Source organism: Daldinia caldariorum, assembly GCF_022478825.1.
Source record: "Daldinia caldariorum strain CBS 122874 unplaced genomic scaffold F4812scaffold_14, whole genome shotgun sequence".
Taxonomy (NCBI): Eukaryota; Fungi; Ascomycota; class Sordariomycetes; order Xylariales; family Hypoxylaceae; genus Daldinia; species Daldinia caldariorum.
In genome coordinates, this window is record NW_025953050.1 from 318,513 (window position 1) to 384,765 (window position 66,253).

Consider the following 66,253-nt stretch of genomic DNA (forward strand, 5'->3'; position numbering starts at 1 on the left):
TTGAAAGCCCAGATGCAAGACTACGAGGCGACAAAGTCCCAGTTCGAGGGCTTTGCATCTCTATGGAGTGCTGACAGGCCAGCGACAGGATTGATCTACTGGATGCTGAACAATGCATGGCCAAGTTTGCATTGGAACCTGTTCGACTACTACCTGCACCCTGCCGGATCGTACTTTGGAGCAAAGGCTGGGGCTAGGATAGAGCACGTCGCATATGATTACAACGGAAAGCTTGTGTACTTGATCAACCGCTCCCTAGATCGGAAGGGGTCAAGGACGGTGACGGTCGACATCATTGACAAGAACGGTAAAGCGATTCATAATAGTCGGGAAAGTTTCGATACCGTACCCAATAACAGCGTAGATATCATAGACCTCACTCAGGTTCTCAAGCCGGTCACGGATATTGTATTTTTGCGGCTGGTTCTTTCGGATGATAAGAATGTTACGCTTAGTCGGAATGTCTACTGGCTGTCGAAGACCATCGACACCTTGGACTGGGAGAACTCCGACTGGTTTTACACACCCGTGACCAAATATGCCAATTACACAGCCCTGAACAGCTTGCGGCCTGCCGAAGTTACCGTCAAGACCACAGCGACATCAAAGCGGGACTCGGAAGCGAAAGCGGCTGAGGTGGTGCTCGAGAATCACTCTTCTGTTCCTGCTTTTTTCATTAGGTTGAACCTTGTTAAGGAAGACGGGGAGGACGTTTTGCCGGTGATCTGGTCTGATAACTATGTCACGCTATGGCCTTACGAGAAACTTGAGCTTCAGGTCCAAGGCGAGGGCGCTGCTTATGTACAGGTTACCGGGAAGAACATCCGGAAGGCTCAGATATTTTTACATTAGGTACCTCCTAAGCTGGGATGATTTTGGAATACCTAGTGAGAATAATGAATTATTTTATTGCTGAGTTTTAATACACTTGGTTGGTGTTGGTAAGATCGATAAAATCATAAGCAGAAAAAAAAAAAAAAAAAAAAAAAAACTCTTTTAACGCTGTATCCCAACAGACCATAAGCTGAGTTAAGGAGGTAGGTAATTGCGCGCATATCAGGTACGAACTCATTCATATCCTATCAATTCCGACTTCGCTCATCCACCTTTCGACTATTATTTCAGGTCATCCCAGCCCCAGAAATCGGAACAAGTCCATATCGTCCTCTCGATGACATCCCGGCGCGGGTTGTACCAGACGCCCGGGTCGTCGGGCTGGCCCTCGTCGCGGAAGGCGAGCACGTACCCGGCCTTCTTGACGAGCTGCCGCGACTCGAAGCACACGTGCGCCAGCGGCATGCGCAGGCGGCTCCTCTCCAGCAGCTGCATCTTGAGCCCGGTCGAGGCGTAGACGAGCGCGTTGAACACCCGCGTCTCGGGGAGGGCGTGCTCCCATATGAGGGCACGTAGTTCGGGGGGCAGGTCCGCAAACGTTTTTGCGGGCTTGTGGCTCATTTTCATCGTTGCCTCGTGGATGGTATCGTCACCGGGGCCGGGGCCGGGCTCGGGCTGTGGTTGGTCGCTTAGACGAGGGGTCTGGGGGTTGTCTCTTGGCTCGCTGCCGATGCTGCTAGGATCAGAGCTAGAGCTGGAGCTAGAGCTGGAACGAGAGCTAGGGCAGGGACTTTTGTTGCGGGGAGTGGAGCAAGTCGATCTTAAGGCTGACGGGTCGTGCATGGCGTGGTTTGCTTTTCTCTTAAATGTTTCTATTTCTGGATAATTTTCTAAGGGGAAAGAATAGAAGAATGAAAGAAAAAGATCAATAATGCAAGAGTGAAGCACCGGCGGCACCTACGAGATTATATACTTCTCTAGGTGTTTGAACATTACATTAGGTACCTCACATGTGAGCTACGTTAGGTAAATAGACCTAGGCTGCTAGGCTAGAAGTGTTACACACACTTATTGTGTAGCACCAAACACCCCCACCTTCTCAAAAATAACCTTGGAAGTCAATGCAGTTGCCTGCAGTTGTTATGCAGTTGCTACGAAAAGGGGATTGTGTAACGTGTGTTGGCTGTGTTTCTTCGCAATGGTATGATTAGATAAGAGGTAGGAAAGAAGAAGTAACTAACACAATTATAAAAGGTGAGGTTTGGAGTTTTTTTTGGAGTTTTTTTTTTGAAAAAAAAAAAAAAAAAAAACCCGCAAAAGAATCCTACTAGGTACCTGTACCTAACCTAAACCAACAATGTCTCTTCCTACTGAGCCCATTATCCTTACTGCTCTCTCATCCTACCGTACACACATCGGTACCCAGAACTATCGCGCCTCTTCGGCCATCATTCCAGATATTAAGGCAGCCGATCCTGAAGACCCGGAACTTTTTGACTCGGAAGAGGAGGTAGAAGAGCTTCGCCTGGAATTTACTCTGAACATTGTTGGAGCCAGCCATGATACACGCCCGCCGATCACTCATCCCTCGGATCTACTGACGCATTGGGACGCACTGGCGCCCCAGCTCGCCCTCGATGGAGCCGCGGTAGATCCCGACGCCTCCTGGCGCGACAAGATGAGAGATGTTTACAAGCAGGGAGTGCTACGAGGCCTCAACGAGCGGTGCACTGGTACCGTGACTACCTGGGAGTTCCCTAGCGATTTAGCTGTCGTTCTGCAGCATGTAGACAGCCTCGAAGGTCCTGGCTGGTATAAATATCGCGACAACCACAAGACTTTAATTTTCTTCGAGGGCTGGGTTCGCAATCGCGGAATGGGTGACTTGACGGAAGAGATCGTTCTAGAACAGGTTAGGACGGCTGGCGAGATCATCGAGCGGACGGTTGGACTCGAGGACGAGTATGAAATTGCTGGAGGCTGGGTCTGCAGTGAGAAGGGAAACGAGGCGACTTGCTACGTCGTGTACAGCCGACCGCAAGACGCAGATAGAGAGCAGCGTTGGTCGTGGCGCTACGTCGCTTCCCTGGGACAGTTCGGTACACACGTGTTTGAGAATATAGTCGAGCTGCTCGAGTGGTATCAATCTTACGAGGAGATTCCCGAGGTGGACTGGAGTGTCTCTGCCGAGGAAGTATTTCAGCCTTGAAATCTCACTGGCTCGTCCAACTGGATACCAGGTAATATTCCAATTCATCTACATGCTGGTAACTGTAACTATAGGCTATTTACTATTGACGCAACATCACCCGTAATCCATACAGAGCAAGCATCAATTGTACATCATCCCCATGTGGACGAGCAGCTCCCAGAACTGTATAGACTAGGACATGAATCCAACAAAAGAGGGCCGGAAATACAGACCTACCGCCTCCCGGTAAGCGACGGCCGGTCCGCTGCTTCACTAGCAGGAAAAAACTATGATATCCGAGAAACAATAACAACATTAGCCGTTCAACCCAGGCCCCCCATCTTTCTTGAACCCTGGAAAAAGCGAGTGGGGACAGTAAGAGTTCTAACCCCTCGCTGTAATAGCTCTGCCATCTGTAAAGGGACACATGGCCGCGAAGGATGGTGTATCCCTTTTGGAAAATCTCGATTAAGGGCCGAACAGTTCGCGGAAATCTTTTCTGCCAGGAATCTGAATCTATACTCCTAGGGTGCTCAAGTCTGCCTTCAATGGCCCAGAAGGTCGAAGCTGACTTGCTGACAAGGCGCGTGCACGAAGCCTCAAGCGCTCCCTTCATCTCAGCGTACACCGAATCGTCATGACTGGCGCCGTCTTGGCTCAGCCCAGTTGATCGGAATGTCGTGGCCAAGTGACAGTCTCTATGTGGATTATACAGACGAAAGCCATCATCTCTCGTCGGATCATAGTCAAGCACCCAGACTGTAGCGACCGATTTCTCGGCGTGGAAGCCGATGGGGAACCGATGGAATGGCTCTTGCTCATCAGCCCGTCCATCTTGGTCTGCGACATCAAGAGAGGCCGCCGTGCCTAGATACATGTGGTCTATGCGGCTGCGCAGGTAGACCAGAGCCATCAGTGAGAGATGGCTTTGCACGAAAGAGCGCTGCTCCCCGTCCAAATGCTCATCTCCAGGCGCATCGGTCTGTTCAAAGGCCCACGGGTACCGCCTGCCAATCGGATCTGAGAAGCAGGCTTCCATTGGCAGGTTACCTGTCTCTTCCACGGATGATGAGACGGTGCCATCATTTAGGCTGCCCCATAGAAATCCCGCGTTAGGCACGTACAAAGAAAGAGGTAGAAAGGGAATCAGGGCATACTCTGGAATATGCCTAGCATATCGCGCCAGGTCCAAAGCCTCCAGACTGACGGGTTCTTGAGGGCTTAGAGAACGACGGGTAGAAGCGTCTAGAAAGTGCAAGTTATGGTTTATTCCAGCGAATCCAGCTGATGTCTCGGAAAAAGGGCTCAATAAGCCGTACACTGCGACCAACAGCAACAGAGGCAAGCAAACAGTACGGAGAACGGCGAGCGCTAGTTTCCGCGCTAGCTGCGGCCCGTTGGAAGAGATTTTCGTTGAAGATATTGAGTAAAGATCCTGTGCAGTAACTGCAAGATATCCGAGGATCCAGTCAGCGGCATTACATCCTAGCATGCCCGCAAAGATGACCAGGATTTGGCGTGCCCAGCCAACTCGAGCACCACCTTTACCCCTGAAATTTAAGAGGGGCAGCAGGAGAAGACATGCGGCTACGGCCGCTGATGCCTCAAGTGGGTTAGCTTCATCAGTGCACATGTTCACGAGCCGTTGCCAAACCTGGAGGAATAGGACTGCACACGATGCAGTTGGTTCAATCCGCCACCAACCGCCAACATGCAGATTGGCCGTATGATATAGCACCATATATGTCGACGTCAGCCGGGCAGCTACGATAGTGGAGCGCAGCGCCTCATTAGGAACAACTACCGCGAAGAGGTATGATAGTGGAGGGAAGAGTTCCAACGTAAGCTGTCCCCCGGCTAGGAGCTCAGCGTTGACTCGATGCCGTCTTTTAACCTCGTCAATCGTTTTGCTGCCTGAGGTAGCTACTAGAAGGGTAAGGAAGCAGGAAGTGAGCGTTTGGAGGAATTTCCATCGGCGGCTTGGCCTAAGTGCGCGGTAGTCTTTGGGTGCCATCGCGAGGTCGTCGTTGAAACTCTGGTGGATGTCTTGGACTGCCGTTCGATCGAGAGCCATTTGGGGTCTAAAGAAAAGACGGCACAGATTTTCTGAGAGTCGAGACTCAGTCGCATACATGTAATGTTGATGAACTACTCACGCCACATCTTGCAAGATATATTGCTAACTCCCACGTTGTCATACGCCTCTGTTAGTCTGTTTAATCGGATCCGCTTATGACCCTGTATGTCACTACCAACACTTTGTTGGAAGTGCAAACCCATGAAGAAACACCAAAAAGATATGCTCATGTATTCAAATTAGCTAATTTTGATTTTTATCAACCGGGATTATTGGTGCGGGATGGGTAACTGTATGACTCTACAGATATGAACGGCACAGAGTGTTACCCAACATGATTCAATCGGCCATATTGGTAATGTTGGCCGGTGAGAACTGGCGGTTGGGCTGGAAGAAGTTAGTCATATCGACGAAGAAGCACCGATGAGGAGGATATAAAAGCGCTTGGAATAATGAGAGTTGGACGCAACGAAGATTGGAGTTTGCGAGCGACAAGAGACAAGTCAATGTTTGAATCAAGCATCATGAATTGGGTCCTACGGCTATTTGTATATCTTTGGCTTTGCTCCTACAGCCTCGCGCTTCCAGAGTTTCTGGGTGCTCCCGCTTACTTACCCGGTGTCCACAACCTTATCAAGAGAAACGACTGCAAGACCGAGACTGTTATTTCCGGCGATGGCTGTGGATCTCTCGCCAAACGTTGTGGCATTTCAGGGGCCGACTTTACAAAGTACAACCCAGACCCAAATCTCTGCTCGACTTTATAGATTGGGCAACGTGTCTGCTGTGTGAGCAACTTGTATAAAACAGAGCTATATTACAAGAGCTAATCTTGTCAATCAGTCTTCAGGAACACTTCCCGACATCCGGCCAAAGCCGGAGCCCAACGGGACTTGTGCCTCGTATACCGTAAAAGAAAATGATACCTGTTCCAGCATAGCAGCAGCCAACGGCCTCAAATCATCAGAAGTTGAAGATTTCAACAAGGTCAAAACGTGGGGCTTCTACAGCTGCGATAACCTCGGTCTCGGGGTCAAAATCTGTTTGAGCGATGGCGACGCACCGTTGCCGGCTCCCCAAAAAGACGCCATCTGTGGCCCTACGGTGCCTGGCACTAAACAGCCACCAACAGGAACCAATATAAGCGACTTAAACCCCTGTCCTCTCAATGCCTGCTGTAACATCTGGGGACAGTGTGGCATTACAGGCGATTTTTGCGTGCCAACTAAGGGCAAGTTTGGTAACCCCGGTACAGGGCCGACAGGCTCGAATGGCTGCGCATCTAGCTGTGGCCGCGAGATCGTCAACAATGACGGAACTCCAGGTTCTTTCATCTCAGTTGGATATTACGAGTCCTGGAATATGGATAGACCCTGTTTGACCATGAAATCTAAGTCGATCGCCAGCTTGAAGTATACACATGTGCACTGGGGGTTTGGAAAAATTGCACGAGACATGAGCGTCAGTATTGACGACACGCACAAGCAGTGGGACGACTTCAAAAAATTGAACGCCTCCGGAATCAAGGTAATTCTATCTCTTGGCGGCTGGGGAGACTCGACCGATCCCGCCACATATGACATTCTTCGGGCAACCATGAGTACAAATGGCCGGGAAACATTCACCAATAACGTAGCCAAATTTGCAAATGACGAAGGGTTGGATGGAATTGATATCGACTGGGAGTATCCGGGGGTAAGTTGCTAAATTCTCTGTCGACAACCCACGTCCTAACCTGGCCTACTTTCTCCATTTCGTCTTCTAGATTACTTATCTCAGTTAACAGGCACCCGACATTCCAGGAATTCCCCCTGGGCAGAAAGAAGACGGCGAAAATTATCTTGCTATGTTAAAAATGCTCAGGAGCAAGCTGGACAAGAGCAAGACTCTTTCTATCGCAGCGCCCGCTTCTTATTGGTATCTAAGGCCTTTCCCCATTTCTAACATGTCGGAGGTGGTCGATTACATTGTCTACATGACATACGACTTTCACGGCTAATGGGATGCAGGCAATAAATTCTCCCAGGAGAACTGCCCAGGAGGCAACTGCTTAAGAAGTCATGGTAATTCATTTCTACCTCTGTCATAAGCTACATCATGACTAACAAGTTTAAACAAGTCAACCTCACCGAAACTATGGATGCACTCTCCATGATCACAAAAGCCGGCGTTTCTACCAAGAAGGTGGTCGTGGGCGTGGCAAGCTACGCACGCTCCTTCAAGATGGCGGACCCAAACTGCTCGGGACCCATGTGCACATTTCTAGGCACCAACATCAGCTCTGAGGCCAAGCCCGGAAAGTGTACCCTTACTAAGGGCTACATCTCCAACGCAGAAATCAATAGCATCATGAGGGATAAGCCAGAAAGCAAGACTTGGCACGATGACCAGGTTGACGCAGATTTTATTATATATGACTGTGAGTAAAACCTTTGATCCTATATGTGATGTTTTGTTGACGGATATCGTGTACTAGCAACGGAGTGGGCTTCTTATATGACCGACGAAACCAAGCAGTCTCGTAGAGAACGTTGGAAAAACCTTAACTTTGCTGGGACCGTCGGCTGGGCGCTCGATCTGCAGGAATTTTCCGAAGACGAAGGCTGTCCAGCAGGAACATGCGATTCGCCAGACACGCTCTATGTAGGCCCTGAGATTTTTACGGATAAGAACCCGACTATAGAATGTAATCCGCCGTGTCAACTTATCTTACCCCCATTCATCCTCCTAGAACCAACCACAATCACATTTCCGCCCATGACCACATCGCTTGAAGTTGCGTGGACCGAAACGACTGTCGTCACCGGCGAAAATAACGAAGTGACTACGAAGTCTTCCATTTCGCGGATCGTGCAAACTACGACAATAACTATTCCTCCCTTGACTACTACTGCTATCGATTTTTGGAATAAGCCTCTCGAATCGGGAAGCAACTCTACACTAATATGGTTGACGTGGAGCCTTTTACCGCCACCATTCGTTATCACAAACGACCCCAATCCGGAACATCAGTCAAATGTATCACATCCTACGGTGACCAGGACCATTTACCCGCCACCGTGGCCTTACTCTGGTTCGGCCTCTGGCTCACAGACTACATCTACCACACTCATCATCATACATGGCTCTTCAACACTTCACCAATCAGTCGCCGTCGCAACCCAGACGGGAGAACCCGGTCCAAAATGCCATTCGAACTGTGGGAATACGTGCAAAGTGTTTTGTAACGCCCCGTGTCTGCCTATCTTCTGTCCTCCAGGCGGAGGCGACCCCTCACACAACGACTTCCAAGATCCTTCGGACCCCAGCCCCCCTCCCGGTCCGCCTCCCGGCTCGAACCCCAACCCAGTAGGCAGCGGCAGCGATGTTTGCGAGCCGGAGGTCAAAACAAACACAGGGCTATGCTCCAACGGCAACTTTCCCGTTTGGGACCCTTCATCCATGACGGTGCGCTGCGATCTTTCTGGCGAGGACGCCGATGCTCAGAAGACGGAATGCCAGAAAGAGGTTGACAACAATTTGGAAAATTCCAAGGGAAATGCTGATCAGTCGTTTCAATGCTGTTCGAACCCCGCTGCAGCAGGTCTCAAAGGCAACGCAAAAGCCCTGCTGGCGCCCGCATGTCCGCCACCGCGAAATTACCGACAGAACCCGCCGGCAGACAGACGGCAAAGCCACGCAACCTTCACGTGTGACTATGCCAAATGGCCCAACGTATACGCCAACGCGCGGTCTGCCATCATGAAACGCGGCAAGACAGACATACTGACTTACTCGGTCGGAAACAGCGTACACGCCAACGACATATGGTATAATAGCAAGGTGCGATCCGCGACCTTTGGCTGGACGCTCGACGGCTGCGAGGTCGAAGAGTACCCATTCGCCTCTGGTGACCCGATCCGCGACCCGAATCCGAAGCCGAATAGCAAGGCAAAGAACTACAGAAAATGGGATCAAGAGCGCGTCCTCCGTCTCATTCCGGCAACCGAGAACGGCGCTCATGGAAACGCCTTGGCTGAATTTTTCCGCGAGCACGGCGATAGAAACACGAAAAACGCCGACGGCCTTATATTCTCCATGGCGTTTGCAAATCACCCCACTGGCACCAGCGACGACGATTTCTACCTCGGCAGCGACACGACACATAACATATGTGCTGAACCGTACGGCAATGCCTTCCTCCTCGTGAACGGTGCTGCTAACATGGCTCCCGGCGAAAGGTCCTACGATCCCTGGTGGGACAATCATCTCTTCACTAAGACCATTAGCTATTTCACTAACAAAGCGGGAACGGCTACGCACAGCGTAGTGACGGCAACCGTCAGCGAGTACTGTCGGTACCCGTCGCCGGGTCACAAAAAGTACCAGAATGGACGGTGGGAAGTGGCGAATCCGGCTAATGCACAAGACAGGAAGCAAGGAAACAATTATTACAAGTGCGATAATTACCCAGGATACACAGGGCCAGACGGGCTCCCGCCGACCGAGCGTCATCGCGCGGTAGACGCGGAAGTCAAAGAGGAGTCACCTCTGCAGCCCGTCAATATCAACGGCACTAGCTTAAGCGTGTCCAGGAACACCGGCGTCGTCGCCGCCGCCGCCAATACATCATCACCATTATCTCAAGCCCTGGGTTCCAATATCGGAAGGAAAAGCCTGCGTTTCCCCAGGGCGATCGCTCCGGGACTTGGCAGTTTTCTGGACCCGAGTGCGTGGTTCTATCTATGCGACGCCGAGGATGACGCTGTCGACACGTGCGCTAAGTCTTACTCCTGTGGAACGGATCCGTCCGGCGATGGGCTTGACGACGACGGCAGCTGGGGCGACTCGCCACCCGGTTCTTCCGTCCCACCTCTGACTTCCGCTCCGCCTCCTGCGTCATCTTCTCCACCAGTCTGTAAACATTGGCAGGCCATGTTCGCATTTGTAAGTTTGCTCCGATTTCCCGCGAAACTGGTAATAGGGGGCGGCACGGTATGATATGATTACTAACTATCTCTCTCTAATTCGAATAGGACGATGACTGCTCGCTCATGAGCGGTGATATGATCGGCTCCAGGACCCACTCCTGCTGGAAGGAGCCGCAGGACTCGTCGCACCACGAGCCGACGTGCTTTTGGGCTACGGTCGTCTGTCCGGACCTGAAGATCTGCGCATACGCTAAGGACGACTGCACCGGGAATTTTGTCTCGGCCGTCTCGAGCAGCACGGGTCCGTTCACGTTGTCCGGTGGCAAGGCGATTAAATCCGCTCGGGTTGTGAAGGGCACTGATAGTTGTTGAGTTGGGCTCGGGGTAGAGAATAGCATCGCATTTACGGCTTTGGTTTAAGCCGACTGGGTGCGTCCTATATTATAACTTAGTCGAATATTCACATATCGACAATCGCTGATTTATCAACTGCTGAAATATTGATGCTGGTCGTATTGCCTTTCTTCTGCTCTAGCAACCTTTGCAAGGGATTTCATTATCGGTCTTGTATGCTTAAATCCCTCTCGAGTTAAATCAAACCAAAAAGAACCGTACTCCTAGCTAATCTCCATGATAAATCTAACTATGCACCTAACGCTGGTATAAAAGATGCCGTTTAAACCCGTGATCTATCTATCTAGGTAGATACCTAATCTATTGCTACAGTCATAGCTTCCTGTACCTAGGTAAGTTAACTAGCCGCTTCAAACAAGAACGAATTCCCGAGTCTCTATATTCCGATCATGGAGCAGCGCGAACACGTCGAAATCGTAGAGAAAACAGTCCCCGACGAGCTCGTGAGTCCCATCGTTATTAGCCCCCCTGGCTCTCAAGACAAACGGGTACGTGCCGCCGGGGATGAAGACCACCTCGTCACCCTCTCTCGCGCCGCCAGGCGCGAGACCCATCGATCCCTCGTCCGTGGTGAAGAATCTACGTCCGTAGCAAGTCGTTTCCATTCGGCGGGCATACCTGCTCACGCGCCAATCATCAGCGTCATTTCCGTTCTTCTCCGCGGACGTCGCGTCAGCGCCTTCCAACACACCCGCCCCGCGCCGCCCGTACCACGCGTGGAAATGATCCGCCGACATCGGTGGCCTAGGCTTCCGGATATACGGGGCGTCGTCCGTGTCCACCAGCAGATCGGCGCTGTCGTCCCCGACGAGCGTCTCGGCAAAGGCGTCGACGACGGCCTGCGGGAAGCGCTTGTAGCTCAGGCCCAGCGCGAGGGTTTCCCACTGGGCCAGGACGGCGCGGAACTCGTCGCCGCCGGGCGCGGCCGCCGCTCCGAGCTCCTTTCCTATCCTAGCGATCCTCTCCACGGGCCGTCCGCGGACGGCCAGGGCGCCGTCGGGCCGGAACCCGAAGCCCGGGAGCAGCCGCATGGGGTAGTGGATGGAGTACGTGGCCGATTGGCTGAAGACCCGCGGCAACGTACCTACCGGGTCGACGACGCTGTAGTCGGGAACCCACGACGGGAGGCCGTCGACGCGTTTCTCCTGCGATCCGAGCCAGTGCAGGGCTCCGAGGGTCTGGCTCGACGCGATGGCCCTCTGCGTGAAGATCCGGAAGAGATGGGCTGGGTCCTGCGCATAGTCGATGGGAATATCGAAGTGCACTTCCGTGTCTAGCACCAAGGCGCTGAAAACCTTATCCCTGGGATCGTGAGCGCGACAGTGCCGGCTCACGAGAAACACGTGGCTCAGCGGCACCGGATCCACGCTTTTGGAGAGCGCCCAGAGCTGGCGTAAATGCGTCCGGGGATCCGGCCCATGGAGCGGGTGATAGTAATCCCCAGGCCCGAGAAAGCTGTCGCATTTCACGAAGTCCAGCCACTCGCATTCATCGCGACCGCACAGGATAGTGGCGCTATCGGTCAGAGCAAGTTCCTGGGCGGATTGCGCTCGGTAAAACCACGACCGGCGGCACAGGCGACGGTAGGCGTCGAGTGTTTCGCCCCGGTACCGACACCAGTTGATGTGTGTGTGCTCGCGACAGCACTTGTTGAGATGCTCGAACACGAGGTGGGATTCATCCGCAGCGTCTCCGATCCACGCGAGCAGGCCCGTCGCGTTTCGGTATATGCCTCTTAAGTACGAGGGCTGCAGAACGTTGCTCCTCCTCTCCGTCTTCTCATCAGCAGCAGCAGCAGCAGCAACTTCCCGACTTTTCTTATTAAGTTTGTGGTTGTTGATGCAGATAGCATCGAGCCAAAGGAGCCTTGGCCGATCTTCCAGCCTGACCCTCCGAAGCGCGAGGTAGACCTCGGCCGGGACGTCGAAATTCCCGCCGTTTAGAGAGATCTGGACATGCGGCGGCCGGGTCTCGCTCTGCCAGTCGCAGGAGAGAAGCTCATATGGTCGGGGATGGTCGCTGGCGTTCACATGCACGAGCTTGCATCTTATTGGGTCCTGAGGTCGAGACGATTCGAGTTCTAGAAGTGTTATGGCGTCATCTCTTAAGGGATTATCATTATTATTATCATAGTGGAACTGACGAGTCCCCGTCTCCTCGGCCCAGGGTACATTTATTTCATCGGGAAAGCTAGCGGGACCGCTAGTAGAATTTGCTCCCGCCATCCCGCGCTTTTTTTTTTCTTTGAGGCTGAGTTTACTTGATACAGCCGGCGTTAGTGTGAAAATGTAAATGTTGCTAGGTTAAAGTTTTCAGTTCCGATCTCAATGACGAATTTGTCGATTTCGTCGTATTGCCTCGGGAAGTTAATCTTTTTAATTTTTCTTGTGCCAGGTACTTACGTATGCGATAGCTTCTATGTTGGAAATACGACTCATGCGCTGTTATTTTGCCAATACTTATTTGTAACCGTGATGACTTGTCTTGTTTGTGATGTTGTGCGGGGAAAATATGTAGTTTGACCCCTGAAGCCTCGTGAGAAATATTCACGTGACAATTGACATTTGACCTTCAGTGAACTTTCATCTAAATTGTGATTGTGATTGTGATGCCGATGGTGATTACTGGTCTATTGCGTCTTATTGCGATAGTCTCCTGTAAAATTTTATCGTCGCTTATTTTGGCGTTGTCGTTTGGCCATGGTGATGCTGCCCCCAAAACGCCCCCTTTCCTTTAGTGATATATGCTGTAAATGAAAATGTCCGCCAGATTACCACAGCCTCTTTTATGTACCAACGCATCCCATCTATGTATGCAAGCCCCCCGTTCTATCTATTAGCATCTCTATGCTAGAGGTCCTTAGACTATAGGTAGCTGGGTAAAATCATAAAGCTTTTACCAGTACCCAATCTGTCTGAATGCAAGTCCCGGTAGCGAATTCCACTTCGCCTACCTTTGAGTAGCCCAACCTCAGGTACAGTCGCTGCGCGCTCTTGTTATTCTCCCAGACGGTAAGCCACAGCTGCTTGAAGCCTTCCGACCTGGCTTTCTCCTCGACTACGGCGATGAGTTTGCTCCCGATACCCTTGCCGTGGGCTGCGGTATCTACGTAAAGCCTCCGCAGCTCGGCGTGTGAGGAGGGATCTCCCTTTAAAGATGGATCCGTAAGACCACGAACGAGCTGTACGAACCCTAGAATGGCGCCCGTTCCGTCGCGGGCGACCAATGTGCTGATCTTGTTCTCGGGCGCGCTTATAATATCAGCCTCGACAGCTTCAGGCGAGTACGTCTCAGCTAGAAAATCTGCCAAGTCATTTTCTGGGACGGAAAAACCGAATGTTGCCGAGAAAGTGTTGGCGCCGATTAGAGCAATTGCTGCGGCATCAGAGGCGACCGCATCGCCGATGGTTACCTCGTGCGTCTGTTTCAGTTGAATCGTCTGCTTCACTTGGATCTCCGTGGTTGTAACAACTGATTCCGTTTTCGTGGACATGATGCAAATAGGAGGCGTGACAAATGATAGGTAATAATGAACCAAAGGAACGAGAAGAAAAACCGAAACTATCCGACGAGTATTCTATAATGAAACACTTGACAATGATCTGAATTGGGAAGGAAATAGGGTGTCTTGGGGGTATCTTATATTTTACCGATCGAATTTGAATTTAGCTCCGGTTGGTGATGTATCTACCTAACATTGTATGTAGTAGTAATAGTAGTCCGGTTTTCGGGTCTACCGAGGCTCCATCTTCCCTATATTTTTACCATATATAGTATAGTGTAAGGTATAGTTGGCCCATACTAACTAAGAGATAGGTACCTCGTCGCATCGACATGTGCGCGCCCTGCGACTTGTCAACATGACCTAATTCGGAAAAACAAAGTGATAATTTTGGATCCCACGTGTGGGTAATAGACGGGTAGACGTCTTTAAAATAGCGACGAAAAAAAAAAGAAAAAGAAAAAATACTTCGAAATGACTCAACAATGCAACACATCTTATGCTCGCATATCCATCGGCTTATTTTATAATAATAAAAAATATGGTGTCTCGCGCGGAAGACTACCTAGGTACCTACTGTTCATCCATCTTATAGAATACCATCTTGGCGCGCATCGACGTAACTTTGGATAATTGAGCTCTTGTCAGTGGACGACTTTTAGAAAGATAGGTACCTAAGGTAAGTAACGTTAGATTAAAAGGTGCTTAAAATATTAACATGTCGCAATGCAATATTTTTACCGATGAGGCTATTTAAATTTCACCTTTTTTTTTCATTGCGTGAATGGCGGTATTGATGTTGTAGAGTTGAAATTTTAAAATCGACGTCACATTCTAGTGAGATTTCAAACGGAAACACCGGCCACACCACTATCTAATGTACATGGCCCTGATAGGCTAATCAAGTACTTTGTAGAGGCAGGAGGGGCTGAGAGGGGAGTTTTACACGTGATCTCGCGCCTATGCCCCCTAATTTTTTAGGTACAATAGGAGGTACCTACTCTCTTCACTGTCCTAGCGCTCACTAACTTTTTCAACCAATAACCAATACCTCTGTTACGTTCCGTTCGCAACAGCATTCTTCACTAACGGCGCCTTTCCCGTATCGGGGTCAGCGCGGACTTGTCAGCTTCGATATCTGAGCTGATGAACTCCGGGTCAGCTTGTTGAGTTTCATCTGCCAGGTCACATTAACAATCGACCCATCCCTAATGGCAAGTATCGATAGTCAGGTTGAGTAAAGTCCTTGGAAATTGGGAGACTGGGATCCCAGGTCAGAGCAACAGCACTCACGTCTAATTGAGGGAACTTATGATATAGCACGTGGGGCAGTGCAGAAGTAAGAACGCTCCATAGGGCGATTCTGTGAACTCTAACATTAGAGCTTTGCGGATAAGATTCTAGATGTGAGTAACTATTGCGACGAGACCCCGGAACTGCTAGTACTGCCAGGGGCTCCAGGTACAAAAGTAGGATTGTCTGAGATCTAGCAAAGAAATAGAGAATTGGCGTTCAAGAGGTTATACCTGCGAACTATCCACAGGGTATATGGGGATTTTGTTCTGCTTCGAGGTTTACTAGAAACACTCCCAGTCTACAGTGGCCAGGTCTTCGGACTAGTCCTCGGGATCCAGAAGATTCCTACACCCCATATCCATAATCCGGCGATCTTGCACACAGGGTCTTTCTCTAGCCCAAAGGTCCGTTCGACCGCTACTTCGCAGAGTCTTCTTAATGGACCGGCCGGCTAACGAGTTGACCGGAGCGATCCGCTATTCCGTACCAATCGGCTCGCTGTACTCCGAAAGGTCGACCCTACTATACCAGGTAAGCTTCTGTAGATAGTTCTATTCCGGTATGACGAATCATCATGACAAATGCAAAAAGACTGGTCATCTCTCTTCCCATTACCTGCTCACCGGGGTACTACATCTGGTGAAGGCACATGTCAAACCACCATGCCTCAGCAGACTCGAATTCGGAAATGCCACGTTTGAACCAGCTAGCCACTTTTACCTACCTGAATCGATTCAGCTGCAGAAGAATACATATAGGCTAACAACGTTGTGCGATTTGAGAGCGTGCGGACCACTTCAGCAGCGTGTTCTATGTTGGCCTTCGAGGAAGTCCAATCTCGGTGTCTACACCCCAAGAGCCCCCTAAGGCCTTGGCAACGCTTTTCAATACCGGCTTCTTTCCAAGAGTTAAACACGGGAAGATGATTGGGTAAAGTCAATGTTACCGTTCCATTCCTATGAGTTACTCGTAAGTGATTGGATAACGATCGAACAGCTCTCGGATAGTTTACGAACCCCACGGAGTGGTATATGTCTAGAGTCACGTGCGTATTTGCACCTCTAAGTCAACTTTAACATGAAGACTCCATCCTACAGCAAGAGTCTTCTGTACTACGGGGCTCTATTCCTTGAAATTCACATATTGATTGATGGTCTCGAAGTCTAGTGTTAGAGCTATTACCTTAGATACCTAGGTATCTACTTCTAGTGTTCATATCTATCTGAAGACATCTGCTAAGTAAGCGCATTTTTCAGCGCAGCCCATGTTTATTTGATACTATTGACATTTATAGACTATTCAACCGCCGGAGACGCCGCGGAGCAAGCAGGTATTATCTCTATATCTTCCGCGGCCAAGAATAATCCATTGGTATTTGACTCAGCTGGTTCAGGTATCGGAAAGCAAGTGGTGCCGAGATTTGAGGATGAGGAAAATGCAGTGACTCCAAATTTCATGGCACAGCATCAATGGCTTAGGTAACCTTGAGGGATTTCCAAGAAAGAGAATGCTAGTCCGAGATGTTGCCATGATTTTGCATCTAACTTCTAGTTGCTTCGTTTTCCATCTACTACTTCAGCATCAGAGCATTTCCGACCTGTTTAGATCCACGAGAGGATGGCATGTAAATTCGACATACTCCCTTTTCCACACTCGATATGCAGATCTAGGAGATAAATAATGCTTCTAAATTCTGCGCTTCCAAGATAATCTAGACAGGTATCTAGATACTCGCGGTGATAACTCCCCAAGGTTAGGAAAATCTTAAGGTCAGATGTATATTCCCCGTGCTCCCCACGCATGCATCGTTACTTCCAAGTCCACGTGTCAAAGTGATTTCTTACGGCTTAACCGAAATCTTATCTGGCAATACTAAGCGCGGAATTCGCGATATTATGTGCAGCGGGATCTGTTCTTGCTTCTGCAGTCATCTTCTTCGGTCTTGGCTAAAGCTGCCTAAGTAGTTGGGTTACCCAAAGACCTTCTGCTTCGATGGTGGGGTATATGGAGTGTAGATAAATCAATAGAGCGACGAAAGTCAACCATGCAGAAAATAATCTCCTCGGATGCGGCAGAAAAAGTGTTGAGCTTTGGGGATGGGTTTTATTGCCAATGAAGCTTCCCCTTCACGTAGGAAATATGTGTATCTGATAGCTATAAATAGCATAGCTTCTTCTGGTTGGGACCCAACAGCATATATCACCAGGATCTGGATCAATTGCACGCTAGTCCATGCCAGTTTCGACAGCGACCTTCGACAACGTTAATTATTATACCTCAGGCCTGGGTCAGAATCAAAGAAGCGGCTAGTATCACACGGGGTTGATATATCTTCAGACATTATAAGAAACCAATGAGTTTCGCTGTTATCGGAATCGGACTCTAGGTACCAATTTGTGGATAGAACGGTTGGTTGGAAGAGAAAGGGGCACATGGGGAAAAGGTGCGAAGTGAGTTAGAAGGTTTCGATTTTACCATCTTCATCGAAAATAGCACTTTATTATGCGACTAAGTGATGCAGGTAGTGACTGCTGGCATATTATCCTCTTACGGGGGAGCTGGTTACTTTATATAGACAGAAGAGCCCTATTATAGCCAGTATATTGCTGTTATACCTACATCCCGGAAACTGTGATGAAATGTATACTACCTACCTAGGTACCTATATATATTTGTGAATTGTAATTTGAAGATGGGGGTGTATGTAACTACGTTAGACTAAATATGATTGTAAAATGGTTGATAGGTAGGTACCTAGGTAAACAACAGCCGAAGGGTCACTATTGTTAATTTTTCGCCCTACCAGTCACTTCTAAGCTTAAAGTGGGATATGGAAAGTGTCAACAAAAACGACGCCGTAGCTGGGAGTAACGTTCTATTAGTAGTGATGTTCTAAAACCTTGGCTGATGATAATTTATAGATATATATTTCTACAACTCCAACGGTGTTGATATTGGCGGTAATGAGTCTATAGTCAGGCATGACCCTAAAATACGCGTCAAGGTTGATGGACAGTACGTTCAGTCCCTATCCTCTCCAATACTCTTCCCGATCGGTGGTAGAAATCTGGATATTCACTCCAAAGTAGTAAGTAAATCGTATTTGCCTATGTTTGATTTGGGCAATTTTATCGCCGTCAATCCGCCGCTTCACGAGATTGTTCGCAAATTTGGAGAGTTTACGGCGCTATCAAGAACGACTTCTGGAAATCCTTCGTGGTATCGACATTTGCCATACGGAAAACACTGTTTACATGCTAAGGTAAAGAAGCAACTATAGTGTTTGTTTAGTGAGACTATCGAAAACTTCGAGTCCGAGGGGAAAGGTGAGGACCTTCCTATACTGGGAGCTATCATCTAGTCTATGTCAGGAGTTTCACTTGAGACTCTTTCGGAGCAAAGAACATGTTGTATATAGCTTTGGCTTTAAAGCTACCTAGTATCTTAATTAGAGTTCCTCGCGAATAACAAAGTTGTTTCTCTCACCTCATACTCTGCGACGTGACAGTCTACATGCATGACGGACTATCTGAAGCATGTCGTAAACGAGCATGGGAATAAGGTACCGAAAAAGTATTTACTCACGACGATGGTAGTCCTCGGTGGCGCGGCTTTAATTATCACAGCGCTATCGCTTTCCTGACTGATATACCCACGTAATGCCAGACATCAAGAGAGGCTTTTACAAGAGTTTGCCGATAGCGGTACTATGCCCAGCAGGCCAAAGGCATCCGACGAAATCGTAACACTCCCCTTCCTAGGTTGTTTCATAATGGAAGCTTACAGGATGTACAAGGACGTGGTTCTATTAGGGGGCTGGCTGGTATCAGCAGATTCGGTTATTATCCCGACTACCCCAGCTATCCAGCGGAATGGAAACTACGGGGAAAATCCACATGGGTTTTGATCCTAGGTATAGGAGGTAGCCATTGGAAAGATTAAGCGGCAAACAAAAACAACCGCCAACCGACCCATACTCCCTTCCGAGCGGACCTTCCCCAAAACATGATATATTCTTTTTCGAACTTAAATGCACGATCGCCAATCTTGTATGGAGAGATTATTTTTGAAATGACATCCCGAAACCCTCAGCGCATGATCTAGAATCATCCCAGCCAATCATCCGGATTATCATGTTAGAGCATACGGGAGGATTAGTTGGCCCGAGAAGCCAAAGTCGCACAAGGCTGTCAGCATCGTAGACGGCATAGATACTATAAACGGAGATTAAAAATGGTGTAAATTGATATCTCATGATCTTAGATCAGAAAAAAAACTCTCCGTTCAATGCCACTACCTACTTTTTACGTAAACTAGTTGGACAGCCACCTCCTTAACTTAGTAGAGAATTTTTTTTTTCTTCAAAACTTTTTTATACCTATCAGTAAGACAGCAGCGTGGCAAAAAACCCACGTTATAGTAGATCAATCTTTAACTTAAAGCAATGAACAATTCCTATTTGCTAGAGCCTTCTGAGTTTCAGCTCTGAAATGAAACAAGAAGCCTTGCTTACCTAAATCTCGTCTCGTCGTCGGAGACCGGTTCCCTTTTAGGAAATTTCCTAATTGGGACGGATTCGCAAAACGGGGCTCCCCTATTCATCTATGCGAGCATGACTACAGCAATCCAGGCGACAGCCCTTATAAGTTGCCTCAGCGACCGAGATCTGAAATTGTACTGGTCAGATCTGTTTATTAAATTTAGCGCGTAGGCTATATAGTAATATAACTACCTCCTATGATACTAGGTCTCACTCAGACTAGACGCGGTTCGAAAGTTCACAAGCGTTGCCACCCAACGAGCCGCAGCCACTCAGCCTAACTAACGCAGATCAATCTCTCCAGGGCAACAGTTTTCCTGAATTTTTTCACTAAGAGAGCCTTCCTATACGCCGGTTTCGTCCTGTATGCGACCCGGATGCGGCCAAAGATTCTGGGTGCCAGCGTGTAAATGAGAATGACATCAAGATAACTAGGGAGGTTCCAATAGTCTTATTGTAACAGCTCATTTTCATAATCCACCCTTCGGATGAGGGTATGAGTAAGAGCTTAGAGCGCGTCTTCGTGGAAGCGCGAAAGACCAACTAAGTTAAGACTTGCTAGGATATCTCTCGTAGACTTCGCAGGGACTCGAGCACATGATAGTGTCATGGTACTATTTTTACAGGTCGAGATAGCAACGTAAGCCTCTCGAATAGACATCAGTCTAGCCTTTGATTTAACAGTTTAGTACCTAGATAGTTATCATCCGAACCCTAGGTAGTGGATACTTGGCATTATCCCCTGATTGCCTCAGTCTTCTTGTACGAATTTGACACAATTCTATTAGCTATGAATCAGTCAGCAATTCTTGATAACATACCTTTGTGAGCCCTCCGGCTTCGGCAAAGGATCTGACCACGGCATTGATAAGTATCTGCTTATGACTAGCTCAATAATAGGGATATCATCTCCCAAGTAAAATCAGGATTCTTATTTTTTTTAATTTTCGACGAAGCTATTCGCTTTTACTGCTACTTGAATACTACCTATCATTTATAGCTACGTTTCAGCTTGTTCGTGATATGTTAGTTTGAAAATGAGAAGTATCCTTGAGTTAATTAATCGCCGATCAACTCGAGCTTCACCACATAACGAACTGAAGCACAGCAGATATCAAGGCGGCAGATATACAGTCAGTCTTGAAACGAGGCTATAATATCCCCAATTACAACCGTTCATTGGCTCGACTTCGTGTATCATATACATCATTAATTTACCATGCTCACTTGGACGCTGTAGATCATCATAATGCTTGTCGGAATCTCCAGTAGCTTTCTGTTACGCTACATGTCTGTAACTATCAGCCGCAATGGATAGTAGTTGATGTATACGACTTACGAACGCCCGCATGATCGTATTCATTTCTTCCTCTTATTGAAATCTAGACGTTTACCTGAATGTATGCCTACCTAGGTAGTTTATCACGAATGCAAGAGTTATTCGCTGACTGTCATCCCACATGCAACAGGCCTCCTATTAGCCAGGGCCCATCGACTCGTACGAAGTCTACGTGGGGGAGCTAGTGATACCTATCCCCCATCTGGTTGAGCGGCAGGCAAGTTTCGTTACACCGTGATTTCAATATCTGTTAACTTGAATCAGAATGCTACGCCATGAAGCGCTTGATATGCACTGCCACTACGCTTGGGGGCTATTCCCGGGACCACCAAGACAACTAGATCAAACATTTGCTAGCAATATCAGTAGCTTTATCTCGATTAGGTTCATGTTTACCTATCTAGATATGTGGCAGGGAAGCCAGCTTCCTCCCTCTCATCTCATCATGCCACGCAAAACAATACAAGATTCGGATCAGGTACTACAGCGGCTAGTGACCCATCCGGGCTATCGTTTGACGTTAAGAGGAAATGTACAGGGGTCGCGAGAACATCAGCCAGGATAAACTTATTCCCTACTTCGAATCCTGTTTGATGGCTGCAGAAGCGTATTGGTTCTAGAGTGCATAGATCACGCCTGTCGTACGTTAACACTGTGGACGCCGATCATATCATTAGGAACTACACAAGTGACAACAAGCTGCTATGAGCTTGTTGCCCAATAGTGTAGGAAATAAAAATGGAGGCTCGATAGATAGGTCTAGATTGAGTCTAGCCAAGTAGCTGCTGGGTAAGGGTCCTCAGATCTTCAACTATTCAGTTAGGTAGTAATCATAACATAGCTTCTTTGGGGGCTCTAGTCTTAGATCGTAGTTTGTGATCGATGTAGCTCGCGACAAGTCATTTACAACGCAGAACGAGCTTAAACATATATGTCTATTCTCTTAAAGAAGGCTATAAACTCCATTGCTTCAGGTAAAGATACTAGAACGCATCTTATATGCTTATAAATCATCACAACTTAAAGGGATAGTAGAGTAACTTTAGGTTGTCGAGTTACGAAGCCCACGGAGTGGTGCGACAGTTTAATGCACAACAAGACCTATCGCATGAACTTTACCTAGACTATACCCCGGGACTACCAAGAAAGTCTGGCGATGACTGCATTTTATTCCTGCCCAAATATGCAAAACGCCACACAGATAATTACTCAGAAAGAAGCCGATAAGGTTGCTAGTAACCCTAGGTACCTTATTCATTCTAAGCACTCAATAGACCTTACATTAGGTAGGTTAGGTACCTAAGGTACTGGCAGAACCCTTTCGAAACTAATTCTTATATACCTAGGTAGTCTTCACCATAAGTAATTTCTTTATTATATACAAAACCCCCTTTTTGATGCTATTTCTGTTTTCGCCACACCGTAGGACATCTCCGAGGTCGGGATTTTCGGCGATCGCCTTAGGTAGTAATTAAACCGAGCGGCGGCTTGGAGAGGGGGGGGGGCGCACAAGGCCTTCTCCGTTGGGCTGAACTACATGGACGTATCTAAATCCCGGGATTCAGTGTCTGACGTGACCACTAGAGGTACGTAACAACCCCATGGCGTGCGAGATGCCTGGCAACTCACTCGTATAGACGATCATTTTCGTAAACAACATCGATATATGATGAGATTCAAAAATTTCTACTATTATTTTACCTAAATATGAGTAAATAACTTCGTTATAACTACTAGACAACCAACCCTTCTCTATATTTTATTTTATTTTATTTCATATTACTCCTTTGGGCTAGCGACCTCGAGTGGCCATGCATACCTGCCTGCTTACAGATACCTCTCACTCGGTATGCGTGTATTCAGTTGATGAATGTACAGTTCCGAGGTGCAGATCGTGTGCTCCCATCAATGAGACGCGTTGCTTCTTATTTAAGCATGCAGCGCGCTCTATGAAATAGGTATAGATCATGTCTATAGCATCATTAATTCGGCCCTTTTCTAAGAACGTCAGCTTAGATCCGTCTGATAGACATTTGTTTAGGTGTATTCCCGCCTGTGGGCCTTTCGATTAGCTTACCTCCTTAGTTATGTTCGGTGCATTTAGATATAACGAAAAAACGAAAGAACATGATCACTTCAAACTAGCTGATCATCAGTCATCTCCGGTACAGGAGAGGGAGTATACGCGCACAGCTTGCGATTTATGCCGCGCGAAAAAAGCAAGTTGACATATCTACGTCTTACTCTTCGCGATGGCTGGGGTCAGCTAACCAATCACTTTCGTATAGGTCAAATGTAACGGGGACAAAGACGAATGCGACAGATGCATATCTTCTTCTAACAAGTGTACATATACCTTGAGCTCTGGAACAGGCCCTGGAAGAAAGCGATTGCGTAAAGCGTCGATATCCACAAATGCAAAGACAAGTCAAAGTTTAATATCACGAAGTCGGTCTCCACGCCATACTCAACGAAGATCGACAACTAGCGGGTATAAGAGCGGTAGCAATACGCCTATATCGAGCCAACTTATCCAGAACTCAATGGAAGCCATGGTCGTTAGCACAACAACTGAGAGCTCTATCTCGAGTCCATCAGAGTCTCCCGCAACAATGGGATGGCCGGTACACGATTCAGATATGCCTAATCTGCTCAACATACAGGCAGATATGGAGCCGTTTGGGGGAAGTGAATTTGAATTTTCTTCAGGTGAGCGGCTATCAGCTATACTCCCTATTACGGAACTCCCCTGAGATGAGACCACAAATGAAGCTTCCGTACGTAGCTAATATTGTTACCAAAAGCGTACCCAGGACATATGTCCTTGTCGCATGATAATCAGTTGCCAAGTGGGTTACCTCAGGTACAATCGTCGGACAGTTTCTCCCATTTACTCAGCCTACAATCTTCCGGGTCCCTAGATTCAGCTCCCGTTCTTCTACCACCTTCGCCTACGCAAACACTATCTGCACAGGGCCTATCCAACAACGGTCAGAGCTCCGAAGCTTTGAGCACGCCCACGGCATCCACCACTTCAAGTCCGGGTCCAAAATGTGGATGTCTAGGTGCTTTGTTGCATGTTTTCGAAGATACAGGTGCTCAGATAACTTCCAGCCCGGACGTGGCAACTGACACGCTATTCCTGTGCCTGCAACGAGGCACGCAAGAATATCAGGCCATGCTCTCCTGCCAAGAATGTGACACGAGCATCAAAAACCCCATACTCCTCGCTACTCTCGGGAATCAATTAGTTGTTATTGCCCGCGAGCTTGTCACTAGGTTCGTGCGATGCCAAACTCAGGATACAGCCCCTGTCGTTTTCCAATTCGGGCGATACTGTATCCAAGGCTCTGGGATGCGGACTCGGCTGCTACGAGACATGGTCGCATTACACGTTCGAGATTTGTATAGTGTGCTCGACCGTTGTAGGCATACTATTGACTCGGTCCCTGGGCCGTCGTCAATATTGGAGAACGCGAAGCTCGAAGTCAACAAGCTCCACGAAACGTTGTCTCAAAGCTTAGAAAACATAAGCACAACATACAGTTAGCGAAATTTCATGTATATTTATCACCTCTTAGTATAGAACCCCATACACGTCATCCAGCTTCTAAGAACCCGATTCTCTAGTCAAGATTGGTTTCAAAATAATTAGGTACCTACAAGATGAACACGGTAGCATCCCGAAGTAAAGCCACCGGATATTCCACCTGCGTACCCGTCCTTAAATGTGAAGATCGCTAGGACAAGATTCTCGTCTAAGCCTAACGTTGTAGTGATATGGCGGGACTCATCTAGGGCGAGCGCAACAGCTTCCTCTTCTAGAAGCAGTAATGCAGGTCTAGTGACGCCAACGACATGTACGGACGTTAGGCGAGATAGTTCCACCGTATTGAGTTGAAACCACGTGGAGGGCGTAATATGTATTACCTCCCTAGGCTAGGTACTTACTTGCCTGCCAGGTACCCAGCCTTGCGCAGGTAAGCTCATCTATCTGTGCTACGGATAGAAAGGTGTAAAAGTTAATGTTTTCTTTTTTATCTGATCGGCTTCTGGCGGTAAGCCCGAATGCATATCCCTTACAAGGTCACAGCGTCTATCAAAGACTTTCAAAGGCTTGCAGGAGTTCGTTCGATTCGCTAGCTATGTACCGTAATACTAAGCCGCCTTCAAGTCGAGAGCTGAAAACCTGTATGTAGGTGTCAGATCGTCCGACTTTTAAGCTCCCTGCATCCACATCTAAAAATTCTAGTTGGCCTAATACAAGGATCAATAAGGCATATGCCATGAGACGTAACACGACATGAATGAACATTGGGTGAGAACTTCCGTTCAATTCCCTATATAGGTTCACTTTGAAGTTATAAGTAAACCCCAAGAAGTATATAACTGGCAAAAAGGAGTTAAGTCGGCATACTTTACCCCTCCACATTCTTTCACAGGTACTTAAGGTACATAGATTAGATGGCTTGCCTTGAGGCCCATTGCAACGTTCTAGTCGCTATTCTACCGCTCAATCTACCTGCGCATGATACTTGCCTTACAAGACTTGACAGCCGCCACGGACGAGACAGCCTTCTCTGAGATCCATCACGTTTGCCGAGGCTAATGCATGACATCCAGCTTTCAGCTGTACGTTCATTCCGGCGGTCAAATGGGAAAATAAAGCACGGGAACTTAAAGCGATCATCAACCTCTAGGTAAACGTATACACCCCCGTACCTTGACGATAAAGGCAATGAATGTCTCAGGTAATATAACCCCGAATAACGATCTCAACACCTTCCATACTGGTCGCTGCCTACCTGCCTCACTTCCGAAATCGTAAGGCTGACGAATCGGATGTACAGGTGAGCACCCCTTCTGTCCTTCAATTATGAACCTTTTATATGGCACCTCATATGCAGCTCTGGCATACCCCCCCACACAACCGCTTGGAGTTGCCATGCCGACACCATTGCAGGTATACCTACGTAGGTATGTACGTTGCCACCGACTCCATTATCATGCTCTAACAGCTCTTAGGGGTCCAACAGGTGCACACCGCCTTCAAAAAAAAATTTGCTATGCCCTGATAGGCGTGCCACCGCCACCTCGGCCGAGTTTTCTCCTTCGATGACCATCGTGGCCTTAGATTTGCGTGGCCCTAGAAATGGACCACGCTAATGGTGAGTGAGGAGGGTGAATCTATGGCTACCTACCTAGGATCATGATGCTATGCCCCTTAGTAGCGCAAAAGATATCCGACGTGGACTCTACCATCAAATGCATCGATGGTGGGTCCCAGACCTAGAACAAGCCCGGAATACTCAATATGCCTGATCGTGGAAGTCCTGATTGGAAAGCAAGAATAACCGGCCTGGCTTTTGGAGGGGGTCTGTACCACCTATATACCTATCCATATGCCCCTAGGTCCCCTTCGGTCGGACCATCCCCACAACTTCGTGGAACGCCTTCCAGGCAATCCAGTATCTGGATGACCAGGAACATATGAATGTCACCGGATGCATCCGACGAGGATCTGGCACGAACAAACAGCCTGCTCAAAGAGGAGCCGTGCAGTATCTATAATTGGATCCCAACAGAGGTGCGTCGCATGAACAGAGAAAAAGGGCTCGTCACTTCTTTTTCCAACTCCCTGCCGCAAGGCCTCGACCCTGGTGTAATAGGAATATTTTCGGAGTCCGTCGTCTTGTAGCAACCATGGCACCCATTGCGTTTGGTCAAAACCCATTGAAACGACAGCGTATCTCCACTTACGACCACGTAGGCTAGCCCCGTAGCTACATGACGGGGGAAGTGGCTTTCCTCTCCTACTTGGCATTAATATTAATGGCTATGTGCGGCGTCCCATTGATATCAAATATTGCACCTTGGGTACGTACAAAAAATCCGGGGTGGTTATATCTAGATCGTTCCACTGGGCTTCTCTAAAGAAATCCGCTTGGCGTTTTCAACGTAATGTCTCCTTTATCATTAGTATGGCCATAGACGCAAAGCACTCGATATAGCCCACTCCCAGCACGCGCGAGATACTTCCCCCTTCCTCTTCACGTGTAAATCTTTCATTCTTTCTAAGGATGATATCTACAGGAGAGGTGAGCTGCATTAGGTAAATTCGTACTACAAAGCGCTTCTAGTTCATAACTTGATGTGGCTTATGCGAAATTTCATAAGCCACCGTATATATCTCTTCTACCCACGTAGATACGGTGGAAATAGGACGTCCAAGACTCTGGATCTAAGGGACTTTAAAAAGGTATTTAGGTAGCATTGCCTAATCGAGTTTGCAGAGTGAGCCTTGCCTTGGGGGCCAGCCCCTGGCGAGTAAGAGAGTTGGCATAGGTTAGGTAAAATTGAAAATAATGCGGGATCTGCGGTAATCTTCTCTGGGAATGCTTCAAAGCCACCGCCGTCACCGGAGGTTGATTCAAGGTTATAAACTATGGTAAATACTTCACCCATGCAATCTTGTAGGTACCTAAGTTATATCGTAGATAGTATCAAACCTACTAGCTTCATGATTAAGACTCTTGTAACCCCGTCCACGACAAAATAATCACTCTTGTAAAGGGTTTTATGTCATGTGATCACAATTACGTCAAGTCCATGAATCTCATAAAAATGCTGGTATCTATTATTATGTCCGTATCTAGGAAGAAAGGTACCTATAACAACAATATCCGCTACCCGTTGTTGGTAATGGTGAAAATTAAGTCAAGGCTAATTCATGCGCTCATATACGTCGCCCTTGGTAATCCTAGAAAAGGAATAATACCCCTCTTAAACTAATAGTTGGCCATATCAACGTCGGTGACCAGTGTCGCGTTGTCCAGCCTCATGAACACCGCGGTGGGGTAGATGGAGGGGCCTCTGCGTGCGAAGAATTCCCACCAGGAGCCTCCTTCGGGGTGCATCAAGACCTCGTTCTCGAAATCATCAAAATCGGCGTCTTTGATCGCGTCGCTAAAGAGGCCTGAAGTGTAAATCCAAGCATGCAGGACCTCGCCGGCATGGTCCTGCCATTCCTCCGAGTCGTCGAAGTTCGTCATCCGCTGCCGCCGCCACCGGGCAAGCGATTCATGGCGCAGCCACTGCTGGACAGCTTCGACACGGCCGATGAGAGGGTCGAATTGGTTGAGAGTGGGCGCTAGGATAGGCTCGTCACCGAAGAAGTTAGCGACGCCGTAGGAGTTCCAAAAGTCGCTTTCGGACATCTGCTCCGTGGCGATGTAGACGGAACGGAGCGAGCTCGGGATTCCCCCTTCGAAGAGATCCTCGAATATGTCGCAAAGGGTATTGAAGCCGCTATCCCTATAAAAGGGCATGATCAGATTCTGAACTTTGCTAGACAACTGGCCCACTGGTTATGATTGTTAGCCAACATAGGCACTTAAGGTCGGTGCTTTTGAAAAGGGGATATTTTGGTTACAACGGTTGATGAAAGATCCTTAAAATAAAAGCAATGAGTACACTGGCTATTAAACTTACAGTTACGCTCAGAGTCCCAGAAGATAAAGTCCTTCTCGGGGTTGAACCAGGTGGGTGTGCCGTTTCCGAGCCGGAAGATTCCGCCGTTCTGAAAGGCAATCTCTCGTGCAGCCCGGCAGACATGGGCAATTGCCGGAACAGGCTGGCAATGTTTAAAACCATCCTGGAGGATGACGTGGTGAGGCTTGCGTGCTTCCATGATAAGCTAGGTGAAGCAAGATGTGTTAGAATCACGCTGTGAACTATGGACAAGGGTGCCCCTGAGAAACAAAAGTTCGCTTACCTGCCAAATGTGGTCTTGGATATGCTGGGGAAGCAAGCTGAACTGAGGAAAGGCTACAAGCATAGTATTGCCCTGCGGCCAAAAGTTCATCCCAACGAGGCTCATGGTTTCGTCGTCCGTAACGAGGCTAACAGTCTTCTCAAAGTCGACCTTGTCATCCGTGATAGGCAAAGTCAAGGACGCTCTCAAGCAGTTGCAATGCCTTCTCAATAACCCTATTGGATATAAGGATATGGGTGCTGGAGAAGGATGTAAGTGATGGATTACAAGCTGGGAGGTGGAAGAGAAGAGAAGGAAAGAGTGAATTGAGAACCGCTTATAAGGCTTGAGACTTTAAGGAAGAACTTGCTTGGGTTGGGACCTGCAACTGTGAACCTAAAGTTAAGTGAAGTAGAGGCAGACAATTGATGGAAGCCAGGAGGGAAGCACCTCTATTTATATTTTTTTTCTTGAGAGACCCGCGCGTAAAACTATTCTAAATTAATGGCAGGAACTATGGCAGGAGCTGCTTGAAAGAATTGGCATTACTATGGTGACTACCTAGGTAGGTACTGAGCTTTGAATACATTCGGGACAGTTGCAAGGGAAGTTGTAGCTTCCTAGGAAGAGATCAGCGTAAGAAATGTATACTGTACCTGATACAGCCATGCGTTATTTTCGACTGTCAGCCAGTCGAAAAAAAAGAGCAATGCTTTAAAAAAAATCCGCAGTTGCCTATGACATGGAATCCAGTCAGGTATCGTGACTAGGAAGCTACCCGCTTTGGTGTTTTGAAACTTGATGGGCAGGAAGGAAGTATCATCATGTGCACTGCAATGAACAAATTCGATTTGTAAACTAGTCGGCCTATACCTTTATAGGAGGGCAAAGGGTCGACGCCATCTGAACTCTTGTTTTCCCTAGATATGGCCTCACGAATCTGCAGCAGATCTTGGTTGTCACAGGGTTTCTTTCATCCCTTCATGTAGGTTTGAATAGGCAAAACATATAAGCAAAGCATAGTACCATTTAGCGCCTTTAAGCGCCGTATATAGGTAGTTGACACAGTACGAAGCATGAGCAGGTACCTCTACCTATTGCTGCTCAGTTATAGGTTTGCTAAGCCAGAACAAGGATTATGTGAAAGGGTTGATGACTGAGACTGGTATTAACATCTACCTAGCTCAAACTGAGACGATATACTTGCCGAATAGTTAGGTAGCAATCCACCTTCATATGATCAATTTTCGAAAGCTTAATAAAGCAATAAAAGCTCAGTGGAGACTCATCTTGATGAGGTGTGATGGAAGATCATATAGCAAGGAATATAAGCAGAGTAATGCGGACAAGGGCAAACAATGAAGAAAAGGAAAGAAAATTAAAAAAATTCATCATGACAAGTACAGTTTTAGTTGAAACTTCGGCGAGCCATTTAAACTTGAAAAGCACGGTTAGGACTTGGGATATACCTGACTGCCTATTGGCGAGTTTGAATAAGGAGACTAATCTGAGAATATATAAAAGTAGAGAACCAATATATTCCAATAGGAAATATATCCCATGGGTTGCTCTATTATATAGTCGTGACTCATGGCCGTTTCCCGTTCTCGGGGATGGGATCGAATAAGTTTATACTGGGAGGTATGTCCTATGAGGAACATACGGTATACATATCCCTCCACCTGCACTCAATCAAGTTTGGTAGCTTGCTCTATTTCTATGCATATAAGAAATATGCCGAGTCACGAATGTCACCAAAGTGTTACTAACTGCCTGATACCAAAGTATCCGATGACATGATTGGTCCGTACCTGAATGTACCTTAATGCCTGAGTCAGGTTAGGAAACAATTACGACGTGACGTGGAATATGGGACCAAACAAATTCACTGACGTTTTAAGAATATTTTAGCGTCGCCGAATATTGCGGAGGCAACTTCGTATAAGGCACTGTACTATCAATAATTTTTTTTTAAGAAAAAATGATGAAAGAGTATGAATGTGTGCCTTTTCTATCGCAGTTTCCCTGCCCGGATTAAGTCCGAGCTTTCGATGATGGGGATTCTTAGCCTCCAGACATAATTCGGCCAACACGGACATCGAACTTTCCGTACGGATTATATGGCGGCATGGATCATTGGATACCAGGTATGATATGACTAGATTAGGTACCTAAGGGACTGGAAAACCTATTATCGTTAAGATCGATGTTCTTATAAAATCTTTTACATCTAGGATTTAGTTGCCCAGAAAAAAAGAAGAGAAAGAAGAAAAGAAAGGCCAGAAAAAAAAGCCAAAAAGTCGGCTAAGCCCTGTAACCCGGCCGGTAGCTACACTAGACCGTTTTTACTCCCAGGACTCCGGGGCTCTAGGGCCGTCCCGGTTAATTTTTTGAATTGCTACCTTAGAGGCACCTAACCTATATTACCTAAAGACAGGCATCTTATGTTTTTCAATGTCTGCGTTCTATAACGAGATGGATTTTGCGAACCTTTACCAGACACGTCTACATGGGACTTCGATTATCTCACGTGCATTTTAAGATCAAACAGCATACTAACTATGTATGTAAGACGGATAAGGCTGGAAATGTCGATACGCCCGTCTCGGTTATCTCACCTTGCTTTGAATATTTAGGAGCAAAACAGGGGAGAACAAGGGGTTAAGAACTAGCAGGGGTCAGAATCCTACCTCGTGTTTAATTCTGCAGCCTTAATTCCTTAATAACCCAATGGCAGACTTCGATTTGTTCAGTTCGGGTTTTAACCGTCGCCAAGAGCTCAGCCCCCTAAGAGATCCAGTTGTCCTTAGCAACTGGTTTAGTTTTGGCGGTCCAGGGGTTAAGAAGTACGAGATGTACGAAGTCTGTCGTTAATCTCTCTTTTTCTATTGTATGCATTTTTCCCTTGACGTACGACGGGATAGTAGGATGCTATCGGTATAGCATGCGCGCAAACTCGTCTAATGTAGTGATTTGCGCTCTTGTTCTGCAGCAGCGATGCAGAACCATCATCAGGATGCGGCCTTTGACCATAACAAATATTATTTTCCGCCCAATACGCTGACGTCTAGCCAGTCTCAACCATGGCTCGAAGTGGCTCCGGTACGGGATGAGCAAGGTACGCCAGGATTGCAACCGATATCACACGACGAATACAAATACGCAGATACTACTGAGCTAGGCCGAAGATGGGATGGGACGGCGCCGTACAGAACACATGGGACAGCACATGCCGACGAAATAACCTCGCAAGGCCTTCAAGCCGTTCCTACGATCGCGACGGGACAACCGCAACCGCAACCGCAGCCACAATTACAACCGCAGTTCCAATGGTCCAATCCCAACGTGAACCACCATTACGGGCAATCATGCCAGACGTTGCCATCATCTCAGGTTTCCGGAATTTCCAGTGAAAACCTGATGCATGGCCCTCAACCAGTTCCCTCGAGTACTGAACAACAAATTCTTAATCCTTATGCCGCAGGCGGCGCTGGTCCGTCGTGGGTAAAGGATGAGCATCGAACCTTGGATAGCGATAAAGAGGTGAAAGTGAAACGTTGGATATTATGGACTATAGGCGGCGCTATAGTGTTACTCCTTGGAGTCGGTGCAACTCTAGGCGGCGTTTTAGGAAGTCGAGCACGGTGGAGCGATAGCGACAAACAGACGGATTCGGAAACAACTTCTAATATAACTTCCAATACAACTTCCAATCTGACATCGCCCAGCTCTCCGAAATCGACGCCAATACAATCCATCAAGATCGGCTCCAAGTTGGCCGTGACCGGATATAGGACCGGTTCGGGTTACAGCACTCGTCTCTTCTTCCAAGATCAAGACAACCGGATACGATTCACGGATAGGGAGAGCGCTAGTGCTAATTGGACAGCGACGACGGTTTTAGACACCCTGCCATATCAACCGATGGAGAACGGTTCGATAGCGGCGGGGTCCTATTTATTCGCCGATCCGGTGGTAAGTTTCATGCCTTAGTATGGCCGTCTTACCTATTGCTGATTTGAGTAGCCAACTGTTGAATTGTTCTATGAGGATAAAGACGGCGTAGTTCGGGGCCAGAACTTTAATTTCGCGTTTGAAAAGGAGAAATTCCCTCCTAAAGGTAATCCGGGGAGTATAAATTCATATCCTCTACAAACAGCTGGGAAGACGCGAATATCATGCTACTTCCCATACATCGCTTCTCAAGACGGCAACAATGCCATACGATGGACGACATTGCTAGGACAAGACAGCAATAATGTTTCGGCGCCAGGGTGGGTTAACGATACAAGTTGGAACATCAGAGCATCCAAAGGGGGCGGCATGGTCGTGCTTCCGATCGCCCAAACGTACCACAACGCTGGAGGCATTGTGTACCGGAGTAACGAGGGTATGTTATCCCTCAAAATTCACGACGGATTGGAATCTTCCAATGACGAGGTAGCATGGAGGAAAGGGGCGCTATCGAAGAAAATCCCAGCCGACGCTTCTATCGGCGCCTTTTCCGTCGGGCGACCATACGACAATAATAACCAAGTCAACACATACATACTGTACCAAGACGAGAAGGGGGTGATACAAGTGGTATGGCAAGACGACGATACCGGCTGGAAAGGACCTCAAACGTACGATGCGTTAGATGGAGCAGAGAAGGGAACTGATATTGCTTGTTTGACTCCTGCAGCCTATGATCTTGGAAACGTGGGCATATCTAGGGAGCAAAATATGAACCGGTGCTTTTTCCAGGTGGGGGATGGAAATGTTAAAGAGGTATGGTTCAACGGCGACAACTGGATTTCAGTGGGAATTGTGCCGACGGCGTAGAATTGTATATACCTACGACAGCGAGATGTTAGAAGATGCATATTATACCCAATAAGCAATAATTGAAGTTTTAAAATCTGACCTTAGCTTCAACTGCTTAAGTCGTCCGGAGTTTGCAAGAGGTACCTACTAATGCCGACTGCCCCGCCACGGGACTCCCCGAGCACGCGACCCAAGTTAGCCGATAAGATAAGGAAGGGGGGGATGTTTAGGTGCATCAGCACTTATCAGCGGCATAACCTATCAAAGTTGCTTAGCAACTGCGCTGCTCACTCACCTCTAGCGGCAACAACCTCTGATGCTTCTCTTCCTACCTCCTACCAAAAAAGATAAGGGAGTCGCGTTGTCGTCGATTTCCGTAACTTGACATTGAGACATTACCATATTTGATTCACTTTGCTTTCTTAATTCAGCCTCCACCTTTTCGAACTTTTTTTTTTTTTTTCGAAGGCTCGAGCGTCTTCGAAGCCACCCATTTCGCCCCCTTGTAAGTCGTAAGTTTAGTAGGAGGGAAAGTGATGTCCGTGTTAAGTCCTCAAGAGAGTTAAGGCTAGAACCTCAGCCCCTCAACTCGCTCTTCAAAAAAAGAACATCTCTATTGTACGATAATTAACGCCATTGCTAACTTCCCCTCTTCACAGTTTGTTCGACAATTCTTATTCCGCCCCCGGAGGGTTTTGCCACCATACCTAGTGGCTAACAATTATTACCAAATTCGATTAATCAAAGACCTCACCGAAGTCGGCAAAGTTCTCCTCGCGCTTCTATGATTTCCACGTCGATCTCCCTTTATGCGACCTGAGCGTGTCTGGATTACAGGATGTCTGCTAGTAATAATGCGTCTACCACGTCCAGTATTTCCGAAAGGGATCCTCCCCAAATAAGCGATCCCGCACCCGGTGACTTTCATGCTCAGAGCGCGACCTCGGATAGCCCTACCCGTCCTAACCGCGCTGCCGAATCTTTCGACCACGAAAATCAGACACGCGCAGTTGAGAGGACTGTCACGGGGGATCATGATAGGAGTGTAGCAGCTGAGATGAGCCATCATGAATCTAGTCAGAGTGAGGCGACAACGCAAGAAGTTAATGGCGCGTTGGAGCATGGGGTGAATCCAACCGGTTCAAATACGGAATATAATATAGAAAGTGTATCAACGCTTGCGCAAGCTCCAAGCTCCAATTCGCACTCGCCGGAATGCAGGGTTACTACCGATACAATCAGCTCGGAACAGCCAGGGCCGGCACCGCACTCAGCGCCACATGAAGTTGAGGTTACAAATACGCGAGGGCATGATACTCGGAGGCCTTTTCTAGGCTTAAATCCGATAGCACCAGAGTTTACTCCACGGCCGGAGAGACCCCCGCAAGAGATCACACTCCCAAGGTGGCAGCCAGATAACGAAGTAACCTTTTGTCCAATATGCCGGACACAGTTCAGCTTTTTTGTTAGGAAACATCATTGCCGGTGAGCCTCTTTTTTCTAGGTATCTATACCTAGTAACGACGATCAAGATAAGCTAACAAGGAGAAAAGAAAGTGTGGAAGAGTAGTATGTAATGCATGCTCCCCACATAGGATTACTATCCCGCATCAATATATCGTACGGCCACCCGGCGAAAGGGCCTTTCAGCGGTATTCGTTCCTCGGAGACGAGGGCGGTATCGCCGATTTTACTGTGCTTGGAGGTGGCGAGCAGGTCCGGCTCTGTAACCCTTGCGTGCCAGATCCGAATATTACACCACCCCAAACCCAGCAATCAGCAAGCCAGTTCTCGCCGAGATCAGTGCATTATCGCTCCCAGAGTAGTTCTAGTGGCAATTATAATGGCGATAACAATTTCAGCAGACCTCCGCAGTACTTAGTCTTACCTCCATCTCACGATGCTTACCCTAGGAGTCGAAGTGTCACCGTGGTTCGTTTACCTTGTTACCTACCGTTTAGACTTAAAATAGCCCGCTAATGATACCCTCACCTTTACAGAATTCCGGAGCGAGCTCCTCTAGGTCTGCCAATGAATCTTACCTCTCACCTCAGAGAGGAATTTTTTCCAGACATTTGGCGTACTACCCGCAACTGGCCCACCCGAGATATCGCCGGACTTCACTCCTGGACCATCACTTCCAGGGTGGCCATCCCTTCCATGGTTCTTCGTTTATGGACATTGGGGTTGGCTCTTCCTCCTCCTCTTCATCGGCGACTATGGCTAATCGTCCATTACCCCCCGCGCCACAAATTCCCGAAGAAGACGAGTGTCCCATATGCCACCGTGAATTACCCTCAAGAGAACTTCCTAACTTTGAGGCTCTCCGAGAATCGCATATCCAATCATGCATCACTGCACATAGTTCGTATAATCCGAGTCCTAATGCTCCCGGTAGATCAAGCCCAGTTACGCGCAGGACAGGTATGTTTCCGTACTTGGCTACGGAGAAAGACTGCGTCGACTCTGCGGAATGTACCATCTGCCTCGAAGAGTTCGAGGTTGGCGTCGCTATGGCGCGTTTGGAGTGTCTCTGCCGTTTCCACAGGGCTTGTATTACCGCATGGTTCGTCGACCACCCTGGGCGATGTCCTGTACATCAACACGACAGTCTCGGCTATTGACCGGATGCTGTCTCAATATTGTTAAGCAGCTTCGCATGTGTTCTCTCTACTCACTGTACCTCCCTCCCATCATAGAGTTCTTATAGCCTTGCCTTTTGTTGCATCTGTATCAATCTCAATTTCCTCGTGGGCGGTTTAAACCTAGGTATAAAGCTTGGAGAAGGAAGCGGTGGTCGTTTGTAGCATTTGTTCGACACACTCTTTTCACAAATTTGCATTTCTTTTGTGGCTGAGCAGAGGGTTTCCATTTCCCCTTTCCCCCAGATGCATGTGGCTCTACGTCACTACACAACAAGTACGGAGTCTGGCGCAGGGGTTTTTTGTTTTTGTTTTTGTTTTTCGTCGTATTAGCGCTTGGATAGACTTATACCACTCTGCTTTTGTCTTTCTAAGTTGACCTTTGGGGCACGTTTGTCTCCCCGGCTGAAGCCTGACATACATACACAACATCGGTACTCGGTGACGTGGTGAAGGTTGGATGATTAGCAGAATACATAGTTAACTAACTCTCTCATAACCTGTTACCAATAATAGTACCAACCTACCTAAGGTAATTGACTTCGTGACGTCGTACCGCTATGATTTCAACTAGGTATGCTTGCTGCTGCCCCGTCGCTCTTCTAGTAGGTAGTTAGGTAATTTAGAATCCGGCGTGGACTTGAGCTATCAGATTTCGTTTGCAGGAATGATGTAAGCCTCGTTCAGCTTTTTTTTTTTTTTCCCTTTTCACCGACTTTCGTACTACCTCTATACCTAATGTAGCAACCAGTTTAAGAGGTACCTAAACTAGAGGCAATTTAATACTTTAATACTAAGCACCTAGCATAGCAATGCGGCTTCAGGGTCCCCCCCACACCTCTGTGCCGGATTAGTCTAGTGTTGGCGCCGGCGATCAAGATTTCCCCAACCTGGCTTTTTCTTCCAGGGGATAAGAGATTTTATGTTATCTTTTCTTTTTCAACACTATTTCCCCACGCGCTAACGTACCTAAGTTATGTATTGATGTATTGTATTGTATTGTATTGTACCTAACGTAGGTAGGTAGTTCGCTGCTGGGGTTTTCGCTCCGGGGTAGGCTTACGCCTCACTTTTTTTTGCTTGTTTCAACCTTGTCCGGTATGACGTACGTCGCACGCGCTAAGGGAAACCCCTATTTCGTTTTCGACTTTGTCTTCTTAAATTTTTTTATTTTTTTTTCGGTTCTTAATAGCTTTGCAAATTTTTGTTTTCCCCCTTTCTTCCATATGCCGAGGTGAGCTATCATATACGTATGTATCCCTTGGGTCCCCGTGCGAACGGGGAAGTGCCTGCCCCGGCCGGTTTAGCTGCATGTATGTATGTGCTTGCGATTAAATTGGGGCGTGCCTGACGTCGTCCCACGGGGAAAGGAAAGGAAAGGGATGGGGATGGGGATGGGGGCAAGGGGGGGGGCGTCTGGGGCGTGTAATACTATGGCGTACTGTATGTACTATGTATACCTAATGTAGGTATGTATGTATATGTCCTACAACCCTTGTCACCGAGAATGCGGATAAATGCCGTAGTTTAGTTAGTTCTGCAATTGACCTGGTATGTACCTAACCTAACGTACATGCGCGCGTACGCACTTTACCTAGCATCCTGTACTGTGTGAGTTCTGTTTCCGGATCTGAGGGATCGTTAAGCCAATAGGAGGAGGCTATTTAGGAGGCAGTCGCGGCGACTAATCGGAATGCTTAGCCGCTTTTAACATGTACCTACCCAAATGCATAACGCGGGTCGGGGTTATCCCGGCCGGTGGTCCGGTCCCGGGTCGTTGGAAGGTCCCGAGAGCCCCGTTATAATTCTGGTCACGGGTTCCGGAGTCGGCACGTGTTACTCATTATTTGGGTCCCCAGGTTTAGGGTATTTGGCTAGCTCATGTTCATCTAATTATTTTACCTAAGACGGCGGAGAGTTGGTAACATACCTAGGCAGCTTACAAATATTACTTGGGTAGGATACTTTAATGTGTTCACGTGAACTCGAAACAGAGCTTTAACTCCGTATTCCCTGATTTCGTGAGTTAATAGCGCGTCGATAGATGACGCTACTATTCCCGAAATATCAAATACAATTTAACTTCCTAAGTAAAGCGAGCTCACGAGGATTTGGCAGTGGAATTCATACGTCACATATCATCAAGTACAAGGTTCAGTAATAATGTTAGTTCAACGTGGACCTTTCATTTTTGTTTAACTATATTTAGAAAATTTTAGATTCTAAGCCTTTCCAGTTTACTGTAAAGGCTTATATGAGCCGTATGCTTTATTACGTAGCTTTATCCTAGTGCTTGGTTTTAATGGACGAGTTGATCTAATGTTTGAAGACTTTAATGTATATTAGTGACTAAATTTGGCTATGTGTTTTATTGCTCCTGGACTGAGGTATTGTCCCTAGCTAGTTCTGATACAAAACGACGTAATAGGCTCTTGGCTCAGAATTGCTAATGATGCTCACGTAGGATCCCGCTAGTTAAGTTGCGAGCTCCATTGGCGTGCAAAAGAAGAAATTCAAGTATCATGCAACTTTGAAATGACAAGTTGTATCAATGAGGCCAGTTTATGCTTCGATTATCATAGCATTGCCAGTACTAGTCATCCATGTAAGTCTCTCTTATATGAATAAGTATACTTCATCTTCGTGGGCTGCGTGGCTCTTTACTGTGCTTATCATGCTTATATACATCCCCGTTATAACACACCTTGAAATGGAAGACTTCGCGAATTTCCATGCATGAGGCTCTATGATTCGCCACGATATAAAACATCGGCTTCGGGGAATGGGCATTACCCGGACACGCATTAGCGCACCCTATAGGCATGTATATGTAGGTACCTATGTCTTGCTTATCGTACCTTTATGCATACTCGTCGACCAGTACCACAACCTCGGAGTCCAACCGCAGCTAGCCGATAGCTACGCGCTCGCTGAGCTTCCGCAAGCTTAAAACTGCAGTACAATACATAGGAGCAGCAGTTTCAGGTGAGGTAACCAACTAAAATTTACTTATTAGGCAGGTACCTGATTAGACAGGTCGGTATCGAAAATACCTTAGCAGCTTAGGTAGGCTAAGTTAGGTGGTTTTGAAGCTAGAGGAATAGCCAAGCCAAAGGATTGCGAAGAGCGACAAATGAGCGACAGAACAACAGCTTATATCGTTGCATCGACCAATGGCCAGACGGACTGTTACATGCTATCGTCCAACAACGAATGGGAAGGAATTCGGCATCCCTTTCGCTTCGATAGAATACACAATACCTTAGGTAGCGTTTCCGGAATAAAAAAAACTGAACGAAGCGGAAGCGGTGAAAAATACCCATTTGCTTTTTCCATTTTCTCCGTCCCATCCATCCATCCCACGTGCCGCTACGACATGGCGCGGGCGAAAAAGGAAAAGAGAACCTGCAAGGATCAAGTTTGGATGACGGGCGAGGCAACCCCCCACCGACATCCGGTGTGTGGCTTCATCCTAATACCTATACAAATTTCCTGCCAAACATACCACTAAGACGTAGGTCGACACGGTACGTTAAATACCTAAGGGAAGAGAGGGAGAACAAAGCACCAAAGATCGGCAAACTGGATTACCGTCGCTCAGCAGAGTCTACTTCTTTATAGTTCATGCGTACTGTACGCGGGTAGCGGATAAGAAAGGGGGGAAATGTAGGTACTGTACCTACATGAGCACGTACATACAATGATAAAGCCTCTTACCTCATTCGCTTTAATAACTACCTGGCTTAAAATGCCTGCCAAAACAAGAGACAGGGCGCGCCAATTGCGCCAAGGTCCAATAGAGAACGATGACTAAAGAGCCACGCTTTACACGCATGGCAAATTCATGGGATAAAAGACATCATATGATAGGGTAGGTTTTAGATTGCCAAATGTTTGTAGAATAAAAAAGAAAAAGTCATGGGATTTCTCAAAAGCGATAAATAGATGAAGCTAAAAGACCACCCGGTCTGGAAGTCAACTGGACATATGCCGCCCGCCAGCCAAATCCTCGTCGGAAAAAAATAAAAATGAATACAAGGCACGTCTGTTCCCGATCCCAGGTGCCCCCCTCCTCTTCATCGACTAGCCGAATCTCTTCCGTGGGGGTAATACCTACTACTTCTTTCTGTAAGTCGCGGCGTACGAGGTGTGATAGAAGCAGAAAGAAGCCAGGCGCGAACAGGGAAAACCAAAGTAGGCCAGAGGGGTTGTGGTGACGATCATCGTTTCGCTTGGGCGTGGACATCCAAAAGAAAAAAAAAAGTGTGGTTACACAGATATAAATTGATCTTCGCGCTTCGACTCGCCCGGGCGTTGGGCTTTTTCTGATGGGAATCTGGATTTTCCCATGAGATTAAATCCATGGTCCAGAGCTTTCCGATTTCTTCTTCGCTGTCCCGTTCCACCCAATGAAATCGAGCTCGTATATATATACCTATTATCCATGCTTGTAACGCGCCTGCATAAAAAAAATAATAATAGTAACGAATGAATTGAGTAAAAATGACCCAAGTCCGACGAGTGTCGCAACGTCGACTTCGCTATCCGTCCTTTGCAAGTGTCTCGAAATTTTCTCGGCCGACATGATAATAATTCTCGGGAGTTGAATGAAGAACGTTCGCTCGAAGTAGGCAGATCTCCCGTCTGTACCCCTTATTTTCGACCGGCGGACGGCACCCACCTACTCCTCCTCCAAGCTCTGTTTACACAGCATGTGAAAAATACCCATACGGCAACCCCATCTTTTTTTCACGCCAATCCAGCTGTCCCCGCGTCCCCCTTCCACCATGGGAATCACAACATCTGCATTATCGAACCGCCCAATGCGACGACCATGTCGTAGGACATCCCCTCGGTCGCACCCGTAGCAACGTTGACGCTTCTGCCAATCAGGTTGTATCCAGCGTAGCGCGTTATCAATCATGAAGATTGATTGATAAGAAGACGACGTATCGCATTGGTGACGTCCCCTGACGAGAGGGAGGGTGAGTACTCAGTAAAATAGGTAGCCAAGCTGGAAGATTGCTTCCTATCGCCTGACCGGAATCGACGTCTCACTTGACAGTGCGTTCCGACGACTGAAACTGTCGAAACTGTCGCCAACGGTAGATACGGCGTAGACAAGACTGTAAGACATACTAGCCAGGCGTCAGCTTTCCAGCATCGCGAACTATAATGCGTGAACGGATGAGTAGGCACGCCGAAGGGTCCGGATCGAGTGAGACATAAGGGGCCTTGCTGATAGAGCTAAGCTAGACCATTAGATACTTAATCGTCACCAGCGAGAAATCCAGAGTAGCAGTCGAATGAACGGGTAGGCTCTATTCGCGAATCATTGTGCTCGAACCAAGCTATGTTCCCAATGATGAGCAACGCCTACGTACATGTTGCCAACGAGGTCAATCGCCTCCCGGTACACTTGCCGAAATCAAATCGTTATTGCAAACGCCGTTTGTGATGCCAAATTCCGTTCAACCCATCCCCTGATCCAATGGTAGTCCTGATGCTGATGTAAGTCATGAAAACAGCAGTGGTATATATAAGCTCTTTTTCAACACCGGATTCCCCGTCTTGGTATAAAAATCACAGTTCAACTCGTCACCCCCAAATACGTAGCACTGTTAAAACACACTCGGAATCGAAGTCTCCCAAATTAGCCGGGAGGATCGTTCCACTGAGAAGAACTACTAAAATCCAGAAGTAACGAGCGGCCACCGAGCAAATTCCGTTAGTGTATGTATTTGTATAATCCGGTCAGTCCGGTAATTTCGAATTTCGGTGCCAGTAGCGATCTAAAGCCGCGAAATCGGCTTGGGTATCATAGGCGCCACTGCCGCGATACCGCGGCCATTTGTTTGTCTAGCCTCCCCTCTCTCCGCTGTGAGTCCCCGCATGGCGGATGGGTTTACTTCCTGCCTCGGTTGGTAGAGGTAATTTTGCTTGTGCTCATTAGATCGCCAATATATTTCTGCAAAAACTTGTTATGACTGTCAAGCTTGTCGTGTTCTTCCTTGACCGCCTCTATCCTGTTGAAGATCATTAAGAGAGAATCCTGGAGCGCTCTAGCGTGCCTGCAAACCGTCAGCCCCAAACCTCCTCGTGTCTTATCCATCTAAATGCGACTTACTTATGAAGCTCTTCTCTAGCCTCGCGTCCCATAACCTCAATATCCTCGCTCGTTCTTCGTGGGCTCATCGCCCTTACATCATCCGGCTCCAGTTCCGGTTCTAACGGACCAACCTGAGAAGAATCCCGGGGAACGATCAAAGTGCCGCTGCTCTTGCGATTGGGCAACCGCGGTCGAATTGGAACAGGACTATGAATCTCATGTGTTTCTACGGTAGATGAAGACGATGAGTCCGATCGCTCGGGGGGATTGGGTTTCGTGTTTGTGGGTTCACTGCTCATGATGAACGGGTTGCGTATGCGTATATGTATATAATCCTACTACTGGTCCAGCCCGTCGAAAGGTTTTTGTTTTCTCGTTTGCTTTCTTTTTGCTTTCTTTTTGTTTTCCTTTTCTTTTTTTTCCGAAATGAATTATTGATTTTCGTGGAAGCGAACGACGTGATGCCCGCGGCGGTATTAGTGTGGATTAATAATTTTTGGCAGGATGCTGTCAAGGTTTTACGCCCGTATCCTCCCGTCACCCTAGCTTCCGAGAGATCGCCACCATTCAGTTCAGGTGGTATGGTGTGCCGTGATGTCCTTGTGGGTAGAATAGAGTTACGTAGGCGAAGATATTGTCCGTGTGCGACGAGCCTGAGGCGCAGGTAACGAGAGAAAGGTGCGCGAGAGGTTGTCTTGGCTAATTCTAGCAAGAAGGATACATGGCTCTTTTTCTATAATTTCTTCGTGTGAGGGTGTGGGTTGTATAAGTCGGTCAGGCAACAGGTAGTGGAAAAGAGAAAAGGGGAAAGGGTGGGCTTTGGGTAATAAGAGAGGAGAAGCAGGAAGAGGTTAAACGGGCCTGGTCTTTGCGAATCGGGGATGAGCGGGGGGGGGACAAATTCGACATAGGGTTGAAGTGATCGCCAGTGTAGAGCTAAGGACTTCTTGGACGGGGGTGCCGTTGGAAGTGCTTTGGGGGGTGACAGGGTGAGCGTGGTTGGGCTTTTGCGCTGGCCGAGTATGGGAGAGTTTGTGTGGTCCGTAAGCTCGTGGGTCGTGGGCCGTGGGTCGTTGTCGATCGGTACAAAATTGTTCAAAGGACGGCAAAACGACGTTTTTGTTTTAAGCTTCTGATGTGACAGAGAATTTGCGGCACGACACAGGGACGTGGGCGAGTGACATAGCCCACAGTAGAGCTAGCACGGTATTAGCCAGGTGGGTACCTTCTAGGTACCTTCTAGGTATCTTCTAAGTAAACCCGGTGAATGCAAATGCTAGTGTATCAGTGTACCCACCTTGGATACTTTTTGTACACCTGCTTTTTTGTTCCCATCCAATCGTCTTTCAATCCTATCCATGTCTCCATGGACCCGTACCTACCTAGGTACCTACGTTGATGTACATAGTTTATGTATCTAAGTAGGTATCTACATACGTACATAGGTGCCTAACCTATAATACGATAGAGGAGGTAATGCGCCGTTCGGTGCATCCACATACCTACCCTTAACGCGTCTACGGCCTCTAAGGTTCTTGGTAAGACCTTCAATTATGTAGGTACCTACATAATTAAGTGTGAAAAAAGAGGGCTTTTCACAACTTGAGGTCATTATCCTACCTAATCTGTACCTATAGACAACTGCACCTGCGTGGAAGGGCCTCATGCACAATTGAAATTATGCATAGTGTACGAATCGTACCTAGGCAGCCGAAAGCAACTGTAGTGGATTACGTAAGCTACGGGTATTATTGAGTTTTGCTGGGCGAGGCCCACTACTAGAAAACATTTACAACATCAAATTACCCACACTTCACTACCTGCCTCAACTTTAACCTAAAATATAGTTAGCGGGAAAAGCAGGAGGTACCTGACCGTTAAGGATGTGCCTGCCTACCAGGTATGGATTAAGCAATAAGAAAGAAAGAAAAAAAAAGAAAGAAAAGAACAAAGTTCTGTACTTTTCTATGGTATCCATTCCGGTGGGTGCCTTCTAATGTAAAAGTCGGGCAAAATATTCGTTTATAGTTTCTTAGCATGATTTCAAGTTATTATTATTATGACTGAGGCCCGTGTATGAGCCCACCTCAAAAAACTCATCTCATCACATGCTACACTACACTAAATCTAAGGAGGCTCCTCCGGTTCCATTCTAAGAAATTCTCGTGGCTTCTATTTATGCGACGTTTTTACCTTTAAGAGATCCAAACCTGAAACATGACAGCTGTAGGAGGATAGGCTGTATCAAAGAAACCCGAGGGGGAAAGCATTAAATTATATTCTTCGCTGCAAATAGTGCCGGGCCGCTAACTACCTAGGTAGGTATCTAAAGTAAAAGGGCTCCTGTAGGGAAGAAGCACTGAAGTGCACCCACATGGGAGAAGAAAAAAAGAAGAATATCCTTGTCGCGCGGATCGTCCTCGGCTTCCAAGGTTGTACCTAACGACTTCCAACAGACCGCTCATGATTGGGACACTTCGATAAGAAGTGGCCCTTGGAATGGGGAACGAACAGGCGTGGTAACGAGGATTGGGATTGCTACTGGAGTCCACTCGGGCTTGGCTAGAAGCAATCTGCCCAATCACTGCCCTCAAACTCGTGGGCCGGTAAGAGAAGTTGATGGAGCACGGCAATCTTAGGCCGTTTCGAAGGGGTTCCTGTGATGAGCAACTGATCTTAAGAGTCTGCTTCACGAATACGTTTTCAGTAAGTGATAAGCAAAAGGGCTCCGTTTATTAACAGCCCATTATGATGCTTACGAGATTTTCACAATCTGGCGGTCGGAACAGGACCCGAGCTACGTACACTAGTGACTCTGAGTTTACTTGGTACCTGTTGTACCGAGTATGCCTTGTTCTGACGATAAGCTTCACCGTTGGGTTGGTCGCATACCTCACATGGTGTGCCTCAGGACGAACACGTCTCTCAGATCATGGCACCAACACAAAGACGACAGAGTTGAGCTGTCCAAAACGTTCTCATGCGTCAAGAAGAGGCATTTTGGTTGAGGACTAGGAACCCGAGTCGGAGGGCCGGCAGAGAAGGTTACTGGCCTATCACACCCCCTTGGCGCATATTAAAGTTGTTCTTTCCGCTCTGCAAGGCGCTAATTTCAGAAGATGTGAGAAGGACCCCTAAAAATGTGTTCCTCCCTTCGGATTTTAGAGGATGCAGGTTAGGTTAGGTAAAAAGTACTAAAATGCCATCCGTCGAAAACTCCCATAAGGGTATGGCGGGAATACAGGAATAGGTACTCCCGTCGTCGCTAAATTCGCCCAATTCGGTTCAATTGAGCAAGGTCCCTCTTTTGCTTCCCTTGCTCTCAATTCTGGCTTTGGCTTCCAGTTTCGCACTCCTCAATATGATTATGGTTGACCCGAGGGGTGAATGACCAAAATGACAAACTAGAATGACAGATCAGGGAGCGAAACAAGAATATTCGAGACGACGCAGAGATGGCGTAATCGGTACGTCCTCGGGTCTTTTCTAGGCGATTGAATGGCATCTCGGGCTAGGGCAGGCCCCGGAAGATGACGATTTTTTTGAAGGTTGGTAGGTAGACGGGAGCAGGCCAGGCAGATATATCTGGGGCAATTTGAGAGCTGAGGCCAAAGGCGCAGAGCTGGGTCTGCTGGGCTTTGCCTTGGTACAGTCAAGAGGCACTGTATGACCAATTCGGCAACAAGTAACATCAACAAGTACAACCAGCCGTCAGTACCCTAGGTACAATACATAATGTACTGTGATGATGCAGCACTTCTAAATCGGATGCGGGGACCTTTTACGCCCTGGCGTGTGGCTTAAGATACCTTGTGATGTCATGCCAGGGCAACTCGTTGCCGCTTCAGCTTGACCAGCTAATGTGTACCGAACGAGGCGTCCAACGTCCCTTTGAGTTGTTCTGCTTACCCGTAAGTGAACCGTGGCCATCTGTGATAGAGGCTAGAGAGAGGCTGAGCGGCGAACAGAAAGCTGACAAGGCGATAAACATCTTGCTTTCGACTCGAAAAACAGCCCGCAAGGATTCCTAAGAACAAGAATGACGATCCAAACGTAGGTAAGATCTACCTGAAATACCCCCCATGCACGAGGCCGTCCGTCTGATTAGGTATTTGAACAGATTAACGAGACGTTTTCTGCATGCCTTACCCACCGTCGAATCATTACCTTTATAGGAAGGTATACTAGTAAATCCTCATTTGAGCCCAGGCTATTCACGGCAAGTTCGTTACCAGTTCCTATCGCCTGTCACCCTCTTCCTCGATTTGAGTTCGATTTAAGAGGAATGCTTTCCCCCCCTGATGCCTGTCCTTGTCATGTTTAGAAGGCAAATCTATATTCTTTTTTTTTTCGTGTGATTTCCCGCCGTATCGATCGCGGTGACGACATTGCGTACCGAGTTTTGTAAGAGGCTCACTGATCCTCACCGGGGGCCTGCATAGGTATAAGCTGATATTAGGTGCCTACCTAGGTAAGGTAGGTAGGTAATGTATAGAGCTAATCTTATACATTCCCCGCGATTGAACCCTCACGCCTCTTCTCAGGTGTGTCAGCCACTGGCGCCTTGGCCAAACACTGAAATATTTCTGAAACCCCCTAATCTCAAAGCTTCTTTAGACTTTAGAAGAGTCGTTACCCTCTCGGTTCTTAATGCTTCGTCATATTTCGAAATTCCTTTTGCGATCCCCGGCTGCTTGCCGCTGCTCGTGCGTATGTCGTGGAACGGTAATGACATCACCCTCACATTTACCTCCTAGGTCCCCTTTTCTGAGAGGACTGTACTGTGTAGGTAGTAGGTAACCCATTTCCCCTCATCAAACGTTTTAATGCCATCCAGTCCCGAGCCCTTGTTGGAAACTCATGTGAGATTCCCCTTTCTTTATGAAGTATGTTGTATAAATTAATTTATGTATGTGTCTACATTGTGCATTTTTTTTTCCTTGACATGTAAGTTGAACCAAGGTTGTTGGGTACCTAAGGTATCTAGGTATCTAGGTACTTCTCTCTTATTTTTATGGGCCTCATGTAAACCGTCCGGACCGTAAAACGTAAAACGTGAAACGTGATGCATAATGGAATAATAACCTTATTGTTAGGTAGTTATACCTGATTGAATATTTGTACCTGGACCTGCTGCTTGACCTTAGGTAACTTTTGGCCCGCTATGCCAGGTATGCATAGGCAGATATGCACTGTGAGTTTTGTAACTAAGAAAGATGCTTGGTAGATAACGGCCGCCTTTTTTTTTTTTTTTTCTTCCGGTGTCCAAAATTTCGAAGGGCCGAATCCTGCACGTCTCACGTAACTTGGACAACGGCTATCAATTTACATATGCTAGTCCCACCCAGCAATTATATATCGTGGCCCTGCTGTTATCCATCACCACCACGTAACACGGCTGCCCAAGTCTCACCCGGCTTCTAACTAACGAACTGTCTAATGTTAATAGGGTAGAGAGAGCACTTGCTCCATATACCTCCCCACAACGACACAAGTGCCTCCACTTTTCCTAGGTTCTGTCAAGTTCTGTCAGAAGTGTGTATTCCAAAGGTACTGCATCACGGACGCTGAGAATATCTTCGTCGAAACAGGGGGGAGAAGAGGAAGAAGAAAAAGAAGAAGAAGAAGCACTTCACCGACAAGAAGCGACCTCGAAAGTGCCGATCCTCTTGCTCCCGCGATGCTTGTCCAACGTGTCCGACCAATCACACATCGCAAATGTAGACATCGTCTCCCCCAAACCTAATAACCAGAGATCGTCAGTCGTTGGGGACAAGTCTTTTTTTTTCCTTGTTGCCGGAGCATTCTCGCCTCCCAGCTTATCGTATCCCCCCCTCCCCAAAAGGGCATATCACGAGGGACTTCATTTAGTTCGCGCAGCTTGCCACGTGCAGCACCAGCCGTCGCCTCTCATCCGCTACGCATAAGTCCCTCCGGTACTGCCATAGTGGGCGGGGCTCCTCGTGTGGTAAGGCGCATTGGTACACATCTCCCTGGTCAAGCCAGTTTGCCTATCTAAGGCTACCTGGTACCTATTTTTCAGACGGAAGCCTAGCCCAGATAATACCCTCACAGGCGTCGTTATCGAAGCCTAGCTGGCGATTACGCTACAACCATACCAACAGCTGGATTTATGCTTCTCCCTGGAGATCATCAATGGGTTGCAGGCAAACATTACGAGGTTATTATTAGATACACTCTACCTTAGGTACCTAAGGTATGTATGTATGGAATGATAAGAGACAAATCTCGAACTACCTCGCAGTACGCAGCTAGAAATTGGATCAGCATAATCTACCAGGCATACGTAGCCTTTGGATTCTTCTAGCTCGGCTTCGAGAAGCAGGATTTCGTCAGAGCCTCGTCCTCATTCTGGTTCCTATCTTAAACGGTAGCCAACCTGCCATGAGCCTGCCTTGGATAACGTGGTAAGAATCCTCCCTAATATAGTTGTGGGAGGTTGACAAGTGGCCGGGCGTGGGTGATCTATCATGGATCTCTTTCCCCTTGGGAAAGGGAAAGCCAGCGCGTCGTGATCAACAACGGCCACATTCGCCCTGATCAGCGATGCGAGCCCGCGGAACAGATGGATGGAAATTCGCGGGACTTGCTGCGTTTTTACTACGTTAGCCTGCCTACCAGATCGTGCATACAGTAGGGAGTCCCGAAATACCCAACGGAGTAGGTTGGGCTTGAAAGCACGACTCCACCGGGTCTCTAGTACCCTCCTTCACGTGCTAGTACACGAAGCCGTCACATACGTGCGTTGATTTCTAGAAGCAGCAGGGTGCGTACATTAAACCCGAATCGGTCTATGAAATTCAACCAGACTCGTACAGTAGTAACCATATGCACTTCCGTAAATGGGCAAAGCTCGTTTTGCGAGTCGAGGTCTCCATGAGAACGGATGTCCCGAACCTGAGACGTAGCCAGTAGAATGGAAGACAGCAAGGTTTATAGCAATATCCAAATATATGAAGTTGTGTTCTTGAACGCTATTGGCTCCATGCATTTTTCCCCTTGAATTGGAGACATTTATTTATACTTCAAAAACACGATACGTTTCCTACTGTCGCTGTCGCCGACACGCTTAGACATATTATACCCAGCTTTACTTGCGCATCGTGACCAATGCGTGGGCTTCCATTAGAATGGAAAGCCACTCTGCTGGCGTGTCACGTTCGTGTTCTATGACGGCATAGTCAGCTGTCGTCTTTTGTACGTCACGACCTTTACCAGTGTAAGATTCAGCATGTTCAGAAATCCACGTAGGCGGGTGGCCGTCGGATTCTTGCCTCAGATCTGTTTGTGCCTTTACATGATCAAAACAAGCAAAACAAACAAAAAGTAGACCGGTAGAATTGTTAACAAATCGGGTATAATCTAGGGGAAAAAAAAGGCGGATAGCTGCATCGATTTGCATCATGACGATGGCTTCGAGCCAATGGGCAAATTTAGCCCATAGGAAATAATGCCTCCCTTGGGAGGCTGCGAGCGTGGACGTAATCCCGCCTGCGGAAAAGGAAGGACACGAAAGCCGTGATCACACAGATCGGCGAGACGCAAACGGCGCCGGTATAACAAGACACGACATTGTTACGGTGGGACTCACGCCAGGACACAAGGGAGAAAAGTTCGTCGTACCGGGAGGATCTGCCCAGACACCTCAAGCAGTCCGAGCTCTTCAGGGAAGCCGGAGAATACCTGACCCCGTGGCACGTTCGCTGCTGCAGCTCGGAGCCGGGCGACCCGCGGCTTGACGCAGGTGTTTTTCTAAAGCGTGCCGAGCTAGGTACCAGCGGAATTTCTGACACGGCTGAAACAGGAGCGTATCGCCCAGCCGCGAGACTTCGCGATGAAGAATATTCAACAGCGTACCGGCCATCGAACTCGCCGACGCCAAAACGACCGTGGGGATCTTAGGCATCCGTCTGATATACGACAACGACAAGCCGGAGATATACAAGCGCCTACTGCAGCGGCCCGACTACAAGCTCCAGGTGTCGCGCGGGACAAGGCGTCGAGCAAGCACCTCGAGTCGACGAGACGATATTCGCAGACAGCGTACATACCGCTTCAGCGACAGACAGGTCATGAAAATACCGGCTCGTGCCGTCGACGGTAGACGCAGAGGAGCTTGGGCGCGAGAAAAGGTGAAGCCGGAGTACGCCGACGACATCTTGCACCGGTGGCTGCGGAACCTTCCCTTCCACGCGAACCACGACGCCGAGTTCCTGTTCGAGGTGGCATGCTTCTCGAGAACCTGGGCGACCAAAGCCCGTCGAGTACGCCGGCCGCGCCTGGGACAGAGAAGAAATACCCCCTGGCAGCCGGGTCGCCGAGCTCATCATTCCTAAACAGGAAAGTTTCAGCTAGATGCGCGAGGAAAATCGTTCTGGGAGGATCACATGAGGCCTGACCCGGTGGGTATCGCACAATTCTTTTTTTTTCCTTGTTTCCGCTACCAGAGTGAACCATGTTTTCCGTTTTCCCCTCTTCTTTCACCTTGCCGAGTTAGGGAACTCATGGAAAATAACGCAGTCCCTATAAGTCCGATATACGTAATTGCTGATTCCAGATGCAAGTGGCATGGTCTCGTGACGCTTCGGTCTTTGGGCAGCTCGAACCGCTTATGAAGAGTTTGTAAGTGAAACTCTATGGGGACTTGAGTTATGACTCGCATCCCACGATGGCCCTAATAGTATACCCAGCTAGTAGTTCCTTGAGTCGCAGGATGAATGCGACGGAGGAGATTAATGTCAGAAGCATCGACCCAATACCGGGTTGATTCAACACGTCCAGCCAACCGCTCTAAAATACCGCAATTCCTTATTGCGGTATAGCTGAGGTTGCATTGAGAGCTCAAAAAAGGTTTGTAAGAGAAATTCAGGCGTGCAGGTTGGTTAGAGTGATTTCGAGACTGTCCGTTACTAGCACATACGTAAATCTAGAGGACAAGTTCATAGTATACCTACCTACATATAGGTCCTACCATCGTCAGATGGGAAACGTTACGGCAGGTAGGATACCGTATGAGAGCAAGACCTCAGCACACAGGCGAAAAGACGTGGTAAGGAAAGGAAAGGGTATACAGAGAGCTAGCTTATTTTTATTTACCAATGCGAATTTGTAACAGAAAGAAAAGAAAAGAAAAAAGCATAGCGGTAATCATGAGCCGAAGACGACGTTGCCGAATGCGTCCTTCCTGTTCGGCAGATTGACCGCCAACAAGTCGCCGGCGACCGGGAATCGTTTTCCTCCTAGCTTAGGTACATAGAGCCAAGCCAAGCTACGCTAAGCTCAGCGCCGTTTTCTGTGCGCTCGCCCTTTGCAGATTCGGATGCGGCGGGGATCGCTGATGCAGCATCCATCCATCCATCCATCCATCTTCAGCCCTTTCCCGCTACTTGCCTCTAGGGAGGTTAGGATAGGTCTGTGCAACCGAGAAGCTCGCTTTATTACCCGCCAAGCTGCGCGACACGAAAGAAGCATTCTGGTGAATTGCCGTCTTGGGTAGCTCGTAGGGATGCTACCTCCTGGCACGGTAGAACGCCCGGGGTCCAATACTGCGTGCCAAGCCGGCAGAGGAGATGGCGTACGCGGAGAGCCGTTTGGTATGGGAAGCGCAAAACTAATATAAGCACTGCAAAGTACCAAGATATAAGCTCAAGTCTATAGCATCTATCACTATAGGTGCCACAGTTTGGAAGTTTCTAGTCACTTGGAAGTTAATGTGAAGTCTAGCTTCAACTACTGTTGTGTAGAATACTATCAGGAATCATTAGGCTCTACCCTGTTCAATCGCGTTCATCTTCTCGGCCGCTATGGCAGCTACTTCGCGAGCCCGCGCATCAACCCTCTCATGACCCGCAGCGAATTCGAACTGCGCTTTCCAAATCCTCCAATTTTCCATGCTCCACGTGTCTCGAGGGTTCTTCTTGTCCACCCGCCCCTTCTTCTTGCACTGCTCGTAAACGTAGCGTAGCTCGTCGGGCCATATGATCCACTGCGCCGCGCCTTGGATGTGGCCTCCGATGTCTTCGGGCTTGGAGGTTACGCGGACTTTGAAGGTGGGATATTTCTTGCCGTGGGGCATGATATCTCGCAGCGCGCTGTTGAATCCGCAGTCGCTAAAGCCCGTCGTTGCGATGCGCGCCAGAGCAGATTGGTAGTTGCGCCAGCGGGCCTCTGCTTCACTGCCTGGAACATCAACCCCCGAGCCCGGGTGTCTGATAGCTGTGATTATGCGATTTGTTAGAGGCCAAGTCTGGGAGGATAATCTAGTGCCGACGAACCGTCTGCTCTGATACGGAGGTCCTCTGTCGAGTAACCCTTATCTAACCAAAGAGTCATCATATGGACTTCCTTGCGCGCGTCGTCCAGAAAGTAATCGGGAGCCTTGTGCTCGGGTATGGCTACCAGGGCCTCAAGGAACTGAATGATTCTGGTCTGCCCCGCGTGATATGGTGGGAAGACAGAACACACATTGGGGAAATGCTGGAAGAAACGATTAACATATCCGCCAGCATCTGGTGCTTTACGAAGCGGAACACCGTCATCGTCTGTCTCAACGAAGTCTGACCGCTCTTGAAGGGCCTGTAGCTTGCGTGAGGATTCCCGCACAACCCAGTCATCGACCTCGGTGGCGATAGCGGACGGCGTTTGGGAGCCGTCAACCAAGGCCTTTAGCATCCTCATGCAGAACCTGTCGTCGGCATCGTTTTCGTCGTACGTGTCTAGGACGAGGGGCCGCGGCTCGTTTTGTTCAGCAGTAGTCATAGTTCTCTAGTATGGAGAGTTTCAATTGAGGATGACTTCATTTGGAAAGCATAGATTAGACTAGTAGGATAGCTGACCTCCTTTAACTAGAACAGGACAGAAGGGTGGCTGGCGAAGATCTACACGTTCCAGCCTGTGAATATAAATAAACCCTCAGGTGTTGGTATCAAAATTCGAATAATCCACATGTCCTAAGCCAATGAGATCCTCAGGTCAGTGCCGCAATGGATTTCAAAGTCAGACGCCAAATACGGCGATGTCAAAAGGCAAACCCACATTATGGGAATGGCGTATTTATCTTAGGTATATGTCTATAAATAGGCGTCACTCTCAAGCACGATCCAGTTAGTAGGAAAGCGTTCAAAAATGAGGTTCAAAGCACAGATTCTGCGCCTCATTATTCCTCTCGCCAATGAAAATTGCTGATATACTGGATTTATGGTGCCGGTTCAAGAAAGAGGTTAGGGCTAAGAAGAAGCGTTGCGGAATTTGCTAATCTCAACCGTGCAATCGTACATAGTAAAGGGGTTCCCCCGTACCTTCATTAAGAGAGCTTTGTCAAAAAAGATGGGTCCGGAATCGGCAACCATAAGAAAACGATGATATATGTATGTATATGGTGTAAGAGCTCGGAAGATAGCTATCAAACCGCACCAACAGGTAGATCGATGCCAACTCGAAGGGCTGGCGATGCTATCTCCGCCTATAAGGATAGTACCGTGACACATGGATACTTGGTGTTCAGACAACTTCAAAGTCGCGTGCTGGGAGCTTCTCAACCCGTTTCCTCATTTGGTCCTTGCTTTCGTTTACGACGAGAATCCGATGCTGTCGTACATCCCGTGCCTTGCCACCTTGGTGTTCTATCTCTCTGAGGATATAGTACACTGGCGACCTGCTAAATACGCCGAGAATGTCGCCTTCTTCAATATCAGACGTCGTAGCAATCCCTATAAGCCAGTTTTCCGTGATAAAGAACTTCTTTCCGGCGACTTGTCGTAACCCAAAATCGTTATATCTATAATCTTTCTCCATAAAACTTCGGATGCCACTTAACCGAAACATCTCAGGTAGGTTATCACTGCTACTCAAAGTGAGTAGGCCTAAGACTTGAGATTGTATTAGGTTCCCTGGGGGCCTCTCATCGTTTTCCTGGGTTGTTGGATTTTCTGGATATTTCTGAGTTCGTGTGGCAGTGTGCTCGCGATTACCTTGAGCCTCCGAATCGGAACCGAACTCTTTCTCACGTGAATAATAGCTAAGAAATCTTAACATATCCATAAAATATCTCGGGTATCCTTCCGCTGAGTCCTTCATAAAACCCAGGGGTCTATCTCCACTTCAGAGCAAAATAGAGTTGTTGGAGTAGCAAAGCAACAGGGAAGGGGACCTATAGCGAGATCTTCTTGAGCATGGTTATCAATGCTCAATCCTTATCGTCAATCTCCTCAGCTGATCTTCTAACCGTTATCATATCCTGGAGTCTCTCGAGGATTCTGACGAGGTCATATTGGTCAACTATATTCACATGAAGTTTTATGGGAGATGTGAAAGGATTTCGGCTGGGTCGTTAGAAATAGCTACGTGGGAAGAGTTGGCTGGTTGTTCCTCTAGTGTTCGACCGGACAACCAAATGGTTGTCTTTTTCGCCTTGGTGTGGTTATCACGCATAAGGTGGACAGGACTTTTTTTAACAGCTAGGAAAAATAGAAAACCGTTGGGAACTTAGTATTATTTTGGTCTAGTTGCTCTCTCCTGCATCCCGTTAATGGGCCTTTCAAAAAGAACCTGCTATATTTCTCACATGTGCCAGTAGCCTTCGGAGCCACCGTGAATCAGGGGCTAGTGTCAGGACCCGACTTACTCTGAAAATGTTATCAATGACAATTCCAGACATTTCCATAGATTTACATGGCTTAAAACCACCTTCGTAAAAGCATATTAACTTGAAGAGCTCGTCTACGGACTTAAGATTACTGAGAACGCGCATTTTTCGCGATTGCCCAACCTCATAAGATCACCGGGGGTCCAGATGTCAACATCCATCTCGAATATTAAATAAAAAATGCTCCAAGTCTTTAATGCCGGTATATCTCAACGTCCCTGTTCTTTGCATACGATGTTGCGCTTCTCTGGATACCTACCTATGTTCCAAAGCTTGAGGTTTGGACAGGAGAGTGCGGGCTGAGTTACCCAAACTCCAAACTCGCGGACACAAGGAACAAGGACAATTGCGCCGGTAAAACGAATAAATTATGAGCGATGAATTTTCCATCGTATCTCCAAAATTATATTTGCCCCAAATTACGGAAATACCCTGCGTGCATGCAAGGGGCTCCATTAGATATAGTGGCTTAAGTATTCTGTTGCCGATATTGGAAACCCCAGGTTCTTTTCGGAGCAGCCTACGGGACCTGCGGTTCCACAAAGCCGGGAGTCTAGCTCCGCATAAAGGCCCACATGTCCCGACCCTCCAGGAAGTACCTAGTATTAGCTTGCACAGTTCCGAACAACCTACACCAAGAACCTTGCTGATACCTCAGCCAGATTACCTAGCGGTGGGAGTGTAGCGCGTATGCATTGCCCATGGACGGGGTACATGGATGGGGTGGTTAAAACGCAACTATCATACTCGATTGCCCTAGATAGTGCCTTGACGTCGGCTCCTAGGCGCAAGGTAGGGGTAAGTTCGACGACGACAGCTTTCCAAGCTTATATTGCTACGATTCATTAGTTCGCTTAGTTTTCCATGTGACCACAATGCGAGTCTCGAGGCGGTAGAGTTTCATATGTCTAGCCATACCTAGTCGTCTTGAGGGGGCGGGCAACAAACATACTTTACTCCTACGGCCAAATGGGGACATGAGTTGTGCTCCACAATACTTGATTCTCCACCTAGGTACCTAGGAGGTAGACAGTACACTCCGGCGAGTTAATTACCTACCTACCCTAAGCCACATCCTCGGATTTCCCCCGCTGCAGATCCTTCAGTCTCAACTGTCAAGGCGGGCGGATGTTCGAGACTTGTACGAAGAGGTGGGGCACATCCGAGCTCGTCAACGCTGGAAGTTTTACTACCCTAGTTTATCCTCTCAAATATTTACTTCTCCCTTTTCTAACTCCTATTTGTTCCAGACTGTATTTTCGATAAAGGAGCAGTATTGTGGGGGGGGGAGGGGGGAAAGGAGAACAAACGCATCACGGGGAGTGTAGAAACAGATGGTTTCGATACCTATAGGCCTCCTGCGGGCCATACAGGCGACAACGCCACAGTTTATCAATAGGAATGTCGAAATGAAGTGGAAGCAGTCTACGGCTCATCCTGATACTTGTCAGGTTGTTATCTATTTGGGTTTCAGGATTTCGGAGGCGTCCAGAGAACTTCGCCGGAACTGGCGCATCTGGAAGTTTATGACTCGGTGAGCCGGTAAGGGGTTTAACTTGCTAAGGGATCGTAGAGCGCATAAACAACTCTGGCATTACGGCTACGAGGTTTTATGTCCAGCCCGTATATTATGAGTAATGTCTCTGGAAACATGTCGAAGTGCAACGTGTCGAGAGTCCGCCCAACATCTACAAGCATTTCAGACACCACGTCGAGCAGCGGAATTCGAACGGCCTTACACATCTCGAGGCGCTGTGTTATCTACTCGTCTTAATTTATTTGTTGCTAGCCCGTACCCGAGTAAGCATTGTACGTAGTAACCCGGCGGGAAATCTAGTTCTACGTCCCCTAGGCGGCCACCCATCAAGTCACAATAGTCGGGAGCGACAAAAGGGGCAGTACCGCACTAGCCATCCGACACGCCAGGCGACTTCGTAACGTTATGCCAATGAAAAAGGTCAAATGTTTCTCTATACGCATGAGCTAAGGCCACAAATCGTCTTCGATATGGTAGCACCAGGGGAACGCAGGCTATCCGACGTATAATATCATCTTAGCAAAGGGCATTTCCCGCATAAGCAACACGAGACAGAATATTGGATCTAGCTTTGCAACAGCCTGTATGGCTGCCCTCTTCATCTCTCCCAAAGAGTTTCTAATCATCGGGGTTGTAGGTTCTAGCAACGCATAACGTAATGGGGCACAGATTACCATCCTTCGACCGTCAATCGAGTCGAACATCACCACCAATCTCCAGCCACGTAATGACCTGCTGCCATTCTCCAAGTAATGCTGTTATCCTGCAGATTAGTGAGTTGGTAACGATATAGTCGGCCCACTCTGTTCAGGCAGGATGAGAAATACCGTCAAATTCTCCAACTGTAATATTATAATACGAATTATGGCAAATAGATATGTTTCTATTGCCCTTCTGTTTCGATTCGTAAAATAAGCTTACATTCTCGATCCTAGGCCAAGTAGTTGAATCTCTGCGTCATTAGCTCTCGTCCCAAGCAGCCATTCACGACCCTTGCTATATCATTTCCTAATGTTAGCCTCTTGTAGGAATTGACCGCTTCGCAACTAGTATAGGCAAGCAATGTACGTGTTCAAGAAGCTAAATCGTGTTGATAGATGTAACGTACCAGTATTCCGTGTTTATAAACCATTCTGTCCAAGGTATAGATCAGAATACGGGACTAAAAATACAGTAAGGCAGGCGAATAGTACGAGGCGGCTGCTTATGGCTGCGGCTGACGCCCTGTCGTGTTGTGCTAGCGACGTAAAGTCAGCCAATGGGATGGCGACGGGAGTCTCAAAGAGGTAACTTGGCGGCGACGATCCCCAAACTGCGCCTCAACCAGATCTCTTGCCAGCAAGTCTACTGTGAAGATCCTACCTACCAGCTAGTTGAGGCATCGCGAAGTGCTAGAAGTCGATGAGGATAAATTGAAGTTTGTCTGCTATCAAAATGTCGTTTTCATTATCAACAGCACTCACGCAACAACCATCTACTCTACACAACCAACCAATCTCTCATCTCCTCACGCTCTAAGCAACTTCTCATTCCAACCATCAAGATGAAGTCCTTCACCCTCGCCACCGTCGTCGCCGCCCTCGCCTCTTCGGCCTCGGCCGTCCCCAAGCAGCCCAGCCCAGCGCAGGTCAACCTGATCGCGATCAACCACTCGGTCAGCGGCGCGCACACGGACCAGCTAATTGCCATCGACATCGCCACCCTGACGCACAAGGACAACGTGCCGATCACCGGCTTCGCCGTCGACAGCATCTCGGTGACGGTGCCGGCGGCCCCGGGCCAGGCCGCCATCACCAAGGACGACATCGTCTGCCAGCGGTTCCAGGACCGGTGGGGCACCCAGCGCGGCAGCGCCGCCTTCACCAGTGCGAAGAACGCCTCCGTCAGCACCAACTCGGTCGATTTCGGCTACGTCCTCTGCTACGTCACGCCCACCGCTTAATTTGGGCCGAAGCCAAAAAGGGGGAGGGGGAGGGGAGACGAGCGGGCATGGACATGAGCATGAGCATCTCTCGGGGTTTATGGTTGGTAGACGGAAGGGCAATACACTAGATTGACGGGTTATTTATTGTATTGATGGGTCGTTGGCATCTGAATCTTCATCTGCATTTGGTTTTAGCGAAGCACATTCCTTACATTTTGCATTTACATCATACCTACTTTAGGCGCCTACATACCTAGGTAGACAACAGCTGATTATATAGTCAGTCCTCTATAATCACGCCATTCAGCTTTCCTGCGACGTGGTCCTCTCAAAGCTACCTATACACCAACACTATCACGCCGATTATAGAAATTACATCGTGTAGCATGCCCATCTTCAACACTACGAAGCGAAGCTCTTGTTACGATTCAGTAAACTCCGGCACTAACCTAGTCCGCTTACGGCACGCTGAAACATAGGCGGTAATAAGTTGCCAAAAATCATTCAGTCTTGGTGGCGCAGTTGGCTAGCGCGTTGGTCTCATATTATTCCGTAATATGATCCAACCATAGGTTGGGATATCCAGAGGTCGTGAGTTCGAGCCTCACCCAGGACAACTTTTCTTTTTTCTTTTTCTTTCTTTCAATTTCGTCTTAATCTTGTTACTCTTAGTCGCCTTTTAGTTTCTTTTTAATTTTTTCTCTTATTCACAAAGCTTCAACCTGTTTAATCTCAACTGTAGGTAATGCCAATTCTAGCTACAATATGATATTCATCTAAATCAACATCACTTGCGATATCGTAAGGCGTAGGCTACGTAATGGCACCACTTTTGAGCGGCACAAAAGCGTTCCAATTGGGCGGTGATTGCTCAACGATATAGCGTTTGTTGACATTGTAATTGCAATGAGTCGCTCCATGTCGTAGAGCCTCCAAAAGTCCGCAGAAGACTGTGTACTTACACCCTCTTAGTTGCACTCTACGTATAGTTCCCCCTATTCCAAAGACAAGAAGAGTGCCCAGCGACAACACACTAACAACAACCTCACACATCCTTGCTCACTCTTTTCGTCGTGGTGCTAGATGCATTTTCGTAGAGCAAAAAGAATATGTTCATACAAATAGTATATATACACCGCCGCGTCCGCTCTTACGGTCGTGGCGAGCGTCTTCGTCAAACACCGGCAGCTGAGAACAGAGCATACGGAGACGAAGACGGGTATTCCGGAGTTGACGAAGCGGAAGACTTGAGTGCTGAGGTGTAACAGGTAGGTAGCTTATCGGGGCATAAGCCATCTATAATGTGAATTATTAAGCTATGTATTCGTTAGTTGGCTCACTTCCGTCGTCTACAACAAAGTGCCAATCCTGACATATCGGCTCTTGTACATTCCTCTCCAGCATAGTTGTTGGCCTGGTTGAAGCGGTGATGAGCTGTTTTTCGTGTACTCTTAACACTACAAGTAGTCCTAGATGGATACCGCTGACTAGGCACCCATAGCTCATGTCGTATTAATCCATCTATCTTAGTTGTAGGCTTATGTACTCGCCTAGTCTTTAGGGTTCCGATTATAAGCGTTCTACGCCAATGGCCTAAATAACCATCGCCATAACTCGACGGCTTCAAAAACGTCCCGCAAACATAAGACTTTATTCGCTAGGCTAACCCTATTTCCCTCGCTTAACCGAAATGAAGCAAAATGCGAAAAATCGCTCCCAGATTCGTCGGCTTCCTGCTGCTTCGACAGAACTTAAATCTGTCATCAGAACCGTTTCGAGTTAGGAATAATTCTCGCCGTGGTATAATTCACAAACACTTCCAACACTCTTGAACATTTCCGGGCGCTGCATCTCGTCGATGCTACCGACGTCGAAACGAGGGTCAAGCACATGTGACCTCCAAGCAATATCGCCTTCGGTAACAACGTCAGTGATAATAAACTCAAGGCTCGATCAGATCAGATCAGAATTCTATCTATTTGTTTCACTTACCTGGAGAACCCTTAGTTCCCATGTCCTGCCATGTTTGTACAATAATATACTCGGCGTGAAACTTGATAAAGATGTCGGTAGGGCAGTGCCTACAACCACCTGCGTGTGTTGCAAAGACAGCCCCGTTAAAAATAAGCTGTTCTAAATTTAAGTAAAATGATCGGTAAGTCGACGCGACTGTCAAGTTGGCTGAAACTATGTTGTGTGGGCATAGAATGATCTCTCCCACCGTTGGCAACGATATATCGATGGATTTTTTCCGATACTCCCAAGCAGACATTAGCAGGTACCTGAAATTTCCATCGCGATCCTTGATGATTTTAGGAGTAGCGACGTACGAAACATCCAGTACGTTCTCTCGATCGACTGGGAAAGGATGGGTACGAAAGTGGTCGTCCCGATGCACCGCTAGGAGTGCGCTATAATAATATTGGTATCTGAGGCCCGGGTTTTGTAGGCGTATGTACTTGAGCGCGAGCTGGACGTGGCGGTGCTCGATTTGGACGGCACGGTGGTCGTGTCGGGATCGCCGGCCGTACACCTCATTGCACCACCGATCCCATGGTATGGGACACGACATTTTCCATGGGGTTTTGGGCGTATCGTCGAAAGAAACAGGGTGCAGCTTGAAACAGGCTTCGCACACCCACCAGTCTAGAAGGTCGCGAGCGATCCTCGTGAGAAATCTAAGGTATTGCCCGGAAGAAAGCCTGTGTACCTCTAATGTACCCAAGATGGCTCGTAGCGAGCGACATATCGTCGCAAGTACAGCTCTATCGACCCGCGGAAGGTAATTCGATATTTGGAAGATTAATTCAAAGGGCAAATTAAGAAAATAACTACTGGTACGTAGTTGCGGCATCTTCCTGCTTCTCTGGCCAGTGGCCACCTTGTCCAAATATATATTGTTAAGCGAATGTTGCACGAAGTATATGAATCCAAGAAAGCTCAGGTCGCGATAAAGGAAGGGTGTTTCTGCGAGTATAAGAGATTGAGATAGTACCTAACCAGAGATAATATTAGGGGTCAGGATATAATCCGTGTTAACATAAGAGTTAAGTTGAAAGTCCTGCTAGGTACTGCGACATAAGACACCCTTATGTTATACTTCGTTAGCTACCTCTTACGTTCATCGCACCTTCTACACATCTACTCCTCATTGATGTTCGTAGGTAATGGGCTCATGGCATCTGCTCGACATACTTCATCGTGCGGTTTGGCCGTTGCGCTTCACCTGCCATATGAGTCAAATTACCTATGAGGCTTATTCGCCCTCGGCCAGATTTTTGCAATTCACCTTAACGGGGTGGTGAATTGAAAGGTACCTGGTATGTACAAAATAAATTACCCGTCATGTTGCCATGTTGGAATAGCGTCATCGGTCTATAGTTACGAGTGGGTAACAGGGTGTGGCCACGATATTAATAAATTACCAGGTTAATGGTTTTCGTGGGCTGTGAATGCATCTTCTAGAATTAGAGCCCTTACGCAAGTGATATTGACGCCAATGGGATCGCCGTTCCTTGGTATTAAGATGTACTAGTTGAACCATGGCGTGCGGGACGCTGAGGCAGCCCGTGAACCGCCCCGCTAATTTGCTGTGATAATACCTTAGGTGGTAGGTATTTACATGCAAGTTCCAATGCATGTAGTACCTAGGTAGGTAGGTAGATTGAATCTGATGTGACCTTGGCCTTGGTTGACTTTGGATTCCTGACAGGTTTTCGGCGTCCTGCTTATTTTTAGTGCAGCGTGCCGCTTCGTATTCAAAAAGAACTCGGCAAAACTTGATAGAAATCAACTCTTTCGTCAACAATCAAGAACACCATTCAAGTTGATTGAATTAACTTGATTCACGCGTAAGCTTACCTAGTGGGGTTGTCTGTCTTGCAATAACGTAGGTAATGTTGTGACAATACCCGCTCTCATTCGGGTAACATTGCCATATTGTATGCTTCAAATACTGCTATGTTCCACGTGTAAGACTTGGCCGCTTAGGGGTGACCGGTTATTCGGCGCCATAAGAAACAATGAACCGACAGGGGTTTGCCGTGGCGAAGGTCTGTAATACCGCAGAACATCGCGCGTAGTGTATATGTCTAGGTATTTACCTAGGTAGGTACCTAGGGTATGCAATGCAAGCAAAAGTATATGTATAAACGATTCTCTTCGGCACCGAAGACAAACCTTAGGGCTACAGTTGGAAATTCGAGCGGTGACCAGTTCCGCTAACCGAAATGTTGTTTGAGCGGCCCGTGGCGCGGGTACCGACACGCCTATATGCAAAGAAAAGAAAAAGAAGAAAAAAAAGGAAAGAAAGCGTTTGCATCTCGGGCTGCAGTTATTCAACCATTTGACGTAGGTTGATATCGACGTTGGCATTGGTATTGGCATTGGTTGATGGTGGCGGTGGTGCCGCTTATCCCGATCGGTTGGAGCCGTTCCAAGTATTGGGGAGAAGTTCCCGGAGCAGCGTTACTATTTATTATTGCGTTGCTATCCGTACGGTAGCTGCAACGTCGTGTTTGTTTGGGGGATAGTCAAACCGGAAGGGATCAGCTGGAACTTTCAAGTCCCCGGGATAGATCGTTGTGACGATCATCCAACTATCCAACTTCGGAGCTGTAGAATGGGCTGAATGATAGTGTATGTATGAGACTAGCCAACAATTGCATAGTTAGTAGATTCTGCTTCGGTCTAAGTACGGTTCCTGGAGTAAGCTGGCAGGCTGGCAGGCTGGTGAGATGCAGGTTGATACGAGGTCGATATATATGATGTTGATAATCCTGTTGACAATCTTGTCGATAATCCTTGTGAGTACCAAGGTATGGTTGCATACATACATGATGGCTGGACAAGGTCGAAGTTTAAAGAGAGTCAAGTCAACCTAATACTGGAAAAGCTGCATTCACATATTAAAAGCGTATGTAGCTAACCTGCCCTGTCTAGAATTATAGGGATGTATCTCAAGTGTTGTTGAATGGAAAATTACATGTATATTCTGCATTTGTGCAATACAGACAGAGAGGGAACAGGTCGAAATTGTTAATCACCCCCCCATTGGCTTGCTTCAGGCTGGTTCAGGTGGTCCAGGTAGTCTCGCGACACCCCTGTGGGCGCTAGGCGATAAGATCCCTGACGAAATTACGTCGTTTGGGAGCTATTTGGGAGCCACATGGGACCCGATGGGGCCACGAATCTGGGAACATCTAGGAGGTAGCTTGCTGAAGGAGCCAAGCCTGTATCTTCCAATCAGTGCAATTAGTTCCAATCTCGGTACCCATTTAAACTTTTGAGAAACGAGGCGCTGCGTGTCTTTTCTTTAATTGCTACCTACCCTCATATATGTACGAAGTACCTACCTACCACCTAACCTAAGGTAAGCTTATTTCGTGACTATCGCCAACTTCGCCAACTAAACTTCGACTACTTCTTGTTCCGATTACTTTTTCCTCATTTTCCCATTTTCCTCTTTTCTTCTATTTTGTTATCATTTTTTCTCTCTCTCTCCCCCCACCTCCTTTTTTAGGAAGTTAGCAGACAGCGGACTCGTAAACTATTCCTAGCTTACCCGCTTCGCCCTTGCATCTCCTTTACTTACATGCATCACTAATAGCTACCTCTTTAGACTCTAAAGTTTAGAGTCAACTAGTAGCTGTCCTTTAGCTACATTATCGTTACCCACCTCCTGCCAGACGAATTATACACTAATATCAGATCTGCTTATTTCTGTCTCGCCGAACTCTACGTTCATTTACCTCTGCCCGGCCTCCCCTTGTTACCACCTCTGCCGCCCTCTGTAACTTTGACTCTCTGCGATTCCCCTCTATCTCGACCCCCCCTTATGCTCTGTTACACACCCATCGGCTATTTATACTTCCCCCGCGTCTGAGTCGTCCCTCGAACGAGCTGCCATAGCGGCATCCCACCCTCAATATGGCTACCGAACGGGAAGCCAACGAGCTCAAGCAACAAGGGGCTCTTGAAGCTTCACGCGATCCTGAATCCGGTGTCACATCCGATGCCGCTCAGAAAAAGCTAGTCGAGGAGAGCAGAAATGCTGGCGTAGCTGCTTTCACGTTTGATCCAGATGCGAGTCCCGAGGAGAAGAGGGCACAAGCTAGGGCTGTATGTTCTCTACCTTTACGTCTCTTTCCGTTGAATGCATCAGCTAATGAGGCTAATCTAGGCTATACCAAACGATCCCCGCCGCACGCGAAAGCCTAAGGGTGTAGCTATCGCTACCGATGTCGACGACGGTACAAAAGCTAATTACGATCTTCCGAGCCCTTCGAAGGATGGAGCCGTGCAAGTTCTCAAGGACAAGGACGGCAAACCGATCCTGGACGGAAATACCGCCGAAGAGGAGGAAGACCTGGCTGCCAAAGTTGGTTGGACTCAAAGGTTCGGTTGGCCCGTCGAAAGCGTTATGGAAGGTGAAAGTCTATTGGATCACTCTACTTGGTTGGAAGAAAGACTTCCCGATGAGTATTTTGGAGGTTGGTCTATCCGATGACGATGTTCCCTTAGGGTGCGGACTGCTAACGTTGGTCGGATTTACAGAATGGTATCATAATGCCGGAGTAATCATCTTCGCCTGTCTTGCTTCGTGGCTGGTTGCCGTGCTTGGGGGTGGATTAGCCTGGGTTATTATCGTCATGTCGTGTTGCGGAACGTACTATCGAACGTCCATTAGAAGAGTACGAAGGAATTTTCGCGACGACGTTATCAGGGAAATGGCGCTGAAGAAGTTAGAAACCGACCACGAATCTGTCGAGTGGATTAACTCGTTTCTGGCAAAATTCTGGCCCATCTATCAACCTGTTCTGGCTCAGACGGTCATTAGCTCCGTCGATCAGGTGCTAAGCTCCGCGACTCCATCGTTTCTTGATAGTCTACGCCTAAAAACGTTTACATTGGGATCCAAGCCACCCAGGATGGAGCATGTGAAGACTTATCCCAAGGCAGAGGACGATGTCATCCTTATGGACTGGAAATTCAGCTTCACGCCGAACGACGACGAGGATATGACTGCTCGGCAGATTCGCAACAAAATTAACCCCAAGGTAGTCCTTGAGATTCGCATCGGCAAGGCTATGATCAGCAAAGGTCTCGACGTCATCGTAGAGAATATGTCTTTCTCTGGTATTATGCGTCTTAAGATCAAGCTCCAGTTTCCTTTCCCTCACATCGAGAAGATTGAGATGTGTTTCCTTGAACGTCCAGAGATCGGTTACGCTTGCAAGCCCCTCGGTGGTGAAACCTTTGGCTTCGATATCAACTTCATTCCGTTCCTGGAAACTTTCATCCAAGAACAGATTCACGGAAACCTGGCCCCGATGATGTACGCCCCGAACGTCTTCCCTATTGAGGTCGCTAAAATGCTGGCGGGTTCCCCCGTCGACCAGGCTATTGGTGTGGTTGCGGTCACGCTCCACGGGGCCCAAGGCCTCAAGAACCCAGATAACTTTGCTGGAAATCCTGACCCTTACGCCGTGTTCACCTTGAACAAGAGGGCGCCCCTCGCCCAGACCAAGGTTATCAAGGACACTCCGAACCCCAGGTGGAACGAAACGCATTATGTTATCGTTACATCCTTTAACGATTCGCTCGATCTCATCATCTACGACTATAACGATTTCCGCAAAGACAAGGAGCTCGGCGTCGCTTCTTTCCCGCTCGAACGGGTGGAGGAAATTGGTGTGTACGAAAACGAGCGTCTA

The 66,253-nt window shown here is 47.9% G+C and overlaps 18 protein-coding genes and 1 non-coding gene across 19 annotated transcripts in view; 10 read left to right on the plus strand and 9 right to left on the minus strand.

Moving 5' to 3' along the window:
• F4812DRAFT_105368 (glycoside hydrolase family 2 protein) overlaps nucleotides 1–984 on the plus strand; it is a 3,459-nt gene extending 2,475 nt beyond the window's left edge. The window contains exon 4 of the mRNA XM_047929303.1: nucleotides 1–984. This exon is cut by the window's left edge and continues 278 nt beyond it. Within this exon, the coding sequence (XP_047787970.1) occupies nucleotides 1–852 (852 nt within the window). The 3' untranslated portion in view covers nucleotides 853–984.
• Nucleotides 985–1,826, minus strand: F4812DRAFT_105359 (uncharacterized protein). Its single transcript, XM_047929302.1, has one exon. It carries the CDS (start codon nucleotides 1,675–1,677, stop codon nucleotides 1,117–1,119), a length of 561 nt encoding a protein of 186 aa, XP_047787971.1. The 5' UTR covers nucleotides 1,678–1,826; the 3' UTR covers nucleotides 985–1,116.
• A 257-nt stretch (nucleotides 1,827–2,083) lies between these two features.
• F4812DRAFT_105414 (uncharacterized protein) lies at nucleotides 2,084–3,084 on the plus strand. Its single transcript, XM_047929304.1, has one exon. It carries the CDS (start codon nucleotides 2,192–2,194, stop codon nucleotides 3,041–3,043), a length of 852 nt encoding a protein of 283 aa, XP_047787972.1. The 5' UTR covers nucleotides 2,084–2,191; the 3' UTR covers nucleotides 3,044–3,084.
• Nucleotides 3,085–5,357, minus strand: F4812DRAFT_105429 (uncharacterized protein). Its single transcript, XM_047929306.1, has one exon. The coding sequence runs from the start codon at nucleotides 5,157–5,159 to the stop codon at nucleotides 3,126–3,128; it is 2,034 nt and encodes a 677-aa protein (XP_047787973.1). The 5' UTR covers nucleotides 5,160–5,357; the 3' UTR covers nucleotides 3,085–3,125.
• Nucleotides 5,358–5,626: 269 nt separating this feature from the next.
• On the plus strand, nucleotides 5,627–7,833 carry F4812DRAFT_466132 (glycoside hydrolase family 18 protein; the record flags this gene model as incomplete). Its single annotated transcript, XM_047938522.1, has 7 exons — nucleotides 5,627–5,832; nucleotides 5,927–6,797; nucleotides 6,889–7,071; nucleotides 7,129–7,165; nucleotides 7,222–7,521; nucleotides 7,579–7,745; nucleotides 7,786–7,833. 7 exons carry the CDS (start codon nucleotides 5,627–5,629, stop codon nucleotides 7,831–7,833), a joined length of 1,812 nt encoding a protein of 603 aa, XP_047787974.1.
• A 2,747-nt stretch (nucleotides 7,834–10,580) lies between these two features.
• Nucleotides 10,581–13,052, minus strand: F4812DRAFT_105423 (uncharacterized protein). The gene is made up of 2 exons (XM_047929305.1): nucleotides 12,829–13,052; nucleotides 10,581–12,685 (listed from the first exon to the last, which is right to left on the minus strand). The coding sequence occupies exon 2, from the start codon at nucleotides 12,649–12,651 to the stop codon at nucleotides 10,777–10,779; it is 1,875 nt and encodes a 624-aa protein (XP_047787975.1). The 5' UTR covers nucleotides 12,652–12,685; nucleotides 12,829–13,052; the 3' UTR covers nucleotides 10,581–10,776.
• A 258-nt stretch (nucleotides 13,053–13,310) lies between these two features.
• On the minus strand, nucleotides 13,311–13,919 carry F4812DRAFT_461356 (acetyltransferase; the record flags this gene model as incomplete). The annotated part of the gene is made up of 1 exon (XM_047937850.1): nucleotides 13,311–13,919. One exon carries the CDS (start codon nucleotides 13,917–13,919, stop codon nucleotides 13,311–13,313), a length of 609 nt encoding a protein of 202 aa, XP_047787976.1.
• Nucleotides 13,920–22,691: 8,772 nt separating this feature from the next.
• F4812DRAFT_436995 (uncharacterized protein) lies at nucleotides 22,692–25,074 on the plus strand. Its single transcript, XM_047934891.1, has 4 exons — nucleotides 22,692–23,061; nucleotides 23,133–23,322; nucleotides 23,392–23,812; nucleotides 23,908–25,074. Exons 2-4 carry the CDS (start codon nucleotides 23,191–23,193, stop codon nucleotides 24,651–24,653), a joined length of 1,299 nt encoding a protein of 432 aa, XP_047787977.1. The 5' UTR covers nucleotides 22,692–23,061; nucleotides 23,133–23,190; the 3' UTR covers nucleotides 24,654–25,074.
• A 2,817-nt stretch (nucleotides 25,075–27,891) lies between these two features.
• F4812DRAFT_461358 (uncharacterized protein) lies at nucleotides 27,892–28,982 on the minus strand (the record flags this gene model as incomplete). Its single annotated transcript, XM_047937851.1, has 3 exons — nucleotides 27,892–28,466; nucleotides 28,595–28,799; nucleotides 28,878–28,982. The coding sequence occupies 3 exons, from the start codon at nucleotides 28,980–28,982 to the stop codon at nucleotides 27,892–27,894; spliced, it is 885 nt and encodes a 294-aa protein (XP_047787978.1).
• A 2,156-nt stretch (nucleotides 28,983–31,138) lies between these two features.
• Nucleotides 31,139–33,762, plus strand: F4812DRAFT_437006 (uncharacterized protein). Its single transcript, XM_047934892.1, has 3 exons — nucleotides 31,139–31,533; nucleotides 31,594–32,831; nucleotides 32,883–33,762. Exons 2-3 carry the CDS (start codon nucleotides 31,854–31,856, stop codon nucleotides 33,678–33,680), a joined length of 1,776 nt encoding a protein of 591 aa, XP_047787979.1. The 5' UTR covers nucleotides 31,139–31,533; nucleotides 31,594–31,853; the 3' UTR covers nucleotides 33,681–33,762.
• Nucleotides 33,763–33,784: 22 nt separating this feature from the next.
• Nucleotides 33,785–37,006, plus strand: F4812DRAFT_437012 (FYVE-domain-containing protein). The gene is made up of 3 exons (XM_047934893.1): nucleotides 33,785–35,147; nucleotides 35,216–35,594; nucleotides 35,663–37,006. Exons 1-3 carry the CDS (start codon nucleotides 34,501–34,503, stop codon nucleotides 36,284–36,286), a joined length of 1,650 nt encoding a protein of 549 aa, XP_047787980.1. The 5' UTR covers nucleotides 33,785–34,500; the 3' UTR covers nucleotides 36,287–37,006.
• Nucleotides 37,007–42,108: 5,102 nt separating this feature from the next.
• F4812DRAFT_105707 (uncharacterized protein) lies at nucleotides 42,109–43,187 on the minus strand. The gene is made up of 2 exons (XM_047929307.1): nucleotides 42,432–43,187; nucleotides 42,109–42,375 (listed from the first exon to the last, which is right to left on the minus strand). Exons 1-2 carry the CDS (start codon nucleotides 42,710–42,712, stop codon nucleotides 42,210–42,212), a joined length of 447 nt encoding a protein of 148 aa, XP_047787981.1. The 5' UTR covers nucleotides 42,713–43,187; the 3' UTR covers nucleotides 42,109–42,209.
• Nucleotides 43,188–49,884: 6,697 nt separating this feature from the next.
• On the plus strand, nucleotides 49,885–51,322 carry F4812DRAFT_466142 (uncharacterized protein; the record flags this gene model as incomplete). Its single annotated transcript, XM_047938523.1, has 3 exons — nucleotides 49,885–49,952; nucleotides 50,039–50,242; nucleotides 50,287–51,322. The coding sequence occupies 3 exons, from the start codon at nucleotides 49,885–49,887 to the stop codon at nucleotides 50,768–50,770; spliced, it is 756 nt and encodes a 251-aa protein (XP_047787982.1). The 3' UTR covers nucleotides 50,771–51,322.
• Nucleotides 51,323–51,767: 445 nt separating this feature from the next.
• On the minus strand, nucleotides 51,768–53,393 carry F4812DRAFT_437022 (uncharacterized protein). Its single transcript, XM_047934894.1, has 2 exons — nucleotides 52,709–53,393; nucleotides 51,768–52,649 (listed from the first exon to the last, which is right to left on the minus strand). Exons 1-2 carry the CDS (start codon nucleotides 53,190–53,192, stop codon nucleotides 52,195–52,197), a joined length of 939 nt encoding a protein of 312 aa, XP_047787983.1. The 5' UTR covers nucleotides 53,193–53,393; the 3' UTR covers nucleotides 51,768–52,194.
• A 4,764-nt stretch (nucleotides 53,394–58,157) lies between these two features.
• Nucleotides 58,158–58,556, plus strand: F4812DRAFT_461365 (uncharacterized protein; the record flags this gene model as incomplete). Its single annotated transcript, XM_047937852.1, has 1 exon — nucleotides 58,158–58,556. One exon carries the CDS (start codon nucleotides 58,158–58,160, stop codon nucleotides 58,554–58,556), a length of 399 nt encoding a protein of 132 aa, XP_047787984.1.
• A 489-nt stretch (nucleotides 58,557–59,045) lies between these two features.
• F4812DRAFT_t117 lies at nucleotides 59,046–59,154 on the plus strand. The gene has a single exon. It is a non-coding gene; the product is annotated as a tRNA-Met (tRNA).
• Nucleotides 59,155–60,089: 935 nt separating this feature from the next.
• F4812DRAFT_105919 (uncharacterized protein) lies at nucleotides 60,090–61,511 on the minus strand. The gene has a single exon (XM_047929309.1). It carries the CDS (start codon nucleotides 61,390–61,392, stop codon nucleotides 60,523–60,525), a length of 870 nt encoding a protein of 289 aa, XP_047787985.1. The 5' UTR covers nucleotides 61,393–61,511; the 3' UTR covers nucleotides 60,090–60,522.
• A 779-nt stretch (nucleotides 61,512–62,290) lies between these two features.
• F4812DRAFT_105911 (uncharacterized protein) lies at nucleotides 62,291–63,065 on the minus strand. Its single transcript, XM_047929308.1, has 2 exons — nucleotides 62,400–63,065; nucleotides 62,291–62,316 (listed from the first exon to the last, which is right to left on the minus strand). The coding sequence occupies exon 1, from the start codon at nucleotides 62,922–62,924 to the stop codon at nucleotides 62,487–62,489; it is 438 nt and encodes a 145-aa protein (XP_047787986.1). The 5' UTR covers nucleotides 62,925–63,065; the 3' UTR covers nucleotides 62,291–62,316; nucleotides 62,400–62,486.
• Nucleotides 63,066–63,850: 785 nt separating this feature from the next.
• The window catches only part of F4812DRAFT_437035 (tricalbin), a 5,444-nt gene continuing 3,041 nt past the window's right edge, over nucleotides 63,851–66,253 (plus strand). Inside the window, exons 1-3 of the mRNA XM_047934895.1 lie at nucleotides 63,851–64,658; nucleotides 64,720–65,029; nucleotides 65,094–66,253. The exon at nucleotides 65,094–66,253 is cut by the window's right edge and continues 1,506 nt beyond it. Of these exons, the coding sequence (XP_047787987.1) occupies nucleotides 64,467–64,658; nucleotides 64,720–65,029; nucleotides 65,094–66,253 (1,662 nt within the window). The 5' untranslated portion in view covers nucleotides 63,851–64,466. The remainder of the gene's footprint in view (nucleotides 64,659–64,719; nucleotides 65,030–65,093) is intronic.

Excerpts from the sequence above, each read along its gene's own strand:
- F4812DRAFT_105911 (XM_047929308.1), bottom strand. The coding sequence starts at position 62,924 with ATGCCAATACCAATGCCAACGTCGATATCAACCTACGTCAAATGGTTG.
- F4812DRAFT_105707 (XM_047929307.1), bottom strand. The coding sequence starts at position 42,712 with ATGAGCAGTGAACCCACAAACACGAAACCCAATCCCCCCGAGCGATCG. Across the intron at positions 42,376-42,431 it reads GCTAGAGAAGAGCTTCATAA|GCACGCTAGAGCGCTCCAGG; the intron begins GTAAGTCGCATT and ends GACGGTTTGCAG.
- F4812DRAFT_105414 (XM_047929304.1), top strand. The coding sequence starts at position 2,192 with ATGTCTCTTCCTACTGAGCCCATTATCCTTACTGCTCTCTCATCCTAC.
- F4812DRAFT_436995 (XM_047934891.1), top strand. The coding sequence starts at position 23,191 with ATGTTCGGTGCATTTAGATATAACGAAAAAACGAAAGAACATGATCAC. Across the intron at positions 23,323-23,391 it reads ATTTATGCCGCGCGAAAAAA|GTCAAATGTAACGGGGACAA; the intron begins GCAAGTTGACAT and ends ACTTTCGTATAG. Across the intron at positions 23,813-23,907 it reads TGAATTTGAATTTTCTTCAG|CGTACCCAGGACATATGTCC; the intron begins GTGAGCGGCTAT and ends TGTTACCAAAAG.
- F4812DRAFT_105429 (XM_047929306.1), bottom strand. The coding sequence starts at position 5,159 with ATGTATGCGACTGAGTCTCGACTCTCAGAAAATCTGTGCCGTCTTTTC.
- F4812DRAFT_437006 (XM_047934892.1), top strand. The coding sequence starts at position 31,854 with ATGCAGAACCATCATCAGGATGCGGCCTTTGACCATAACAAATATTAT. Across the intron at positions 32,832-32,882 it reads ATTTATTCGCCGATCCGGTG|CCAACTGTTGAATTGTTCTA; the intron begins GTAAGTTTCATG and ends TGATTTGAGTAG.
- F4812DRAFT_105359 (XM_047929302.1), bottom strand. The coding sequence starts at position 1,677 with ATGCACGACCCGTCAGCCTTAAGATCGACTTGCTCCACTCCCCGCAAC.
- F4812DRAFT_437012 (XM_047934893.1), top strand. The coding sequence starts at position 34,501 with ATGTCTGCTAGTAATAATGCGTCTACCACGTCCAGTATTTCCGAAAGG. Across the intron at positions 35,148-35,215 it reads GTTAGGAAACATCATTGCCG|AAAGTGTGGAAGAGTAGTAT; the intron begins GTGAGCCTCTTT and ends CAAGGAGAAAAG. Across the intron at positions 35,595-35,662 it reads GGAGTCGAAGTGTCACCGTG|AATTCCGGAGCGAGCTCCTC; the intron begins GTTCGTTTACCT and ends TCACCTTTACAG.
- F4812DRAFT_437022 (XM_047934894.1), bottom strand. The coding sequence starts at position 53,192 with ATGACTACTGCTGAACAAAACGAGCCGCGGCCCCTCGTCCTAGACACG. Across the intron at positions 52,650-52,708 it reads CCTCCGTATCAGAGCAGACG|CTATCAGACACCCGGGCTCG; the intron begins GTTCGTCGGCAC and ends GCATAATCACAG.
- F4812DRAFT_105423 (XM_047929305.1), bottom strand. The coding sequence starts at position 12,651 with ATGGCGGGAGCAAATTCTACTAGCGGTCCCGCTAGCTTTCCCGATGAA.
- F4812DRAFT_105919 (XM_047929309.1), bottom strand. The coding sequence starts at position 61,392 with ATGCCGCAACTACGTACCAGTAGTTATTTTCTTAATTTGCCCTTTGAA.